The 62,122-nt window shown below is 51.3% G+C and overlaps 5 protein-coding genes across 12 annotated transcripts; 2 read left to right on the top strand and 3 right to left on the bottom strand.

The window, feature by feature from the left end:
- Positions 1-3,597: 3,597 nt before the first annotated feature.
- TAF9B (TATA-box binding protein associated factor 9b) lies at positions 3,598-6,777 on the top strand. 2 transcript variants are annotated; one of them, XM_086619605.1, is made up of 7 exons: positions 3,598-3,660; positions 3,756-3,837; positions 4,143-4,279; positions 4,363-4,497; positions 5,264-5,345; positions 5,927-6,040; positions 6,521-6,777. In XM_086619605.1, the coding sequence occupies exons 1-7, from the start codon at positions 3,610-3,612 to the stop codon at positions 6,685-6,687; spliced, it is 768 nt and encodes a 255-aa protein (XP_086475731.1). In that variant the 5' UTR covers positions 3,598-3,609; the 3' UTR covers positions 6,688-6,777. The 2 variants fall into 2 exon arrangements, with proteins under 2 accessions (XP_086475731.1, XP_086475730.1); XM_086619604.1 differs by having other exon boundaries at positions 5,261-5,345.
- Positions 6,778-11,238: 4,461 nt separating this feature from the next.
- Positions 11,239-31,169, bottom strand: KIF4A (kinesin family member 4A). The gene is made up of 30 exons (XM_086619586.1): positions 31,047-31,169; positions 30,814-30,928; positions 29,966-30,156; positions 29,582-29,674; positions 28,279-28,448; positions 27,935-28,029; positions 27,611-27,730; positions 26,244-26,419; positions 25,211-25,272; positions 24,389-24,524; positions 23,880-23,938; positions 23,569-23,674; positions 22,814-22,879; positions 22,335-22,520; positions 21,563-21,666; positions 21,140-21,284; positions 20,617-20,727; positions 19,781-19,864; positions 19,059-19,172; positions 18,643-18,798; positions 18,135-18,229; positions 17,586-17,715; positions 16,540-16,710; positions 16,027-16,134; positions 15,208-15,285; positions 15,017-15,118; positions 14,211-14,369; positions 12,747-12,866; positions 11,968-12,090; positions 11,239-11,424 (listed from the first exon to the last, which is right to left on the bottom strand). The coding sequence occupies exons 1-30, from the start codon at positions 31,167-31,169 to the stop codon at positions 11,239-11,241; spliced, it is 3,684 nt and encodes a 1,227-aa protein (XP_086475712.1).
- Positions 31,170-31,808: 639 nt separating this feature from the next.
- Positions 31,809-35,093, top strand: PDZD11 (PDZ domain containing 11). Of its 2 annotated transcripts, XM_086619632.1 has the most exons (6): positions 31,809-31,895; positions 32,016-32,099; positions 32,603-32,659; positions 32,975-33,073; positions 33,219-33,279; positions 34,093-35,093. In XM_086619632.1, the coding sequence occupies exons 1-6, from the start codon at positions 31,809-31,811 to the stop codon at positions 34,125-34,127; spliced, it is 423 nt and encodes a 140-aa protein (XP_086475758.1). In that variant the 3' UTR covers positions 34,128-35,093. The 2 variants fall into 2 exon arrangements, with proteins under 2 accessions (XP_086475758.1, XP_086475759.1); XM_086619633.1 differs by lacking the exon at positions 32,603-32,659.
- Positions 35,094-37,601: 2,508 nt separating this feature from the next.
- Positions 37,602-51,298, bottom strand: RAB41 (RAB41, member RAS oncogene family). Of its 6 annotated transcripts, XM_086619379.1 has the most exons (9): positions 51,205-51,298; positions 49,603-49,661; positions 48,499-48,552; positions 41,899-42,004; positions 41,517-41,629; positions 40,470-40,554; positions 40,238-40,311; positions 38,940-39,006; positions 37,602-38,389 (listed from the first exon to the last, which is right to left on the bottom strand). In XM_086619379.1, exons 1-9 carry the CDS (start codon positions 51,281-51,283, stop codon positions 38,325-38,327), a joined length of 702 nt encoding a protein of 233 aa, XP_086475505.1. In that variant the 5' UTR covers positions 51,284-51,298; the 3' UTR covers positions 37,602-38,324. The 6 variants fall into 6 exon arrangements, with proteins under 6 accessions (XP_086475505.1, XP_086475506.1, XP_086475508.1 ...); XM_086619380.1 differs by lacking the exons at positions 40,470-40,554; positions 41,899-42,004 and adding an exon at positions 46,286-46,391 and having other exon boundaries at positions 40,238-40,331; positions 41,518-41,629; XM_086619382.1 differs by lacking the exon at positions 40,470-40,554 and having other exon boundaries at positions 40,238-40,331; positions 41,518-41,629; positions 41,899-42,007.
- A 555-nt stretch (positions 51,299-51,853) lies between these two features.
- On the bottom strand, positions 51,854-58,899 carry ARR3 (arrestin 3). The gene is made up of 17 exons (XM_086619451.1): positions 58,883-58,899; positions 58,335-58,365; positions 57,908-57,968; positions 57,514-57,558; positions 56,905-57,104; positions 56,735-56,794; positions 56,411-56,478; positions 55,961-56,096; positions 55,776-55,860; positions 55,578-55,650; positions 54,920-55,057; positions 54,336-54,419; positions 54,014-54,037; positions 53,882-53,934; positions 53,501-53,510; positions 52,286-52,288; positions 51,854-51,953 (listed from the first exon to the last, which is right to left on the bottom strand). Exons 1-17 carry the CDS (start codon positions 58,897-58,899, stop codon positions 51,854-51,856), a joined length of 1,188 nt encoding a protein of 395 aa, XP_086475577.1.
- Positions 58,900-62,122: the final 3,223 nt, after the last annotated feature.

Genomic DNA, 62,122 nt, shown 5'->3' with positions numbered 1-62,122 from the left:
GAGGCACCTCCAGACCCTCTGCCCACTGCACCCCTGGGGACTGTGGCTGTTGTTTTTCAGGCTGTTTATGTTTCTGTTCTGCATTGGGAGAGGAAAAGACCTTTCTGGATCCGTCCAGCGAAGCGTCTCCAAGCAGAGCTGGAACACGCAGGTTGGTTTCTTCCTTCCAGTTATTTTTGTCCTGATTGCAGTAGATCTACCACTGCTCGGGTTTCATTTTGAAGTTTACCCCAGCAAAGACAAGGCCTCCTGCCTTCCCCAGCTGCTTTTGTGCTGGTAACTGGTCACCTCAACCAGCAAGGGCTCCAGGCTGCACACAAAATTAACTGTTTGCCATTAAAACAGAGCTCTCTACACCCATGTTGTCCAGTGGAGATAAAGGAATTAATTGAATCAGGCTGCAGCAAAGTACCCTGTACTTAAATTAAGGGCTACTGCCCGCTCCTGGCCAGAAGATCCGAGTGGCCACTGGCATCCTGCGATGGGTATCAGAGAAGAAAGGTCACGTTCAAGCAAGCCCAGACAGTTGGGTCATTGCCATCCTGGGAAAAGCCATAGTCACTAAACTTGAGAAATTTTCCAGGGGAAACAGCTTTAAAACCTTCCTGCCACAGCAGTGGAAGTGCCTGGTCTGGTTCTAAGTCACAGAATTTTCCCATTCCTTTAATTTAATCCCTCAGGGCCAGAGATGGAGGAGGGACACACGGAATGTGATCTCAAACCAACCAAAGCCACGCCGATCTGCTTCCCTGCTGTGCAGTAAATCCCCAGCCCCAACACCCTGAGTCGGGGACTCCCCGGCTTAGCGGAAAGCGCCAGGAGCACGAATTCAGGGTGAATCCATGGATCTGGAATCTGTGTGGCCCTGTGTGGCTTGTATCTCATCTCCACCCCGCATTTGAACATCAGGCTTTATTTGACCATTGGTCTTTGAAAGGAGACAGCCTGACACTCGGCCCTGATTTACTTCCCGCTCCAGAAAAGAACGGAGATGACGAGCTGGAAAGCACCAGGGAGGGGGGCAAGGGGACAAGGGGCCAGCGTGGGGGAAGAGGCACTGGAAGGCTCCGGGAAGCTGGAGGTTAGCTGCACGCCGCTGGAGCGAGAGGGATGCTCCGCACCGGAGAGGCTCCATACACCGCTCGGCTCAGCAGCGGGATGAGTCCAGCCACAGTCCTCGGAAATTCCTCCATAACCCAGGAGCTGCGGTGCAGCTCTCCTCCCAGAACGCCTTCATCCTCCTCAGAGCTCTGCTCTTTCCCGTTCGAAGGACTAGTGAAATGCCAGGATTTGTGGAGCCAGACAGTGTGGGATCTGGGCTCGGAGGGTCAGTGCTGAACGCAGACACCGCATCGTGTTGGCAGAGCCTTGGTGCCAACGCTAGGGAGATTTCTGCTGCCATTTCCAAGAGGTGCAAGCACTGACTGGGGGGATTTTCCAAGAGATTTAGGTGCCGGAACACCTCAAAAAAAGAAAAGCAGTCTGTAAACGCCTGGAACACCTCTGCAAAATCCGCCTAAGAAGGAATCCCTGTTACTTAACCCCGCGTTGGCGACTTAACCGACGCGCCCTGCGCGGAGCCAAGCCCGGCCAGCGCGTGCCCACGGCTGTCAGCCCCGTTTCTTCCAACAGATCACTCCCAGCTGGGAGCCAGCTGCCTTTGACGGACATCTCCAGTTTGGCAGTGGCAGACTGAGGAGTTGGCAGCCATGCCGCGACCCAGTTTCCTGTTTCCCAACGCCAACAGAAATCCCAGTGTCTGAGCAAAGGCGAAGGGCGACTGCTCTTTCCTCCGGGTGCCCGCTGAATGCGGGCGCTCACAGCATGGCCGTGCCCCTGGGCACTGCAGGTGGTGAGGAGGATTTCACAGCCACGAAGGCTCCCTCCAGCTCAGCCACTGGAAGGCAAGTGTGGCCTCGGGGACAAATATCTCCCCCGTGGAAAGTGGCTCTGTGCCTCTTCTCCTCGCTGCTGGTTTCCAGGCTCTTGGTCGTGCTGCTCCAGCTGGAAAAGCCCCCACTGCACCACAGGGGGGGTGGGGAAGGTGGCCACAGGGCGCACGGGAGAGCTGGGGGGCAGGAGGGTCTTTGCGTGCTTTTGGGAGCAAACCCAGAGCCCTGGGCGGGACAAAGTGTCCTTCTTTTTCACGGCATCGGGACTAAACGGCAGGAGGATGCCAGGTCTCAGCCCAATCCACGGCCTGCATCCAGCCCACAGGGGAAGAGCTCCCCTCCTGCTCTTCCTCAAACGCGGGGGAAAAAAGTGCTTAAGGTCAGCGTCTGGAATTCATCCTCGTTCCCGCCTCGCAGGATGTTTTTGTGTAACACACTGACTCATGAAAGTCAAATGCCTCGGACTGGAACGCCGCAGTGCTTCCAGCCAAAGAGCCTCAGCAGAGGCATGGTGGCACGGGTTTTCCAGCTCCTCCAGCCTGTAAGGCCACCGCTGCTGCCCGCCAGCCCCAGCCTGGCACCCCCTGTCTCCAGCAAACCCGCGGGGCCGCCACCGCCTGCCAGCTCAGTACGTGCACCCCCAGGGGAAGGCAGGTTTGGGAGCTGCAGTTACATCCCGGTGGGCTGCGGTGGCTTCCAGGGGTTGGACATCATCCGTGGGACGGATGAGATGCAGTCTCCCTGCTGCTGGAATGTTTCACAACGTTAGGGGCATGAATCAGCGGGATCACAAGTTAGCAGCTGTTTGTTTCTTCTTCCTCTCAGAGGAGTTGGCTTCTCTTCCCCGTTACATCAGAGGGTCCCGTGCGGACAGCGCGGCTTCCTCCGGGCTTGCTCCATTTGGACCGTCGCAGCCAATGACAACACTATTGCAGCTCCTTCTGGGACGCTGCTAATCCCCCTGCTTTGACCAAATCACAAGAAAACAATTTTTTGGTTGTTGTTCTGTTTTGCCTCAGAAAGGAAGGGAGAAACTTTTGAGGGGGTTTGCATGGAATGGACGTGGAGATCCTCTGGCTGCTGGGAAAACAAGTCCTGCTTTGCCAATGCTTTCATTTTCCTGCAATCCAGGGAATGCTGAAAGTTTACAAAGCGGCCATGAAAGTCGTTAACGAAGTAAGGCGCCCTCCTGTTTCACCGCTGGGCAAAGGGGCGGCGCTGGGCTGTTCTGCAGGAGGGGGGACGGGGACAATTCCTTGAACCCTCACACTCGGGCTGTGCCTCGTGATACCGCTTTGTCCCCGCAGATATTTTTATTAAAAAAGAATCTCCGCGTCACAGAAATGCAGTTTTTAAAACTAAAAAGCAGGATGAAAGCCCCGTCTAACCCGACACTGGTGTGGCCCGGGGAGGAGCTCAGCGGCCTGTGCCCCCCCCCCCCCCCCCCCAGCTCTCCGCCCCGGCCCCCGTTCGCGCCGGGGCTGGAACGGCCTCGGGGCTCGTTTGCTCCGGCCCAGGACGGCGGCATCTGCGCGGTGCGAGCTGCTGCCGGGACGCGGCTTCTCCCGCTCCGCGCTGCGGAGGCCCCGGCCCCGGGCCAGGCCAGGCCGCGTCTCCATGGCAACCCCCGCCCCGCCCGCCCTCCCGGCCCCCGTAGCCGCGGTCGCGTCTCCCCGGTCACGCGACCGGAAGCGGCCGCCCGAGGCGAGCGGAAGCGATGGAGCCGGCGAAGATGGCGTCTCCCAAGAGCGCGCCTAAAGACGCGCAGGTAGGGCGGGCGCGGCGGGGCCCGGGGGGGCCGGGCCGGCGCGGCGGAGCTGAGCTGAGCAGAGCAGAGCTGAGCGGTGCCTCTCGGCCCTGCAGGTGATGGCGCAGATCCTGAAGGACATGGGCGTCACGGAGTACGAGCCGCGCGTCATCAACCAGATGCTGGAGTTCGCCTACCGTGAGCGGCGGGGCCGGGGCCGCGAGGGGCCGGGCCGGGTCTGTGCGGGGCTCTGAGGGGCCGTGAGGGGCCGTGCGGGGCCGGGCCGGGCCGGGGCTGGGCACGGGCGGTGGCACTGCCCTCGGCGAGGGCACCGCGCGGGAAGGGAAGTTCCGCCGTGTTTCCGTGCGGGGTTGGGGCGCGTCTGCTGCCCGTCCCTAAAAACAAGCGCGGAGCCGACCCCCAAGTGACAGCTGGGCGCGCTCGGGAGGGGGGATAGTCCTTCCTTTGATTCCAGCCTTAACGGGAGGCGCTGCCGTTGACAGGGTACGTGACCACCATACTGGAAGATGCCAAGATTTACTCCAGCCACGCCAAGAAGTCCAGCGTGGACGCGGACGACGTGAGGTTGGCCATCCAGTGCCGCACAGATCAGTCCTTCACCTCCCCACCCCCCAGAGATGTGAGTAGAACCGTGCTGGTCACAGCAGAGCGTGACCAAAGGCCTCAGTTGGGGACGTGACCGTGTCCCTCCCATCTCTCCAGTTCCTGTTGGACATTGCACGGCAGAAGAACCAGACGCCGTTGCCGCTGATCAAGCCGTATTCCGGCCCCCGGCTCCCACCCGACAGGTACTGCCTGACAGCTCCCAACTACAGGCTCAAGTCCCTGCAGAAGAAGGTAAGGGCTTTGGGCAGGGAAGGATTCTCCTAACGCCCGCGTTGTTTGTCAGGAATGTTCTTGGAATTCCAGCTTTCCATGCCTCTGAAGGATACGAGTGGGCAGGTGCTGACCTGTGCACGTCAGAGTGGTGTTTGGAGCTGGGCCGGTGGTCTTGAGGGGTTTGCAGGTGGCCTTACTGCTGGTGTCAAATGCACAGTCTGTTAAAAAACACGTCTGCGAGTCTTTTTAGCGTTAAAATTGCCAAAGATTGGGTTGTAAGAGGCAAAAGTGAGGCTTTAGCACGGATGTCAAAGGGTGTTTTGTGTTTACACCTCAGTCGTTTCTGCCTCGGAGGGAAAATTCTTCCTTTGCTCACTGGAAAACGCTGAATGTCTCCATGTGTAGGATTCCATGGCTGCTTCCCCCATTTTAAAGAATTTCAAATGTTGAGCTAAAGGTTCGATCCCAGCTACTGACAGGGGACGTGCCAGCGTCTGGCTGTCGGGTGGAAGAGTTGCTGATTGAAGTGCTCTGGTTGTTTTTTCCAGTAGAAACTGGCCCGGCTGACCCGGGTGCTGCTGGTCACATCAATCCTTGCCGATCTCCGGCACTGTGTCGCTCCCGGCGTTCCCACCACGCAGGGTTTGGGACCTTCTGCGCTGGAGCACAAACCATGTGTTACTGCTGGGAGACTGGCTCTTGTTGCGGGAAGAACTGCCTCTCTTTCCATCCGAAGGGCTGCAATTCCTCACGGGATACTAAGCCAGATGTCCTCTCTCAGCAGGTCTCCTCCTCTGCAGGAAGAATCACTGTCCCTCGCCTGAGCGTGGGTGCTGTGAGCAGCAGGCCCAGTACTCCCACTTTAGGTAGGAAACAGCCCAGATTGGCTTTCCCAGGTTGATTCTGTGAAGGAAAAAAATAATGAGGAGTAATTCCCAAAATGGTTCAACCACTGAGGACACGTTGGGTGCTGCCTGAGCTTGGTGTCATTTGACACCTTGACTAACAGCATCAGAAAGATTAATTTCAAAAAAGTTATTGTGGTCTTTGACCTTCTGTATTTTTATTCTTGTATTTGTGATAAATTTTGTGTGTGAAGAGACTGTTCCAGGAGTTTGCATGAGTTTGAGGGTTTTTCCCTCAGTGTAGGCACTACCCTGGACTAAACCAGCACCAAATCAAATCCCTTCCTCGGAGGTTGGCCAGCTGTGTGACCGAGCACGTGCGCTGACGTGTTAGTGGTGTGTTTGTAGCCTAAAATTTGGTGGTTCTTGGGTAAATGCACAGTTCTGCCTGAAAATCCGACTCCTCTATACCCAGCGTGAGCGTGTTCCTGTGTGTTCCCACTGCTTTGGAAAGAACAGGTTCTACTTTGAGAGCAAACTCACCAGGGCAAGTATTTTTTTATTTTAAATTGGTGTTTTGACCGAGTTGTTTTGGATTTCAGGGACACCTTCAGCACAAACAGTGTCTGTCTCAGCGAAGGTCGGCACGCCGGTGTCGCTGACGGGCCAGAGGTTCACCGTGCAGATCCCTTCTTCCCAGGCAGCCGTCAAGTCAGGTGGGACACAGGCCGTGGGGGCCAGCAGCACCGCTGGCGCTCAGAGCCTTCAGGGAATTAACTTGGAGTGATCACGTGGGGAATTAATTTGGAGTGATCATGTGGGGAATTACTTCACCCCTTCTGGTTTTTATCGTCGCTGATGGTTTGTGTTTCCTTATGTGAGGCAGGCAGTCCTCTTTCTGGTCATACCAGTAAGTTCCAGTTTCAATTGGTGTTCCGAGCACAGTGGTGTCAGGCAGAACATCCAGTGTTCCGGGCAGATTTCCCTTACACCTTTGCTGCCAGCTCCGTGCCCGCCCTGGTAGCGTTCTCCTCTTCTCCACATTGCTCTCGGGATCATCCCGGGGTTTTCAGCAGAACGTTCTAGTGTCACGCTGCTTCATTTGGTTGAAAGTTCTGTTTCAGTGTGGGAAAATCAACTTTTTTTTTTTTTTTTCAGGCTTTTCATTCAATGACATCTTTTTTTTTTTTTCACAGCCACACCAACTACTCCAACAGTTCAGAATGTTCTGATTAATCCTTCGTTAATTGGCCCAAAGAACATCCTTATCACTACAAATATGGTGTCGTCGCAGAACACATCCAGTGAGTCAAACCCCCTGAAGAGGAAGCACGAGGATGACGACGACTACGATAATTTGTGAAGAGCCTTGTCCGATCCCCTTCCATTCCTCAGAGATTCCTTGAGTCTGCCAGGGGCTTTGCCCGGAGTACTGTGTGAATGGTGTGAGAGCGTGGAACTGGCGTGAGAGCGTGGAAATACTCTGCTGGGCGTGGGGTGAGGGAGAGAGCGTTGCCTGTGGAAGGGTGAAAAAGCAGCTGATGTTCTCCTGTGGCCCAGCATGTCTTGGACCCTCAGTGGCAGCGGCGAGCGCCGGTCACCGCCGCGCGGAGAGCAGCGTCCGTGTCCTTCCTGTCGCTTTTCCCTGGCAGACGTGTCCGTGTCTCTGCTGAGCCGGTGCTGGTAGTGCTGTCCTGTGCCAAGTAAAAATAATTTTCAGAAAACACTTGAGTGGTGTAACGTGGATCTTCATTTCAAATAACGTCGAAAACAGCGTCCTGGGTGAGGTGGGATGTAGCTGGGTGAGGAACATGGGCCTTTTTTTTTCCCCTCCAGATACGTTTGCTGCTTCAAGGCTGTAGTTGCACACACTGCTCTCTGCGTGCAGCTCCAGCGGGCGTGAGGATCATCTCTTAGCAGGAGGAATGCAGATAAAAGGTGGAGGAGGGCTTTTCTGGAGAAGACACACTTCGGCTGAGCCCCAGTATCCCTTAATCTGTGGTTTCTGTTGTCCTTAACACCTGCACCAGTTAGAGAGGAGGGGAAATCCCAGCCAAGGTTTTTTCTTCATACGTTTCCAAGTTGCTGCACCTCTGTCAGTCGTGGTTAAATGCCCGTTGAATTGCGTGTCCCTGGCATCCTGGCACGCAGCGGGACGGGGCGAAGGGCCACCCGGGTGCTGCAGGAGCTCCTGGCGTGGAGCAGGAGCCTGAGTGTGCTCTGCTGGAGGGCTGAACACGTTTTTTTTTGGGGGGGTGGCAGGTATTTTACATATGTGTATGTATTTATACACATGCACATATATAATTGCGTTACACACTATTGAACTCTCCCAGACAGCTGTTCTTTACATATATAAACAGGGTGCATATCGACTACTTGGGAGTTAACTGTGTGCACACAAACACACTCAGCCACCCTTATATAGAAAATAAAAATATATACACATACATGTTTGTATAGGCACTTGTTCTTTTATATAGATACACAGATGTATTTACAGTCTCAGATGCATACAACATTTGACACTGAGTGTAACATCTTTTTTTTTTTGTATTATTACACACATCTACATGCTCACAGACACTATTCTTACATATATACTATTCAAATATATAAGTAGAAATAAAACTGTGTGATATCCTCACACATACACCCACTGAAAGTCTAAAAATAGTTACTATGTATTGAGCCATACATAAGCCTTTTCTTTCCATATAGCCATACATAACCCTATTTATCACACGTGCTAGATGAAGTGTCAGATAGGAAATGTTACATATTCTATCGTAATGCTGTGCGTTTTATATCTAAAAAGATGCTCTGAGATGTGTGGAGAGGGTGCAAATAGGGATGTATATAAAGCATAGATGGCTGAGAGAGCAAGAGTGAGCATGCATGGTGGTTCATAAATATTTAAATAGAAATTAATATAATGGTATTTATACATGTATAGCACAGTATTACTGTGTATACACACAAGAACAGGTGTTTGTGAGACACACACACACACACACACACACAGGTGTCTCTGACACACACAGAGGTGTCTGTGACACACACACACACACACATATTATGTTGCCAAGATGGAAAAAGGGTTATCTGAGACTGCCCCCAGTACAGATGTACATTTATACTCTGTAAATGCACACTCAGGCACTCTCTCATAAATACAAAAGTATAAACTAACACTGCATAATACATGGCATAGGTTCTATGTACCATGTATTGTGTGGGCTAGGAGTCATCTTTATATGCAATCTTATATACTGCATCATTACATATAAGAACATTATCTATAGGTGTATATTACATATGGGGGAGATATATATTTTTATATATATAAAAAGCCAACACATCCTTGCACAGTCATCCTTTATGTATATCTGTACTTGGTACAGTCTCAGATACCCTTTTTCCATCTTGGGGGGAGGGGGTGGAGGAGGGAGCCAGCGGGGGGGGGGGGGGAGAGAGGGGCGGGGGGGGGGGGAGAGAGGGGGAGAGAGAGAGAGAGTGTGTGTGTCTCACAGACGTGTGTTTGTGTGTCTCTCACAGGCACCTGTTCTTGTGTATACACAGTAATACTGTGCTATACATGTACAAATACCATTATATTAATCTCTATTTAAATATTTATGAACCACCATGCACGCTCACTCTTGCTCTCTCAGCCATCTATGCTTTATATACATCCCTATTTGCACCCTCTCCACACATCTCAGAGCATCTTTTTAGATATGAAACGCACAGCATTACGACAGAATATGTGACATATCCTATTTGATACTTTATCTAGCACGTGTGATTAAATAGGGTATCTAAAATACACAGAAAGCTGTGCTTTTATCTGTGTAGCTCTATTTTATTCTCTATGCAGAGCTTTGGATACCCTTTCATGTGGGGTGTTACACACAAATGTATAAAAAAATACATTCAATATGCGATATATACTATACCATAGAACATATAATGTTATCTTAGATGATATTCATACATCATATAGCTTTTATATAAACCATTTTTATATGTATGCATGAATAAATCTGTATTTTCACACACAAACATTCCTTTGTTCACACAGTGACACATGTTCTTACATACATACTATCTACAAATCCCCACCACACACTGACACCCCCCCCATCCCACATCATATATCACATACATACATGGTATTTAACCTGTAAAATGGACAGATGTTGGCCATGCCACCCGGGCTGCCCCCGGGCTGGCTCCTCAGCAGCTGTTGGGCTCCTGGCACCACACCGACACAAAATGAAGATGCTCGTCTTGGTTTGAGCCCCCAGCCCCCCTCTTCCAGCAGCAGGGGGTGAACTGCCCCTCCTGGGGCCAAGCAGCCCCCAGTCCCAGGCAGCCACCCTTCTCCACCGCCTTCCCACGAGGCAGCAGCACGGAGAGACCCGCTGCCTCGGCTGCTCCCCAGCACCCAGGGGAACCATTTCATGATCCTGGCACCGAGCAGGACAAGTTTGCTGAAGCCACCAGTGTTTGTCACCTTGTGTTTCACCACGCAAAGATTTGTTGCCTTTGTGCTGTCTTTGTTCTTCAAACATGGAATGATCCTGACTCAGCTCCTAAGGCCGTAAAGGATGGGAAGGGTTGTGGGATGAGGTGGACACCCCTTTTGCTGTGTAAAGTCCTCATAACTTATAAACTTGTTTAAATTGCTTTGAACCAAACGTCTTGCAACTCTCAGGCAGTTTACACACTTCAAAAGATGACAATTACAGAGCCCAGCTCCCACCAGGCATCCTGAGGAACAAGCTTATGACAGAGTAAAAGGAAAGTTGTATTGCTCATTCCTGCTGATACTCATTTTCTTTAGGAGAAACCACCTAATGATGCTTTGATGTTTATTAAAGGCCTGTCTGAACAGCTCCTGGGCAGAAGAGGCTGCTCAGCTGGCACTTGGTCATTAATATTGCACCAAGCCCCCTGCAGACATAGAGGGCTCTCAAAGCTCAGGGAAGGCTCCACTGCAAGTCAAAGTGTACCACTGGGGAAAAAAAAAAAAAAAAACCACAAACAAATTCCATTGGGAGAAGCAAGGCTCACTTTTTCCTTCATACTGTAGTTTAAAAATTAGGAGATGTTGGCAAGGAGGAAAGCAGCAGTAGCTGTTTGGGCTGCCTGTTTTTTGACTGAGATGACAGAAAAAAAAAATCCTGCTGGCAGCCAGGGCAGCAACTGCTGGAAGAGTTGTGAGACCAGTTTTAATTGCCTGTGTCATTGCACGCATCACTGTAAAATTAAAAGTCAGGGTTTTTTTTCATAGTTACTTTATTAAAGCTACAAAACAAGTTAAAATTACTATCATATTCACATATGGCTAGCAAGTTCCTAACTTCATTGAACAAGGATGGCCCAGTGCCCCAAAGGGTACAGGAACACCCACCATTTCATCACTGCTAGCTAGTTTAAGACCACAGAGAGTGTCTCCTTGGGATCAGGAAGCAGTGGATCTCCCACAGGAGCTTGGAACAGACCCTCCTCCTGTACTGGAAGAGACAGCACCCAGATTTCCAGTGCAAATGCCAAGTTCTTTCAAGATTATGGATTAAACTGTACCCAACATGTTCACAGCTCAGGATGAGGAAGGCAGCTGGAATGAGCAACCTGGATAAATCATCTCCAAGCGCTACAGAACTTTCAGAGGAGTTTCTTACCATCAGCTCCAGTCTCAGACACATAAATATTTACAAAGAATTGGACACAATCTAGCAAGAACTAGTGTTCGACTCCCTTGCTGATGGCAGCAGCTGCCAGGCATGACAGTCATCATCAGGCTTTTGCTGCAGCAAGACATCCCAACGCTTTTTTTGAAAGGTCATCAGCAACACAGCCTAAAGAAACACAGGACAACCCAGTCATGGGGTATCTTCCAGGTTTGTCAGTGGAGCTCCTCTTTAATGGGAGTGCAACCCGAGAAGAAGCTGGTGCTGCTGCTCAGGATTCGCTTCTTCCTCTTGACAAATGGTATCTGGTTCTCTTGGGACTCCTCATCTCTCACGAGCAGGGAAGCAGCACTGCTGGGCTTCTTCATGAACACATCTTGGTCTGTGATGTCTTTCAGGACCTATCAGAAAAGCAAGGAAGACAAGTTGGAGTTGGTCACTGCCCTGAAGAAGCCAGCACATACAGAAGTTGCCAGGCCAGCATCAAAAATTGCTTAATTTCTTTACTCAAGTCAAAATTCTAAGGACAAATTTGTGGTCTAAGCAGGAAGAGACAGCATTTGGAACAGTCTACAGAGGGTACACATGGGACAAGTGACTTTCTTTAGCTGAGGCAAAACTACAGCTGCCACGTCAAAGTACTGGCTTAAGAACAGTAAGTTCAGATGTTGAAAGATAGGATTTTCTCCTAGAAGCTCCTCAATTACCAATTTCTCTTTTATTGCTGGTACAGCAGGAAAGCATGACAAGCCTGCATGGCAAAGTTTTAATACGAAAACCGAAAAATTCATCAGACTAAAACTGAAATGCAAGCTGGCTTGACAGTTGTAGACTGTTCAGAGTTTTCAGGGTGTTTTTTCCCCTCTTTAACCCCCATCCCTAGCCATGAACAAGGTGTGCACACACTCAGAACCACTGCTCTGCCTCACAGCTTTGAGCAGTACCTTTGTAGTTGGTGTGACACACACGGGCTGGAAGAAGGTCTCTCCTGCAATCACTTCGGTGGGGTCTTCGAGTTTGAAGGAACCTTCAGAGTCCTTTGTTCGGTCCTCACACAGCGTGGCATCCTGAAGGGCAGTACTATTTAGAAGCACTTCTACAATATCCATCCCTTCCTTCCCCACCAACAGCTGAAGAAATACAAGGAGTCCCTAAGCCACCTTTCTCTCTGGCTGCGAAATAGTTCATAGTACAGGATGCCAGTTGCCTCTGTCAGGCAACTGGTTTCATAAAATAGTCAATAACTAAGGAATTGCTATGGGAGGTCTCTGCTTCAAATCTCTGAGATCCAAGAGTGAGGCAGACATTTCTAGCAAGAGTTCTAATGAACATCAGTGGCTTCATGATGCTACAACCCCCTCCCCAAATTATCCCTTCCATTCTTAAAAAAGTAAAAATAAAAATAAATCTGAAAATGAGTTAAGCTTTTGTGCCATCTGAGGCCAAAGATACAACTTTTATTTGCTAAGCACAAAAGACTTAAAACGTTTGCCTGGCAGTAGGTAAATCTGTGTGACATCTCCCAGATTTCCATGTTTCGTGCAAGTACCTGATACTGCAGTGAAAAACTTTGTACTCAGCTACCACAGATAAACACTGAATTACTGTGACCTTTACAAACGTTTCAGAAAGGTGCACATGAGCACACCAACAGCACAACCCCTTCCTCGTTCACCCAGCTCTGCTCAAACACACAGCAGAGCCTGGACATGGCACTACTCACGGGAACGCCGGCGTCTCTGTTTCTGCATCTCGCAGAGTCACAGCTGCAGCCTTCGGTGCAGCCCACCTTCTGCTTCCTGCAGCCACACTGCCTGTTCCCGCAGCGGCCCTTGCAGGAGCACTGAGGAAGAGAAGAGTTCTGTGCAGCAAGAGCTTCTGTGTTTCTTAGACTGCATCTAGATTGACACAGCTGCCAACACTTGGCACAATCTAAAGGACAGTACCACCCCCAAGCTGCCACAAGCCTTTTATTGTTTCACTGTCAGTCCTGCATCCCAGGAAAAGAAACAAGGTCTTTCTGCCTACAGAGCCATCTCTTGCTTCAGCACCCCCAGATAAGCATCTTCAGTCCCTCAAGTTACTCAAGAGGCTGCTCGTTTCCGTGTCACACAAGCTAACATTTATGCACCAAGAGGCAAAGCTGAGTGACTGTACCCAGGGTCCCAGATGGAAGCGACCCAGTTTAGCTACTTCATGGCATATTAGAGCCATGGATCTCTCTGCTAGTCTGGGTACGTGAAGCAGAGTGCACAGACCAGCTGCTCCAACTACAGTTCTGGGCCAGTAACTCAAGTAACTGGAGTTCCACTGAGCTAAGTGAACTCAGAAGAGCCGTGTGTCAAGCACAAACCCTCCTTCCTGCAGTATGGCCCAAAAGAGCTCCCCAAAAACCAGACCACTGGTAGTGCTGTAGTTCCGAACTTAACCAGGTTGGCAAGCTCCAGTGAAAGGAGCTAAAGCCAGACCTTCTAATTCATGAGCTTGTCGGTGGTAACTGCTGACATTCTCACAGTCACTCTACAGTGACACATGCAATAATTTACCCCTTTGTGACAGGGGAAGAAGAACATGTCTCTCCAAGGTCTAGCTTCACAGCAACTCGAGTCTGAAGAGGCTCTTTGGTTCACAGTGACTCATGCTCCACACACTCCAATCATCTCCTCCATCCCATCAACAATTAACTGAGCAGCAGGCTGAAGCTTCCAGCCCAGCAGACTGATACAACCAGAAGATGGAAGCTGAGGCTTCTGTCAGGACTAAGAGCTGCAGCACACCACAGTGGGAACAGTACACAGGGATACTTGCCAGGTCATCTCTTTTTTTCCCTCCCCTAAAATAGGCTCTGTGAAGGAATAAAGGAGCTCTTAAGGGCTCGTTATTTTATTGCTGTTCGAAACATACAGGCCAGCTGAGCCACAGGTAGCAGGACAGAGCATGTGTCTCACAGCAGAAGATGACCTGTCTGGTGAAAAGCTCTTTAGGAAGGTGCTGCTGACTACAGGCAACTTCTGCTCCTTCTGTCAGAATATGATAAATAACCAGTACCAACAGCACTGTCATAATAAGGCTGCTCAGAACAACAGTGGAGACACTACAATTTGTTTCTCTGTACACATACTATCCTGTAGAGATACAGGCAAGTGATTCCCTTACAGGCAATAAGTCAAAGGTAACTGGATCTTACCCCTGTCATGCTTTTCTTTGCTCCTTTGACAGCTTTTACTGGAACCCAGTCTGCATCCGTCTCCGCTCCAGACTCCCCCGAGTCAGAGAACAGCTCTTCCACATCCATTTCTGGGGTTGCTGCACGGGGTTTTGCTGTTGTTTGCCGGCGAGTCTTTGGCTACACACAGAAATCACAAAGGTTGAGGCCCCAGAAGTAGTAACAACAGGTTTGCATTTTATTAAGGCATTTCAGAGTCAGGCCACCATAACCCCATTCCTCTCAGACAGCCAAGAACAATGTCAGGTTAGGGAGGAGACAAGATCAAGTTGTCTGGTATTAAAAATTCAATCAGTCAATTTAAACCGCTAGAGCTTATAAAAATATGCAGTTGATAAATCCTTGGAAAATCAACAGATTCGTGTCACAGTCTTGGCAAAGCAGTTTTAGATCATTTATCCCTCCCAGCACTAAGATTTGGCTCAAGGCAATGACTGAGTTTTCTACAACAGGTGCCTTGCTCCACAATTCAGAGACTGGAAGTACTAGAGAAAACAACTGGATTACTACAGAGGATACAGAGTCAGACTGAGGAAACAGGTTTGGTGGTTAATTTTTTTTTTTTTGGAGACCTAAACACTAGTGCAAGCTAGTTTCAGAAGTATTCTGAAAACACGAACCTTAAGGACTGTCTCCTTTAACAAGCAGAAAAAGATGCCATGTAAAAGCAAGTTGGGAGAGAAAGCAAGATTATAAACAGCTAATAGTAACATTTAAAAAGAATCCAGGTACAATACAAGCATGAAAGTGGTATGCAGAACACTTACTTTGGGTGGAATATAATCAAAAGAAGAATCTGGGGACTCGGATGACGTTTGCTGAATGTGCCGGATCTTCTGCCCACTGGCAACTTGAAGGAGCAGCAGTTTCTGTTAGGAGGGACAAAAGGCAGTTGGGTTAATGTGTTTTGCAAAGCTGACAAGAAGCTCTTGTGGTTTATGTCTGTACAGATCTCTACCTGTTTAAGAGTGTCATTTTCCTGGAGAAGTTCCTGGTTCTTCTCACAGATCTCCCTCATTTTCTCCAGCTCTTCTTCCTGTTTGCAAGACAAGATGAAATCTGCAGGCTTATGTGGAGGTAGCACAAGCAGTTGCTCAGGACAGATTATTTTATTTGGATCTTTCTTGCAATACCAGAGCGTTTGTATTCTCCAAGAGGAGATCAGCTCTGGCTTCTAGATCAGGAAAACCATGGGTGCTACTACCTTGGTTTAGGCATAACTGTCAATAAGACAGAATGTGACCCTGTCAGAGTGACCATAGAACTAAACCTCTCTCCATTTCTAAGGCTTATCTCCCAATTAGGTGCACCTAGGGCTGATTTTGGTTTAATGCATCACAAAACATGTCCTTCCACAGGAGTTTGCAACACCATTTAATTCTCTCAGCAAGACAAGGTGCAGCTTTTTTATATGATGGAGGTAAAATTCCTCTGCTGCTGACAGCATAGTGGAGCTGTGCTCAGCAAAGGATTAGCAATGGCTGTTGAGGATCCTAAAGGTGTTCTAAGCATGGAAGTTCACATGAGCTGGTCAGATTGCAGTAGGTCTCATTGCTGCATTTACATTTATTTAATAGAAGACGACAAATAAAAGAAAAAACCCAGGGTAATTCAAACCTGCATAACGACTATTCCCTGCGGCCAACCGAGTGGAGCAACCTCAGCTACAAACAGAAACGTTCTCAATCCTTCTGTGTCTTCCTCACTCCAAAGCCACTGTTCCAAGTAATGGGTAGCCCTAATGAGCACACCCCACCACAAGCCACAGACACTCTACCTGGAACTTGAGTCGCTCTTGTAGCTGTTTCTCCTGCTCGCTTACGGAATCTTCCAGTTTCTTCTCTGCTGCTTCTTTTTGCTGAAACTGGCTGAGCAGGTACAGAACCTAAAACCAAGTTAATATAGCAGAGGCAAATAGGCATCAGTTCCTAAAGAGATGTCTGGCAGCTCAGGCAAAGGCTGTGACAATTTCAGAAAGATTCTTTCTGCCACTTCCAGCATGATTCTGCTTTTATCTACTTCAAAAGTTATCTTGTGCTCAGGTGTAACCTTCTCACTTAAAGCATTGTGAAAAGCTACTGAATAAAACAACTTGCATAGGACAGAAGATGAACAGGGAGATTTCTCAGGTGTTTGCTAGCTATCCTGGAAGAGCCTAACAAATCTTGACCAGATAATACAGCAACAGACTAGTTTCAGCACATCCCCTTTGCCTTTGATTTCCAGATCTGCTCAGGGATAGAGTCCCAAGACACAGAAGCTCTCAAGATTTTCATCGCTTATGTTTTACCTTCTCCTGGTGGTGTTGTTCCTGCACCAAAAGCTGATTTTGGAACTCAGCCTCCATCTCTGTTAAGTGGTTTCGCTCTTCAGTCAGCATCTTCTGTATGTCTGAACAGTTGGCTTTACTCTGCTGAAGGCTGCTCTCCAACTTGCTTTCCTGCACTTTTGAGGAGACCAGCTGAAAGAGAAAAGCAAGATGATTGCTTGGGTCAATGACTTCCATGTTTCCTAATGTCTGTTGGGGCAGACATGCTTCAGGCTGAAGGTAACGCATTTCTGCCCAACTTCCAACCATCCTAAAACTGGACTGGCCATCAGCAACAAGGAGGCAGGACAAGACATTCAGTTGGACATCTGACAGCCTGTATGGAAGTGCAAAACAGATATCAGGAAGTTTTGTTAACAGTTCTAGATTAATCTCCTTTCCTGCAGCACTATAAATCTGAGTATCGGGGGACCCCAAAAATGAGTGATCTCATATTAGCTCCTTCACTCTTTGCTTTTAATTACCAGGCACCAGGGACCGATACACGATTCTGCCATTCAGTTGCTCATTCCTTGATTCCACATTAACCCAATTCCTACTCTCTCCTACCCCTAGTCTTGTTCAAGCTTCTCCCATCACAAGATCCATTCCACTGCTTCTACTCTGGCCTCCGAGAGCAGTCCCCTTGTTTGTTTGCAGATCACCTACTTGTTCAGCAAGTAGTTTTAGATACTTTCTCATCTCTTCCACTTCTGAAATTTGTCTCTTCCCTTTTACTTTTCCCATGCAAGCCTTCCATAAGCACAATTATAGCTGATATCTCCGGACCTGTGTCTATACTTTTTTCCCCTCTTCCCTGTTCTTTTTGGATTTCACTCCCCAAAGTTATCTATAGTACAGGAGAATATTTTAATCAGAAGTTGTGAGGGAAATAAGCCTCATCCAGTACAACAGTGCTTCACTTCAATTCATCTCTGCTATCAGCCTGTTTGCCACTCCCTTTCATTCCTGGCTAAGCACTTAGAGCCTTTGTTTTTAGTGATAAAACAGGAAAATTCAGAAATTACCTCTCCAAGGAGATATTTCAAACCACATTTAGCCTCTAGAATTGTTGCAATACTGTCCCAACGCTGTTTCACACGGTCTCCGTTGTCTGCGTCTAAGAGTTTCTGCTGTAGATCTGCTATCTGGGCACTCCTGGGGAAGAATGCATGTGTTTGAGGGCACAACACAGGAGAAAGTCTGGGCTAGAATTACTGTTACCAGGATATTAGATAAAACAGTGGCAGCTGGAGCCTGCAATGCTATACTCAGGGAGTTTCTCATCCCCTCCACACTTCCAATTAAAAGTGCAGCGTTTCCCTCATACAGAGACGCTCACAAACAGCTAAGAAAAGGCAATCTTAGCAACTGAATAGTGTCTTCATGTCCCCACATGCCAGAAAAGTTAAAGGAAAACTACATGGCCTAATTTCAGAAGTTTTAGTGTCAGTGTGTAAGTTATTCTACTTTCTCTTCTGCTTCACAGAAGAGTTGTAGATAGAGATGAGGAAAAAAAGCACCAAAAAAAAAAAGGAGGCAAGGCTGTGCAAGTCAGCTTTGTTGTACTGCCTTACCTGAGCTCCATCTCAGTTTCCAGGCTTTCTATCTGCTTTGATATGGAAAGGTCCATCTCTGATGCCTGCAGATCTGTGAGGCAGTAGGTGCGTCTCTAAACAATCACAGCAATGAACAGAAGTGAGCAATAGGTGAAGAAATGCATGCAAGACTGGGCTTTCAATTCCAGACTTTTCAGCAAAGAGAAGCCATATTATTATAAAAGCCTCCAAGGACCTCTCCATAGCTTAAATTCCATTGCTCCTCCCCGAAAAGCATAAAGTCTTTGATAAGGGGTGTGATCCTCTCACATCCATCAGGTGCATTGCATTAAGTCACAAGTTCCTTCAGCAACTCTGTTCCCTGACATGCCAGAGGACAGTAGCAACATTAACCCTTTCTTCCAGAAAGGGAACCATCTCCATCCCTATCTTCTGAGGGAAAAGATCAGATAGGAGTGACTAAATGACAGTACTTGCTGAACAGCCAGAGATGTGGGAAGGGAAAGTGGCATTTTCCCTCTCTTACCCGGAGCTTGAGAGGTGGGTTTTCCCCAGCCTCTTTCTTCTCTTTAAGCTGAAGGAGTTCTTGTGCCAAGATCTTTCTGTCCTCCAGAAGGTCTGCGAGGTGCCGTCGAGCCTCTTCAGTGCTAACGAGAACCTCTACTTCGTTTGCAAGCCAGCTCTGGAGGGAAAAAAAAAAGACATCAAAAACCAAAAACCAGTATAGTGGTTCAGTGTAGTCTCAAGTTCAGGTCAATCCTTCGCTGAAACGCCTTCACAGATAAATTGAATAATCACATTGCCTCCCTCAACATGTAACTGTGTTCCTTGTCCACGACATTCCTCCTCTCTGCTCTCCAGCCATCAACCCCAGCAGCACCTGAGTTAACAAAGCCAAGTTTGCCCATTGTTTGCTGGAATGCACAACGTGTTGTCACTCACTTTCACTCGTGCAGCAACTCCTTCCATTCCTCGATTCTGACTTTCCTTCCGTTTATCCGCAGCCTCTCGCTGTTTCTGCAGAGCATCCTTTAGGCGCTTGTTGGCAGCTGCTGCCTGTAAGACATTTCACACAGAAGGTGAACAGTAGCTCCTTCACCCAATCTGCAACAGTTGAAGACATGGGGCATTCACAATGAAAGCCAGACATTGAGGCAACGAGAAGAGGGTGTAAGGTTGATAAAACCAGAACGACTTTAGAATTAACTGAAGACTGGAGTCCTTGACTTTATTTCCTTTGCTAAGATTCCCAGCTTAAAGAGAACCTGCTTCTAGGCTAAAAGGTAGAAGCAAGCATCCAAAATGATGGTTTCAAGATGCATTTCTTCTATACAGACATCCTGAAAGAATTTTGAACTGCAATCTAGCACATCCACCACTCCAGCTCATTTTATACTCTCTAGCTTGGGTATCTGTAACAGATTTGCTAAAGCAGCCTGATGATGCTCAAAGGGTAATTCAGCCTTTAAGGAGCAGATTTAGCTAGAATCCCTCAAAGGCCACAAGACAGAAGCATGGTATTTCTCCACAGAGAGAAAAACACCTATTTCCAGACCTTCAAATTACTTTACAGACGTTTCCACGTATCCTATTACAGCCTCCAACTGCACTTTGCAGACCTTTGGGAATTGGTCAGGAGTTTCTAGCAGCCATTGGCTCCTTACCTCTTCTGTTTTGCGCCGAAGTACGTTGGCCTGCTTCTGGAAATCTCGTTCTAGCTTAAGCAGCTCATATTGTCTCTTGCGATCCTGCAGAGAAATAATGTTAAGACAGATGGGGGAAAAAAAAAAAATCACATCACATTAATATCTATGGCCAGTTTCATGCTTCTTGGAAGAGAATAATTAAGTTTGCTGTTCTGTGATGCAAGTGCTTCATGATAATGATTTCACTGATCATTACAAGTTTAAGCCATGCAGTGACTCCGAGAACATATGGCTGTTAGGCTTGAAGTGGCTCCACACTTTGCATCAAAAAGATTTAAGAGCTTGAAGGTTGTAGGAGACTGCAAACCAGAGGTTTAAGGCTTAGTGTCCCAAAGCATTGAGGAGTAAACTGGTTACAGTAAGAATTCCTGTTAGATCAGAACTCAAGAGGTACAGATGTTTGCTCTCCATTACACTTGAGTCCTACAAACAGCTGGATTTCATTAACAAGTCTGTTTACCTGCAGGTTCAATATTCTTTTGAAAGTTTAAATATCTCCCATTCTGTGGCCAAACCCTACAACTTTAAATACTTTAAAATAATAAATATTTTTGCCTTCTGCTTTAGAGCTGAATCACTTGTTGATAGCTTTAAGATCTCCAGACACAAGCAAGCGAGTCCGTTTACGACAACTGGTGAAAGGTGGCAACCATATGAACTCATGTTATCTTCCAAGCGTTCCCCAGGTGTTTTTCAGATGCTTGCTGGTTAAACAAAGCCTTGCAGCAAACACTTTAATGATCTGCTTCACTCTTTGGAGGGAGGTACAGTTTGGGGGCTCAGTGTTGGCTCACCCGTTCTTTCAGCTGGATCACTTCCTTGTCTTTCTGTTGTTTCCATTGCCTGAATTTCTCAGCGTCGTCTTTCATTCGGCGCATCAGCTGTACCCTTTGGTTTTTCATTTCCTGAAAAATAAGAGATGGCTGGAAGAACTGTCCAGTGCTTGCATTCTGGGTAGTTTCAACCTGCATTCCCCTAGTGTGCCTGTCAGGTGCCTAAGGACACGCTCAAAGTGCTAAAACCAGGAGTTCGGTTTTTAAGGCATAAAGGGAAGACAAGCACCTGCACGGTACACACATGGAAATCAAAGAGAAGTCAAGTGAACTGACTGAGGCAATAAATTATCAGAATAACCAGAAGACATTCTGGACTTTTTATTCCTCCAAGTTTCAAGAGCCACCTGCCTATTGTATTACACCAGCAACGGTGGTCACGTAGCCAGAAGAGTCTTGCCAAAACCTGGTGTCCCAGTCTAACAAAACAGAAAGTGCCTTCTGCCTGGCAGCTGCTTGAGAACTGCATGTTAGGGTTAGTTACCCTGATCTCCTGGTGGAGTTTGGTGACAGTGCGTTCCGTGGATTCCTTCAGCTTTAAGAGCTTTGACTGCTCATTCAGCTTTTTCTTCAGCTCATTAATTTGCCCTTCCAACTCCTGAAGTCTTTTCCGACGCCGTTCACTCAGTCTGTAAAGAAATCACACTTTAAAAACAGCCCCTAATTACTGTTACTCTCAAACCAGTGTTCTCTGACTTCAGAGACACCTTAAGAAAAACAAAGCAATTGTGTATCATCATCTTTCCCATTGATCCTATCAGACTTCTCTGCAATTCACATGGCATGTAAAGGGATACTTCAGCTATTTGTAAAAGCTCTTATCTTCATGCAAGATGATGAATTTTTACAGGTGCATTAACACAATTTTCAGTGCTATAAACCTCACTGCTTGCGCAGTCGCTCTTACTTGGCTTGGTTGACATCCTTCTTAGCCATGTGCAGAGCAAGGATCAGCTCCTCCTTTTCTTTTTGCAAACTGCTGACCTCCAATTCCAGATCCTTGATATTAGTCTAGAAAGTACAAGAGTAGTAAGCTTCCAAATAAAAAACCCTTGAAACTCCACTTAGAGACAAAGCTTTAAGACAGGAGGTCTTGAGAAACCATGTTCCTCTCCAATTAGCCATAGACCACCTTGTCTAAAAGCAGCACGAGTGCCAGAAGGGCTCGTCCTCCATACACCGAAAACTTGGTCAGTCCACAGAACCATTGTGACGAGCTAAAAGTTACATCTGAACAATGTGAGAGATGGGAGACCCCAGCACAGCTAGAGAGCAGGGGAAGCCAGATCAGCTGGCTGTACTATCAGAGTTAACAATGAAGTACTTGCATTTTGGGTTGGTGCAGCCAAGCAAATCTCTGAGTAAAAAGCAGAGAAGCCCATTCCACATAGAACACCTAGTGGCTGATAGCTCATTTCAGGGAAAAGGCTGTCTTCTGGTAGCACAGTTATTTGTAGACAGCTGGGCATGGTCATCCCCCCACCTTCTCCACTGGCACCTGTAGTTAACTCCCCCCATGCCCGAGGGGGCAGTGACTCAGCTTAAGGAAACAGATAGACCCAATTAAGAACATGAGGACAGATTTTCTCCTCCCTTCTCTCCTCAGCACAGAGGGACTGCACTAATTGGGAAAAGTAAACTGAACGTATCCTTACAAGAACTATTTTGGAAGAGTTTACCTGGTATTGGGACTGAATGGGCTCCAGCTGACTATCATTCTGTGTCATCTTTTTGGCAAGTGCCTCTTTCAGAGTCAGGGCTTTATTCAATTCAAGCAGCTCTTTGGACATCTGTGCTTGACGGAGGGCATGTTGAGTGGTGAAGTCATCCGAGGATCTCTTGGTATCCTGACCCATTTCTGCTTCCTGGAGAAGACACAGCAATGAGCTGGAGAGGCCAGTTGAAAGCTCTTTAACTATGTGATCACAGTTCTCACAGAACACTTCAAATTCATTTTTTACGTAAAAAAAGTAGATACTCAAAAATGAGAACGGGTTACTGAGCAAATAAGGTCATGGAAAGGCAACACATACAGAAGCGACACATTATTTACCAAACATCTGGATTAGAAAAGTAGCCTAAGAACACAGCTAAGAGCTATGAGAGGATGAAAACATGCCCCTGTTAGGGTCTGCACTGCTGGGCAACTCTCACTTACAGCTGCAGCATCCTGTTCAGAGTTTGCCATCTCTGCAGTAGCTTCTGTTGGAGCAGCATTTTCACTCTATATAGGACAAAGAAGAAAATTTTGGTAAAAAGTGAAAGATGAAGTAAAATGAAGCTAATAACAGTCTGTTGGCCTATAAATGACAAAGCATCATGTTATTCTCCTCCAGCCAGAAAGCTGTCTCTGGAAAGAGGATGCCATTGTCTTCCTCCCTTCGTAAAGTGAGGATACTCCTCCCAGACGAGCTGGACAAGGCATTCTTTCTAGTCTTCCCTGAACGCCAGCACTGTCAGCCAGCTCCTCGCAAGAATAAGGAGTCTGAGAACAGGGGGCACGTTTAGTGAGGGAGAACAGAAAAGTTCCTTAATTAGACAAAGATTTGGCAGCTTCTATTGAACAGTTTCAGGTCTCTGCAGTTTGGGTTGCTTGTTAAAACTACCAAATTTACAACTCTCCTTCCAACTTTCGGATTGTAAATCCACGCTAATCTCCTGCTATCAGATTCTTTTATGGACACTTTCCCCCACCACGTGCAACCACTCAAGCATAAGTGGCCTTTCTGCAGCATTAACAGCACAGCAGGACAGCTTGTTTTGAAGTGGATACCAAGAGCCATTTAGTACTTGTAACTTCTGGTCTCCTTAAGCAAAGCTTCTACAGAGTGGAACCTGCTGCTCAGCAGCACCCTAAATTCCATTAGTGAACTCACTTGGCACATCCTCTTCTCTCCCTGGATTCAGTCTTACCTGCAACTGAGCCAACACTTGCTGCAGATTGCGTATCACCTCCACATTCTCTTTTAGTTCTTCATCTTCTACAGTCTCTACCAGCTTCTGCAGATCAAGTTTGCATCTGCAATGCAGACATGGGAATAAGTCCATGAGTATTAAATGGCACGTTTGTGTCACAGGTCAGTAAGGAACAACTTTCCCCACTCAACATGCAAATGAGTTCTGGATGAGCAAACACTAATTGACTCTATCCAGTTTATCCCAGCAAAAACACTTAATACTGAAAGACATTTCCTCAGCACGATAGAGTGTGGAAACAGACTTACACAGCATGTTGCTGAAGTTGTTCTAGTTTGGCGTTCATCTTCTCATTTTCCTGTTCTGTCTAAGAGAAGTCAGAATTATACTGAATTGTAGGAAGAGCAAGATAAATTAGCTGAAAGATAACAAAGATCTTGCATGATCATCGCCACTAGTTTAGACTTAACATCCTTTTTCACAGGAAAATACAGTGCAGTGAATCAAAACAAAGCAGAGTGGGGTGGGGAAGAGGGAGCACATGTGCAAACGCTGGTATTTAATATATTAAAGGAACAGAAAAGCTGAAAGATTCGGGTCTACTTTTCCCCACTGAAGCCATCAGATCTACAGGCTCTGACAAGCTCTGAAAGACTTTTGGTTCTGACTGATGGCTAGAGGTTTGAAATAAATGTGAAACAAGCACTGAAGAGAGATTCCTACCCTGCCATTAGTACAGGAGCTACTATTGATTACTGTTCAGCTAAAAGGGGGAAATCATGCAACTTAAAGCTCTTCCTGGGTAACTGAACCTTACCAGAATGATCCTCTCCAGCATCTGTGCTGTCTGACCAGCAGCCTCACTCAGCCCTCGGCTCAGCTTTTGGTTCTCCTCCATCAGCGACTGGTTCTTCTCCATCAGGGACTGAAGATTCTCTGAAGGTGCCATACTACTGAAACATTAAGGACCAGTTTGCTTGTGAACATGACTTTGCCAGAGGTTGGTAACAGCACTGGAATTACCTCCAAGTTTCCTAAATAACTTACAATAAATATAGGTTGTAGCCAATGAACAGAAATAACTGGAAGTCTCATCTGAATTATAAAACTTAAGCAATACAGTACACCAAAAGCAGACAATTGCAAGAGAAAACACCCTTTTGAAACAGTAATGCTGTTTAACCAACGGCAAGTCTGGGAACTGCACCTACTTGGGTTTGAAACATCCTCAGAAGATAACACCTACACATTCCAACTCCTCCCTGCATTTGTGCCTTTAAGAACAATGGAGATGGAGGTGCCCTACATTTAAAGGTAGAGGTGTGAGGATGAAAAGAGGGATGGATGGGTTTGAGAAACAGATACTTAGGAGACATTGCCTAGCTTCTCTCATATCCTACAACTGATTTTTGCAGTCTGAAGGGGTTTGCTACAAAACTAAATGACCCATACATGCATGGAACTTCAGTAGGCATGACGAAAAGAGCAAAAGGAGAAAAAGGTTCTCCAGATCCTATTAGAAAGCAACCAGTTTGCTCTGCCCTCACTCCGCAGCACTGTCTGGAGCAAAGGAAATCTAGAGTCTTTGCTGGTGTGTGATGGCCATCAGTTAAATCAAGCATTAATCTACAAATCTTACTTGAGAGACACTGGGAGGGTCCCTCCATGGGCCTGCAGCAGTAGCACCTGTAGCTGTTGAACCTAGAAAGACAAACAATTACTACTTGTAAATCTCTCCCAAATAGTAACTAGATGGTTGAAGGAACACTATTAAGATCCTTAGTCTTATGAAGTTACCCACTCCACAATTGCCTTTTTACCACCGCCTGTGGAAAGGAACCATGTTGCTACAGAATTTCAAGTCATTTACTCCTAAAAAAAAGCTACCTTATCTTCATCAGGAATGCTCAGATCAGAGCATGTTAAGTCACCCCCAGCTGACATACTGTTCTGTGCAGGGTGCCAGAGACCTCGCTGATCCAAAGGGCAGGTCTCCCACGCTGCTGAACCAACGGTCTGTTGGTGCCTTTCCCAGGAGATGGGTCAGATCACTTGCCTTCCTAAGCTACTTGAATTTACAGTATGTTAATAAACATTCACTAGGGTCTTGTGAACACTCCCATGCAGTAAACAAAACCACTTGCTTCACTGTGGAACAAGATTACTGAGTTTTTCTTTGGAGATGTGGCAGGAAAGACTCTCACACCCAGTGTCAAGCAAGCCCAGCAAGCCTGGTTAACTCTCATCAGTAGACAAGCCCTTGGGCTCTTCTAGCTTTGGGTTTAACCCATTCTAGTTTATGCAACTTATTTCCCTCTGCAGATGACCACACAGGAACATTCGTCACTTCCCACTCTGTGCAGGTGATGTCAGCAATGATGTCATCACCGTGTTTCTATTTTTGCCTGTAGCTTAATGTGCATGTGATGATTCGTTCAGTGGAAGAGAAACGTAAATCACACTAATGGTACCATTTTTCTGTGGCATTGAACAGTTGCTGTACAATTACAATAAATATTGATGCATTCTCTTTACAGCACTTACACAGGCATCTCATGAAATCTTTTGTGTGTTTTGTGTAGGTAAGCATCCTATGCCTTTGCTCACTGCTTACTGATCTTAGTACCAAAAGGACAGATCTACTTCTCTCACAAGAAGAAAGCACTCAGTACCTGCTGCTTCAGATTATGCAACTCAGCCGCCTGAGGATCAAGGTTGACAATTGGTTTATTTTTTATTTTTCTTGCTCTGTCAGCATAACGCAAAGTATTCAGAGTTTCTTCCAGATTGGAATCCGCTGGGCTTACACAGGCAATCATGAGAGTGTGGCTGTTACCACCCAGAGAATCTAAGAGGGAAAAGAAGGCATAATCAATGCTTTGAGAGAGAGCAGGGATGACAAGTAAGATATCATCACTAAGATATGAGACCCCACGAGTGCAGCTCCATACTAGAAAACATCTAGCTGTAATACAGACAGTAGAAAGTCGTAGCTGTAGTTGTGTGCCACTGGCATCTATCTACTTTGTCCTCTGCCCCAGTCAGTACTACACTATCCCAAGGAGCTTTTTTTGAAAGCCAGAGTCCCAAAATTATGTCTCAGCTCTAAGCACTGATGATTTCACATCAGAACCCCAGTAATCTGGTTGTCCTGTTGAGCAGTGGCTGTAATTACCATAATTTCCGTATGCAATTTCCAGCATAGTTCTTTCAGGTCTTCCCCTCCCTTCTCCCACACAGTAATTCTCAATACCTCCATGGATATCCAGACCCCAGAATTCACACTGTCTTCCACTTTAAAGAATTATTGGCTAAGAACACATTTTGTTCAGATCCTCAAGCTGCGTGGCATTTTATCCTTTAGCTTTACACCAATATTGGCTACAGAAAACTTTTGATCAGAAAAAAAAAGGCTCCCACATCCAGCTCTACATAATCCAGTTTCCTTTTATTAGATATTTTCAGATATGGAAAATTCTGAAGAGCCTAACTTTTTGTACCAAATTATTTAACTACCAAAAAAAAAATCCCAGGAAATTGCATTACTACAGCTATGTCTACACTAAAGTCTAATTTAGATGAAATGTATTAAAAAGGTGTCACAACTGTTGGAAAACAGGCACCACAAAGACCAGATGTTCAGGCTGAGAAAACAAAACAAACGTGATGCACACAGTGAAGGCACAGACAGCCTGAGCTTCATCCTGGTTGTGACATCCTGCAGTAAGCAGCTGTAATCAGGGTATAATAACAGATCTCTGCTTCCAGCCTTAACTTCTCATCTTCCTTCTCCCTCCCCCAGCAATGCACTGGATTTGTCTAGTTTCCTCCCATCACATAGGAACTCACAAGTGAGTCCCAGTGCATTTGTAACCTAAAAATGAAGAGTACAGAAAAGGTCTAGCTTCAGTGAGAAGAGGAACTAAATCAGTAAAACCAATCCCTTTGGCAGCAGCAGCTACCACCTTGAGCTGGAGTTGTATGGCTGTTATTTAAGGTGCATCTGCAGATTTAGGCTTTATCATCTCTTGCCTCTTACCTTGCAGCAGTCTCGTTAGCTTTGAGTCTCTGTAGGGGACAAAACCACCCTTCTTATTTTCGTCACCAAGAGCACTGATTACATTCCCCAGGCAGAGGAGACCCCTGTTTATGTTGATGCCTGCACACAAAGAGAAGACAGTGAGTAGAGCTTTCTCAACAGCTAGCAATTGGTCATTTCCCATCCTTTTAAGAAAATTTAAGGTTAAAAAGGCACATTACAAAGGTTAATTAAAGAACTGCTTTGCTTCTCCTGACAAGGACTCAATTTATTAACTCAACAGCAAGAAGAGACCCAAGCTATACCAGTCTTTCTCCTACAGACCTTCTTTTAGTCTGTCTCCCTCAGCCTTGGTCTTCTTTTGTCTCTCAGAGCCAGCCAGATCAACCAGGTGTAGCTTGGAGTGAAAACTGCTGTTCCTGTGGCAGAAACAGACTATTTTACTCTCACAAGTAAACATGCAGGTAGGAAAGGAGCAGCCTAGTGGTTACTACAGTTCAGCTACTAGACTGAAAAAATACACTTCGTATCAGAGACAGACAAATGAAGGAACTGCCTCAAGAGCAACTCAGCTGAGCTCATCCAAGACTAAGGGAGAACGACAGGACTATGAGATTTTGAGTAAGTCTGACTCCTAACAGCTGCTAGGAGTGGCTGTGCGATCACACTTACTTGTCGTTTTCTTCTTCTGGTCAATGCAAATGGTGAAGATGGCATGGGACCGGGAGGACTGGGAATTCATTGCCGTGGAGGCCACCGTTCTGGAATTGTTCCCTTGCTCTAGGCAGGATACAGTATCTTGGGCACAAGTGACGTCTCTTTCTGTTAACCCTACAATCTGTATCCAGGAAGAAAGCATTATCTATTCTCTCCATTCTCTTCACCCCAACTTACATGAGCAAAATTATCCCGTCTTAGACTCTAACGGATGAAGTGAAGTCCCTATGTAAACACACATTCACCAGGATCGGTCTCCCTTCAAGCCAGAGGTTTGTATGGATTCCCCCAGCAAAAATTTTTTATGAACTTGCCATCAGTAACATCAACTTATATCACCTCTCCATCCTACTCCTGCCTACACACACAAAGCTCCTCTGTGCCTGCTTGAGAGCCAGCTAGGCTATGGGATGGAGGCAGGGCTCCTCAGTACTCCGCGGAGAAATCCATAGCTGCCCTCAGACATCCCTGGTCAAGCTGGGAACTGAAAGCTGTGCCAGTCACAGGCAGAAGGAGAAAATGGCTCAAGCGGGGAGGGATACCTGTGTGAAGAGAGCGGAGGGCAGGCAGGTGTTAGGGACACAAAGGACAGAGGGGACTGAGTAGTAGGGACTGGTCGTGCTCCTTCCCCAAAGGATCTGTCTCCCCAGTGCCACTACTAACACACGGATGAGTCGCACCTCAGTACTTCAGAGATGACAGTGAGCAGCACAAGACTACACAACATTTAATGGATCAAAGCTACAGGTGTCACACACGACAACTGACAACCCTCCCTCCACTGCAAACACACCGTGTGAATGGAGTATAACTGACGGACAGGAGTTTCACTGCCAAACAAGCACACAAAGCAAGCAGCAGCACAAAGTTTTTCTTTTATGGTGCACACCTGTGTGAAACTGCTACCAAAATGACTTCAGCATTTGAATAGTTTCCCTTCAGGATTCCTTTGCTGCACGCTACGCCTACCAAACTGAAGAGTACAATTGCAAGAGAGTTGGAAGTTCGGTGAAGTGACCTGAAGTATTCTCAGATATTCACCTAAATCAGCCTTCAAAAAGTCAGAATAGGACTTTGAGAGCTTTGTCATGAATGTCTAATCCTGTTGGTGTCACCCTTTGGGCAAATTTGAGGATCATTAATATCTCGATCGATATAAAGCAGCGCTCAAGGAGTCAGACAGTTGTTTCAGTAAAACATTTGTCCCTAGCCATGCCACCCTCTTATGTACCTACACCTAACAGGACAACAGACCTTTATGCCTTCTTTAGGATCTTCCCGGATGCTGATTTGAGCAGACCGTTCTCGAGATGGGCACAGCAGGTCTAGAATATCCTCGTTGTAGATCTGAAAGCATCAGAACAGCCGTTCAGAACTAGCAGCCTCACAGGAGAACAATTCACACAAAAAACGATGCACAGTTATGCTGAAATCAGGGCAAATTTGCATGGCACTCTCTCCATGACACCTTTAGAGAAACACACCTAGGACTCGGAATCCAATTCCTGACAAGACCTTAGGTAGTCTTAGGTTTTGATTTAATAACTACCTGTTACGTGAAGGAGGCAGCCTCACTGAAGCCCATTTTATCTGCAACTCATAACTTCATAACAGTTTGAAAATCAAAACAACTCTCACCTCTAGATAAGAAACTTTGAGGACGAATTCCCAATCCTGCCTCTGCTCCTTCTCCTTAAACAGCAGTTTGATTACCCGAGGGATGACCCCCACGCTGGGTTCATGCTCTTGATTGGCAGTGTAGGCACCTCCCATAGAGTACGTTTTCCCAGATCCCGTCTGTCCGTAGGCTAAGACGGTGGCATTGTACCCTGGGGAACAAAGGGCACCCGGATCAGACGGTCTTGCGGGAACCAGAAGAAACTTTGCAGAACAAAGATGCATTCTGGGAACAGCATCCTGACAAAAAAAGCCCTGTCCTTCACTGTCAGTGTGTGCTATCTTTATGCACAGGTCACACTTAGCAACATCAAGGGAAAAGAGTCAATGAAAAGCTCCCCAAACCAGATAAAATTAATATTCCACTTCTTTTTTAAGCCTGCTCTGTTGCTTTACTACAGCGAGTTCTCTGTCATCCCAGCTCCATGGTAGCACCCATGACAGCTTCTAGTACAGGATGCTGATCATTCTCTGTGAGAGTGGTATTCATCGTGTTATTCTTGACAAAATTATTTTGCCTTATATAAATAGTGTCAGGAATCAAAACGACCCAGTGAACACACACAAGTCATTTCGATAGCCCCATGGAGCACAACAGGTTGTAAACTGGTAAGATCTGGCACTCCTTGCTAGAGGCTGGAGTCAGTGCCTAGAGAGCACGGGATTTTATTTCCAGGGAAGATAAAAGAAGTGAGTCAGAACAGAGAATTAAAGAGCGCGGAGTGTTTTTCCACACCACCAACCCCCCAGAACTGAATTCCCAGTTGCTTGGGAATTGAAACCAGAGCTTGGAGCCCATCATCGCAGACCTTTGAAGATGCCCCGTATGAGAGGGGCCACGGCGGTGTTGAAGACTTCCTCTTGCTCCACGGAGGGGTCGAACACGTAGTCGTACGTGAAGGACTTGTCGGTACCCACGACCACCTGCGGACGAGAGGAGCACGGACAGCGCTGCCCGCCACCCCCGGGCCCTGCCTACCACCCCCGGGCCGCAGCGGCGGGCCGAGCCCGGCCCCCAGGGACGCAGGGCGGCCTCCCTCACCTGCGGCTCCCCCGGCACGAAGGACAGGCACATCTGGCACCCCTCGCCGGTCTCCTTCGGCACCAGCGGCCGGCAGCGCAGCGCCACGCGCACCGGGATGCCCTTGGCATCTTCCCTCGCCATCTCCAGCCGCCGCGGCCGCCCTGCGGGGGAGCGGAGCCAGGTGAGGCCCCGCGGGAGCAGCCCCTGGGCCCGGCCCGGAGAGCCGCGCGGCCCCCGCCTTGCCGCACACCGGGCCCCACCGGCCGAAGCGGGGTAGCGGCAGCCGCCGGCCGCGCTACCAGAGGGGAAGGGAGCGGAGCGGCGACGCAGTGCTGCCCCGACCCGGCAGCGGCGGGACCCACCTGCAAGCCCCGCCGCCCGTTGGCAATGGCGGCGCCGCAACCGCCAACATTCAAACCGGGGCCGCGCGCCGCAACCGCCAATGGCGGGGCTGTGCGTCAGCGCGCGCCGCGGGGCGGGGCTGCGCGTCAGGGCGAGGGGCGGGGCGCGAGGGGCGGGGCGCGAGGGGCGGGGCGCGAGGGGCGGGGCGCGAGGGGCGGGGCGCGAGGGGCGGGGCGCGAGGGGCGGGGCGCGAGGGGCGGGGCGCGAGGGGCGGGGCGCGAGGGGCGGGGCGCGAGGGGCGGGGCGCGAGGGGCGGGGCGCGAGGGGCGGGGCGCGAGGGGCGGGGCGCGAGGGGCGGGGCGCGAGGGGCGGGGCGCGAGGGGCGGGGCGCGAGGGGCGGGGCGCGAGGCGAGGCGTCCCGTCGGGCGGCGCGGCAGCATGGAGGCCCGGCTGCCCTACGACGACTTCCCGGTGGTTTTCCTGCCGCCCTACGAGAGTCCCCCCGCCTGGGTGCCGCCGCATGAGGTGAGGGGACGGGGGCGGCGGCGGCGGCGGCAGCCTGGGCTGGGGGCGGGCGGGCGAGCGGCGGGGCCGCGGCCCGGCCCGGCGGGTCCCGCCGCCTGACGGCGCCGCGCTGCCTTGCAGAGGCTGTACCACCCCGACTACAACAACGAGCTCACCCAGTTCCTGCCCCGCACCATCGTCCTGAAGAAGCCGCCCGGGGCGCAGGTGAGACCCCGCTTAACGGCACACCCCCCCCCCCCCCCCGGCGCTGGTGGCGGCGTCCCGGGGCCGTGCGGAGGCCCCGCGGGCTCGGCGGGGAGGTGCGGGCCCTGCCCAGGCGTTATCCCGGCGCGGTGTTATAGTAATTCCCGGTTGACAGCATCCTCGTGGGAAGATGGGGTGTCGAGGGGAGCCGGGGAAGGGCGGGCAGGTTCCTGGCGCTTCCCTCAGCCAGGGATGCGGTGGGGGCATGGCTCCTGGGAAGGGCCGTGCCACCGAGGGGGAAGGCGGAGAAGTACGATATCTCGTGATGATGATGAAGGACAGGGAGCCCTCAGGAGGTCGAGGTGAGGCCGCCGCAGAAGTGAGCGGAGAGGGACTGGTGGGGACTGGTGCCCGCTGAGCGCTGCAGCACCGGCACCCGTGCTCTGCCTGGAAGAGGCGCGTTGGCAGCGGGAATGTCCCAGGCCCAAGGGGTGATGGCGGTTCACTGCTGGTTTCTCCCACAGCTGGGCTTCAACATCCGGGGAGGAAAAGCCTCGCAGCTGGGGATCTTCATCTCTAAGGTGTGTCTGTCCTTCTGCCGTCCCGTCCCTGCGTTCTCGCCGTTCCCTCGGGTGTTGCTGAGCCAGCTGGGGGTGCAGGGAGGCTGCCACATGCCCCATGTGCATCTCTGAACCCAAAGCTGTAATTTGCCACGCACCAAGCAGCAATCAGACAGTCCTGCGCCATTTCCCCGTCTCTCCCCAGCCCACAGAGTGCTGCTGGTGCACTGCAGTCCCCGCTGCGAGGGCACTGGCTGGGGAGGCTGTGTGGCAGGGGAGCTGCGGCACCGGCCGTGCCGCGTGTCACTGCCGCTGTCTCTGCTCTTCCCTTCGCAGGTGATCCCTGACTCGGACGCGCACAGAGCTGGGCTGCAGGAAGGAGACCAGGTGCTCTCAGTGAACGATGTGGATTTCCAGGACATTGAGCACAGCAAGGTGAGCGCTCCCACAGCCCTGCTGCCAGAGCAGGGACAGCACCATCTCCTCCTGGCCTCTCAGCCTGCGCCAGCTCAGCTGGTGGCACCGTATAACTGATAACGTTCCTCCTTCCTGGTCACTGAGCAACTCTTTCTGCTTTCAGGCTGTGGAGATCCTGAAGACAGCCCGTGAAATCACCATGCGCGTGCGTTACTTCCCCTACAGTAAGTGCCCGCTAGCTCCGAGTTGTCACCTAGCAGCACTTCTCCTCGGGAAGCAGGCTGCCACGCGTCCCTGTGCTCCCACCTGAGCTTAGTGGTGATGAATCTAAGGTCACGGATGGTGTTCAGTTAGCAGCCTGCAGATCAGAAAGAACGTGAGGCTTTGACCTGGGGACCCGGACAGCTACCAAGCCAGAGCAGTAAGGACTGGCTTCAGCTGCCCACACAGAAGAATTCGTAGAGCAGGGCTTAGCAGCACAGTGCTGAAAGCTGGGATGGTTCTTGGATGGAAGTGTTCCCTTTAGAGCTGTAGAAGATACTACTTATCTTTGAATAACATGGGAATTAGTTCTGTCGCTGGTGGACCTGTGCCGATGGCGGACACTGCTTGTGGCTTTTATCCCTCCCTGAGAACGTTTAAATTCTGAGTGAGGGGCAAGATTGTGTTAACTCTCGGTTTCTGCACCCATAAAGTTCATAGGTATAAGGGGGAATAAGTAGAGGTCAAGACAAGCTAAACAAAGATTCCTCATAAAATGGAAACTGACCCTAAAGTGAAGAAAGAAGAAAAATATGGAGCAGGGGAAGAGAGGACTTGAAACGTTTTGTTCTAAATGCCCTGAAATAACTTGAAGTGACTGGCTGGGGTGTGAAGGTGCTATTTTAAAGCCAGCTGCTACCCAAGAGGGCGGCAAACTGCCTCTTCTTAGGTGGAAACAGAATGTGCGTTCTCCTTTAGCATCCTGGCTAATTCCTCCTTGTCACCCGTGACCACCGCTCCTGCCCTTTCAGCCGTGCTTTCTCTTTCCCTTCCAGATTACCAGAGGCAGAAGGAAAGAACTGTTCACTAGGAGGCAGCTGTCTGCTGGGTCTCCAGAGTGGCCATCCTGCAAAAAAACCTCTCCACTACTTTTCCTCAACATGTGAGATGACACATCAAGTTTCAACGGTCACCAGAGGTACAAGTGTCTTGTTGGCTGCACAGGCACCAGCTCTGCCTCCTGCCTGGAGGGATGCCAACAGGGTCTGGTTTAGCCGGAAGATGGATGGGGCTTTAGTCTGTACTCCTTGAACTGGGTGTTGAAACAAGCCGACGGTGCCAGTGTGGAAGTGGGTACCGGAGGGCAGCTTCTCCGGCAAGATCTGTGCCTCTCTTCTAGTAGGACTTGATTTAAAGGAGTGCTCTGCTGGTGGCTGTTGGGATGTAAGGCTGAGGAGGTCTGAGCATGCTTGAGCAGAGCATGGCCTTTGTCCTCTGAGAGATCAGCCCGTTCACTTCTCTGGGGACATGAAATTCTTTCCTTCTCCGCTGTCCTACCTCTGCTCTACACTACGGGGTTTGCCTGGGAATGAAGGAAAACCCACTGGGACTCAGTGCAGGTCTCTGGCTGCACTGCTCTGCCGAGGCACGCTTGTTCCTCTGCTGCTTAACAACCCCACGACACGGGCCCGGATGCTGGGAGCGTGTTTGTGAACTGCTGCGGGTGCTTGGCCAGGCTCCCTCTGGCGTGGCGCGCGCACGGTCGAGGGTGTCACTCACTGAGCCAGCTTCCTTCACTTGGCACAGCCCTGTCCCTGTCCCGTGCTCCCATCAGAACTGCCCCCGCTTGGAGGTAACCTTCTCCCCCCTTCTCTGAGAAGGGAGGAAGCCTGCAGTGCCCTGCACTGGGAGCACAGCTGGAAACTTAGTAGTTAGCAGCAAATCTGGGTGCAAACATGTGGTCGTCTCACGTTGTAAATGACACCAGGGCAGCCCTTGCTCTGGCTTCTGTGCCGTGTTTTCCACTTACCTGTAATAACTGGGATAATAAAACGAGTCTAGCAACCAGAATTCATCTCGTTCCCACTCAGGAAGTCTCTATGGAGGGTTGTTACCACCCCCAGCACAACCCTGAGGAAATGCTGGATGAACAGCTGGGACAAGGCTCAGCTCCAGCTGCCCTCGCAGCCCATGGGAGGAATGCCAGTCCCTGGCCTCAGTGCCAGGCCAGTGCTCTGCTGGGTGGAAAACACAGCGACGGAGCGCACACGTTGGGCTCTTGGTACACGACCCAACTGCAGAGGGGCCAAGAGGCACCCTGAACCCTCCCCAGGGGACTGCAAACACAACCTCCTGCTTCGGAGCAGTCCCTGGCAGGAGCTCCAGGAAGATCTGTCCTGCCCGGGGCAGCGCCCTCCCTGCCCTTACTCCCAGGTAACCACTTGGTGGTTTCGCAGCCATCGCGCTGACCCCGTGGCTGGCTGTGGGCTAACAGGAAAGGGGAGATTCTTTCCCAAGACACATTCATGTCTCGGGTGCCTTAACTGACAAAGCAGTAATGGGGTTTGTACTGGCCACCACAGTCCATTTCATCCTCTGGAGTGGGAGGGATGAGCAGGGGTAGTCACTGATTCCTGCTGGGAAAACAACAGGTCCAGCAACATCCCATTTTTGGGCAACTCGCAGGAGAGAGGCCAAGAGTCACGAGTGTCGAAGCGACTTTAGTTTGTCAGTGGGTAACTCCCTGGCCAGGGACGCAGGCTGGCAGAGGTATCGCGGGTAACCTGCCCTTCTGGGGGAACAGCAAGTCTCCAAACGAGCTGTTTGGAGCAGGCACAGCAGGTTACACCCGAGAAACACCGTACAGCTCCTCTCCTGGAGCACAGCTCAGCCCGTGTGCTCCTGGCCTCATTCCATCTCGGCGCGGAGCGGGGCTGGAGTGCCTGGGTCCACCCAGTCCCGTCCCGAGAGAAAAGGCTCCGAGCCCTCCAGCAGCAGGACAGCGCAGGCGTCGGTGAAATAACTTTATTTAGTGATACACGGCTGTGGTCAGACAGTCCATACCCAGAGTAATAGTCACACGTACTCGGCTAACAGCTACGAGACAGCAGGGCCAGACACACACTCCATATTATACACATCCATAGAGAAGACAGTGGGAAGTGAACTACTTTATTTCACTAGTTACCCGCCCCCCCTCCCCGTTACTCCCTCCCTCCCCCCGGTCCGTGACTCGGAACACCACGACAGCCTGTGAGAAGGGGACAGCAAAACCTGTTCTACGGCAGACACGGACACACCGACAAACATCAGCAATTCCCACACAACAGGGCTATGTACAGAGGGAAGGGGCTGAGCTGCCCGCCGGCGCTGGCACCCGGCTCTGCCAGCTGGGACTGGGGGGGAAGGGGTGGGGGGACACACTCCAGAGGGAAATGGGAAGCCACATCCCAGCTTCCTCCTGCAGGCCAGCTCACCCGGAGAGGAAGGGACAGGGCTCTGGGGAACACAAGGTCAGTCACTGGCAGCGAGGCCCCTTGCCACCAGTAGCCAACGCGGCTGGAGAGCAGCCCCAGTGCTAGGAGAGCCGGGTGCTCCCCCCCCTGCCGGGCACTGCCAGCTCCCGCTCCAAGGCTGCCCCTTCTCCTCCCTTGCCGGCCCACAGGCCCCGAAGCACACACGCTGTGTCAGTGACCGACAGGCATCCTGCTAGGGCAGGGTCACAACCACCAAACGCTGCTGTCCCCACCTGCCACACTGCCTGTCGCCCTGCTGCCCACGAGCATCGCCCTGTCAGCACGGCATAGGCCGGGTGATGAAAAGAACAGGGAATGGCTTCCCACCATCCAACTGGTTTAGTCTCCTCTCTGTCAACAGACAAATCTACCGACTCCTGGTTGAGATAGATGGATGAAAACCCCCTAGTAAAAGTCTCTGAAAAGCTCTACCAATGTAATTAGAAACCAGGGGCAGGGGAAGAGGATGCATTTCTTGACCTCCAGGGTCAAGAAGTGAGACCAAAATTCACTTCAGCAGCATACATCCCTCCGTTCCTCCATCCAGGTCTGACAATAAATCCCTGCCGCTGCTCATCTCAGCTGTGGCAATGCTGCGGATTGACACTACTCCAGAAGTGAAAGGGCTGCTAGCCCCATCGCCCAGAAACCCACCACAAAGGCAGAAGCAGCTGTGTATGACTCCATTAAGCAGTAATCTAGGAATGAGGGTAGAAGAGCTATCACTGCCCTTCCATCTGCTGCAGCCCTCCTGCTCCGCATGAAGCAGCTCCCAGTCTGTGTGACGAGGAACAAGAGAGGAGAGACCAGGAAAGGAGCCTGAGGAGCATCCATGACTCCCAGGGCAGGTATTGCTCCTGTAGTGATGGATTTCGGATAACTGTTGGCTTTCACTGTTGACAGACAGGACCCAGACAAACCATCCCAAGGATCTCTCCCCACCCAGCCCCACGCTGCAAAGCCTCTGTCCCCTCTGCCTTCCCCACACCTGACAGCCAGCACTCACCGAGCACCAACACTCTCTGGGTGGGAAGATACTCCAGCTGTGGGATGTCTCTGCTGCGCAAACGGGTGCAACAACGCCAAAGCTATGGCAGTTTGGGGGTTTTCAGTGCTGCGTGTAACACGAGGGGCAAAACTCAGAAGTCGTGAGCAAGAGTTCGCCAAGATCATCCACAGAAAGGAGAAACTGAGGAGCTAGTATTGTGTCTGCCCTGCAGGAAGCAAAAGCCTAGAAACAGAGAACCTGTATTATCCAAAAAGGCAAGGCCAAGTCAAACTGACTGGTTTAAAAGGAGCAGCCTTTCAACAGAGGAAGTGGGGATGCAGGACAAAGACAGGGCTGGAGTGGGCAGGGAACTGGTTAAGATGCAAGGCAGTGTGGAAGGTGGACAGCCCACCCCCAAGCTTTATTTTTGTCTTCCCTAACTTGGTGACTTTCCCATTGCATTCCCAAGATACGTCTGAGCAGACAGGCTCAAGGTGGGGAAGAGGAGGAGGAGAGGAAGAGAGAGAGTGTAAAGGGCACTACAGTGCCAAAGTGCAACAACATAAAAAAATAAAGTAAAAAGACAGGACACTCATTCTGCACTCAGGGCTCATACCATGCAGTAAGAGGGGCGGCCGGGGCTGCTCCCCACCAGTAAACAGGGAGTTCGCTCGCTGAGTAACTGGTTTTTCAGCCCACAAAGTAGGGTTGCCTAGCCAATGAGCGGTGATGTTCTTCAGGGAGACTGGCCGGTCCGGGAACGTGCTGCTGCAGAACGGGCCTGTTAGCAGGAGCACCCGCTCTCCGTTACTGGCTGCTCAGGAGGTTTCTCTAGTTTGATGTCAATCACTGCACGAGGCGAGTTAAGGAGATCACCCAGCTCAAGGGAAAACAAGGAGGAAAGAACAGAGGAAGGGATCAGTAACTGAAAGGGTTGCCAGCTGCCCCTTCTTGGTGAGGGCAGTGTTCCAGCAGGGCACAACACAGCCTGCCTGAACAGCATAAACTGTGAAACCAGTGGACTCGGCATGCCAACACAGTCTCGACGACAGAGCCCAGTCAGACTGGTCTGTGCACCAGACAGCCCTCTGCAAAAAGAGGAGAGTATCACGGTGTTTTAAAACTAGGCAAATCTTACCCCAGGCTGAAGTGGAGAAAGCCAAACTTGTGCTTGCCATTAGAAGTGGTGTGTACATTTACACACAGACCACAAGCACAGTCCTCCATTTACACCCACAGAGAAGCAGCACACGAGTGGCTGTTTCAGCCATCTCTCTGCACAACCCCAGTAAAGCCCGTCCCCACAGCGTGCCAAAGAGCCAGTAAGGCCAACCTGACAAAAGAGAATTGCAAAACTCTGTGAGAACAGGAAAGTTACTGACGAGAAAAGCAAGGATACTGTCTTCTTTGCTCTTCTCTGGTGTGCTGTCCATCCCAGGTAAGGCAGCAGCCACGCGACGGAAAAGCTGAAAAGTAGCAGGAGTTGAGCTGAAGGCTTGCCAGAAAAATGGCATGTTGGCAAACATTGCTTTGCAGCAGATTTAGGAGTCCGAATTGTGAAAACTTGTTATGTGGGCACTTTTGCAAGCAAATCAACGACCAAGAAATGCCCTAAGAATTTGACCTAAGAAATTTATCAGGTTTTATTAAAGAAGTTATTCAATGCCTACCGATCAGTTTCATTTTTCACCTGTTTCTACTTGAATGGAACATGGAATTAATTAGTAACTGTTCTTCCAGGGACACCTGCCCTCAGCAATCGTGTCATCTACCACTTCCAGCCTCGACCGCTCTTGCACGCAGCAGTGTTACAGCGCACAACTCCAGACTCCTGACGAGCAGCCTCACAAGAGGCCGAAGGTTTAAGGAGTCTATGGAATAACTCAGGTTTTACAGCCCATCCTTTCAGTTAAGTCCTGCTGCAAAACAGCCATTTCTAAGCAGAACAGCTGGCTCTGCTGAGCTGCACCTAAGCTATTAAGGATGTGCTAGAGCTGGAAGGACTATCGTATTCCTATTAAAAAAAAAAACCAAAAACTGGTTTTGCACAATTTTCCCAGTCAATGCTTAGAGCTCCTCCTGCTGACATCAACGCAGCAGCTGACACAATACAGACATTGCTGGGCAGTCTGATGAAAAGTGCTGCAAAACAAACTAGAGGAATCATCAGCTAACGATGATTGCAGTCACTTCTGGGTAGCCTGCTCTGAGCACAAGGGTTGGACTAGACGATCTCCAGAGATCCCTTCCAACCTCAACAATTCTAAGATCTTCCTCTGCAGCTTGCAAACAGGAGCAGGACTTTCTACTCTAGTGCATCAGCACATGCAATTATCCCAACTGATATCAACACTGATTTGAGAAAACAATGCATTAACAGTTAATAAAACCAAAGGGAACGTACAAAATTATGTTTGACTGGGCTGCACAAAATACTGGCACTCCTATCCCTCAGCACATTCCCGTTTCAGACTATCCTGTCCCTCAAGGTAAGTTTGCTCAGCTTTAACAGGTAATCACTGACTTGACAGGAGAGGAGCTTCTGCTAGATAAAGCAGCAGTGATCACTGGGCAAGGAGCGTTTCAGGGCTTGATGATAAAAAATGAGTAAGTGTCTGACAGAATACGAAGCCCAAGCAGAAGCACACACACAGAGCAGGGCAGATTTCCCGTCTTTAGGACAGAACATTGATTTACCTGTTTCACATTGTATCCAGTCTTTGCACTGGTCTCAATGAACATCACGTTCAGCTCTTTGGCTCTCTGTTCACCTTCTTCTGTAGTGATTTGCCTGGACAGAGACGCAAACAGAAGCAGAAAGAAAGAACAGACAGGAAGAGTTAGAGATGTCTGTGACTGCACCTTACACCCTGCTTTAGCACTGCTTTCAACACACACACCATAGCCAGTTCTTGGGCTTTCCTCTCACCCTCCTCTACAGAAACCTGTCTACAGCAACAAGAACAAATCACAGAAACGAAAAACCAAAACAAAGAAAAATAGTCCAAAAATGAGACAAAGAAAGCTGCAGGAAAAAACCCAGCCACCAACTGAAGCGACGTTAACAGGAAAGAAAAATATAGTGCGCGGCACTGAATAAGAACAGTGCTATTTTTAGCTCAGCCTTTTGGCCTCAGTCCTTACCTTCCATCATCCCTGGGTTTGCACCGTAGGATGAACGGCTCCCAACGCACTGTATTCCATTTCGGATAACGCGAGCGAGCTCAGCCCGAGGCTGTGGCTTTGCCCAGCCCTAAGAGGCTCCGTGTTTCAGCCTAACCCAAACCTAACCGCCTTTCAGCAGAGAGGCACAGCAGCTTCTCCTGCATATCTCCTGGATATACAGCAGAATTCCAGATTCGAGCCTAGAAGAGGACTGCAGCCACTTACAATGAACTTCTGAAACAAGAATTTCTAGTGCTACATCAACTTCAGCCGTAGCTACGTTTCAAACCATTTTCTGGTAGTTTTAATCCTTACGGCAGTGCCGGGCCAGCTGTCCTGCACCATGCTCCACTTACGTACTATCAGGAAATATTCCAAGGCAGAAATGATCCCACTGGGTTTTCCAGTTCCACACAGAACTGGATTTTGATAGAAATCAGAAAGCCTCAAATCTAAATGCCAGATTATTGAGCTAGGGAGCTGCAGCTAGTTTTAGCTCCCAGGGGGGCACAAGAGACCCTAAGTGGTCAACACGCAGAGCTGGCTCAGGTGGAACATCTCGGATTTTGCTCAGTTGCTTTTGTAAGCTCGTGCTCTTGTAACAAGAAACTTTACTATGAACTTACAGTTGCACACAAAGAGTCACGTAAATAAAATTATTGGAGAAAAAAAAAAGACAGATTTCCTTGCTTTTGCAGGACAAGCTATTTATGCTTCATTTAAAATCAACAATGGTTTTGAAGATAGAGTGGTCGGCCAGTCCCTTGCTTTTACTGGTCAGGGCAGCAAGGCTGCCAGCTCCCCTCCATTACCTCTTGTCTGCCAGGTCGGTTTTGTTCCCCACCAACATGATGATGACATCGCTTCCCCTCTCTGTCCGAACGTCATCAATCCACTTGGAGGTTTGCTGGAAAGAATTCAAGTCTGTAGGGAAGAAGCAAACGGGAGTGCTGAGGCTAGAACTTCTTTTCAGAGAGGAGGAATGCTATGCCTGTACTGAGGGGCTTCTCCAAATCTCCCCACACCACACACATATACATGGCCCACAAACTGTTTTCCACTCAGACAGAAAAACAGGGCAGGGAAAACCCATTTCTAAGGTTAATCATCTTTTTGCAGAACTTGTGGTTGTAACACACTAGTTCTGCTTACAGGTAGCATTCCAAATAACGAGACACCAAAGCATCACTCACTTGTAATGTCATAGACTACCACAGCAATAGTGGAGTCGCGGATGTAGCTGGGAATGAGACTGCGGAACCGCTCCTGGCCTGCTGTGTCCCAGAGCTGCAGCCGAACCTGCTGGTACCAGGCCAGGGAGAGCAGAGAAAGAGACAGCGAGAGAGAAAAGAAAGGAGGAAACTGTCCTTTAGAGAAAAGGCCATTTCTGGAATTCACTGTATGCAGCTCAATCTGAGAAGCTTAGGCTGACCTTGAAATCTTGCCCCAAATATTCCAACACCACAGAAGATGCTTTTCTGGTTCTGTTTGTCCATGAAGTGCTTTAATCACCTCCTTTGCTTGCCTAGAGATTCTGCTATTCCAGAGAATTCTAGGTTATGGCTACTGCCTCATTGCCAACAGTGGCAGCTAACAAGGAATAGAGCTGGTCTTCCTTGTCCAGCCAGGATTTCACACGGAGCCTGCACAGGGCTCCTGGCCTACAGCATCTCAGATCAAAGCCTTTTGGGCAATTCTCCCATGACAGACATGCCACTGCCTCAGCCCAGACATCACACAGTAAAACAGCATCCATCCTCCCGCACCAAGCACCCAGAAGATGGCAATGGGAATTTTCATGGAAGATTAAGACCATCAGTAACTTAAGTTCCAGCAGAAACAAAAGCAAAGGTTGCACACTGTAGGCTTCACGTGACACACAGGGCATCGGGCTCTCCCTTTCAGACAAGCACAGGAGTCACAAACAAGCACAAATGCCACGAGAGGTACAGTTTGATCCCCAGAACTACACCCAAACACAAACTGATCTTCTATACGTGACAGCTATGAGGTCTGGGACCCGCCTATTTGGAACAGCAATGGTCAAACCATGCCCAGCTCCCCCAGTTTATGCTAACCGACAGCTTTTCACAACGAGGAGCGATACCATGTCCCTCCAAGCCATCACCCCACGTGGTGAGCTGTACAAGCAGCAACACACTGCCAGAAAACAGGATTGCTGCCAGCATTCTCAGCAGGCAGGAGTTTCGAGGGAGGGCAGATACTGATTCCCAGCTTAATTACATGAACTGGTTAGATGTGCTCCCAAAGTCACCTGCTCAGCAACGGGGAGAGCACAGGACAGCGGTTAACACGGCAGCTGGCAGGAGCCTGGCTAAACGGGAGAAAGCAGCTTCCGGACCAGTAATCGGCTCGTTAGAAGAGACACAGAAGCTGGACAGAGCACGTGTCTGCAAAGTGTCTTGCGACAAGTGACTCACGACAACACCCTATCTACATGGGGGTATGCAGATCTGATGCCCCAGGGCTTAAGGAAGATCCAGGTTTGTTAAAGCAATTAGCTCATGCTTGTTTTTAAAGGGAGCAGCAGAAGTCAGGGCTCTTCACTACCCCAGGAAACTCAGGGTGACAAGCTCCAAGCACCTGGACAACATTACTCCTGTGCTGGCAGATCAGATTGGTAATGACAGCTTCTGGCTCTTGCTTCTGGACTTCCCAACAAGCTTCCACACAGCCCAAGGCATTGCTGCCACATCAGACTGTACCCAGGAAGGTCACCAAGGTGGTGATGTAAACACCCCGACCTTCAGCCTCACAGGCAAAACAGCAGTTAGGGGAAGCACCACAGAACTGGGGAAGAACTGGCCTTGGTAGTCTTGTAGTGGAGTACTTGAGGGAAGGCCTTCAGCTTGTATGCAGGTACCACGCGGGCACCCCTGAAGTGACCCGAGAACGCTGGCAGCAATATCCCTGTGGCTTTGTGTTTCCAGGAGTCAAAGTTTGTGTGCACTCATATCGGAGGAGGAGAGAAAATACAAACAGTGCACTCCAACACGACAGCGTGCGAGTGACCCTACCAGCAGGGAAGGATGAAAGATCCTCCACCAAGAATCAACCCAGCTTCTCTTAGAAACAAGGTCTTGTTCAGACAGGGGGGCCTGAGCTGCAGGATGGACTTTCTCCATGGGTGTCTTCACAGGCACTTGTATTTCAGGATGCCCAGCAGATTAACAATAACTTCAGCAATTTCTCTTCTCAGCTCCCTACACGCTAGCAAACGGTTCTTCTCTACTAATTAAGAGCATCTTGGCTGGTACTTAGGTATGACCTATGGGACTGTCCCTGTTTTACACTCCCATGACCAGCATTAACGTACAGGAGGTTAGCTGAGGTTCCCAAATAGTTACCACTAAAGACAATGCAAATAAGTAGCTCTTCAGAGTGGTGAAGGAAACGTGTTTTCCTAATTGCACTAGTGCTCACCATCATCCCGCCGTCAGAAGGACATGAGGAGGCTGCTTCGATAACACAAGAAAACTAAAAGCCTCACAGCCACTAAGAACAGAACAAAGAGCAGTAACAAGAAAAAACGAAATTATCTGAAAAGATCAGACCATTACCAAAGTATGATGAGATCAGCTATCACTTAATTATTTCTGACGTGTCTGGAAGCTGTTAAGAACAGCCTAGACTGGCACAATTTTTCCACCTGCCTGGATAAACAGCATCCTATACTTGTTGCAGCAGTGGGGAGAAAAGGTGCCAACCTGTGCCGCCTGCCACACTGCCTCACCTGGATGAGTCCAGATGAGTTCCCAGTGTAAGTCGTCACGTGCACATCTGTCCTGGTTTTAGCTGGGACAGAGTTAGTTTTTCCTTTTAGGAGCTAGAAGAGCTCTGTGTTTTGGATTCAGTCTGGGATTCCTTGTGAGAAGAAAGCTGACAGTGCACTGATGTTCATAGTTGGTGCTGAGACATCAAGGACCTTTCGGCTCGCCGTGTTTTGCCAGTGTGCAGGAGCACAACGGGCTGGGGGGAGCATGGTGGGACAGAGGGGCCACAACTCCCCTTAGGATTTGAACTCAGACCTAGGATCGAGGGCCAAGTTGGCCAACAGAGTATTCCATAGCATGCAATGTCATTCCCAGTATGGAGATGAGGGCTGACCGGGAAGAAGGGCTTTCACTCTTCTGGGGGCTCTCTCTCTCTTGTTCTCCTCTGGGAACTTGGTGTTAGGACTTATCTGGTTTAGAATCCATTGCTGGGATGAAACAGGTGTTAGTCATCGGATGGTGAGCAATTACACTGTGCATCACTTGTCTGTATACATGATCATCATTCTACATCTATATATTATTATAAATATTACTTTTAATTTTATAATATCATTATTAAACTGTACTGATCTCAACCCAGGAATCTCCTTCCCTTTTCCCCTTTAATTCTCTTCCCCATTCCACGGGGTGAGGGAGGGTGAGCGAGCGACCGTGTGGAATTTAGATGCCAGCTGGGCAAATCACAACATCTCAGCACTCCTCAGACCCCAAACAGATCACTTCAGTTTTACATTAGTTTTCACCAAAGCAGAAATCCTCCCAGAGCCAACTACTCAAGCTACAGGACTGGGAGAAAGACCATCTGCCCTCCACATGCAAGACAAACCATACCACAAGTCTCCTGTTTGTTAAGCACTTCAGTGAACCAAGGTGAAACAAACTCCTGGTCCATAAAGCCTCCCTAAAATGCAGAGTTTGTGACAGAATAAAGGTGGGCCAGAGGTTTTTCATCTGCTACAATCTTTTCCTAGACTTTGTCCACATGGTGTTGGCTCATTGGTATAAATCCTGTCTAGATATTTATGCTGATAACATAGCTTAACCAAAAAAGCCAGATCAAGTGGGATCAATAACAAGGAGTTATAAGGAAATAATTGTATTAATATCTTATATTGAAACATTTATGCCAAAAGTTATGGAGGATTTCCCTCTACCCTTGTTTATTCTTTAGAAATTACAGCAGCTGCATCTCTTCTCTTTGGAAAGTTCTTGTTAGTCATACGAATCCACAGCTCTTCTCCAAAGAAATGAGAGTCTTGAATCCTTGTAAGTCGCTGCACAGCTTTTATTTAAATAGGTGTTGCACTGCTTTGCCTACTCTGACAGTGTTCCTTTGCTTCAGCACCTGAAGCTGTTACTTGTATTACCTCTCCAGTTATCCAGAAAGGAAAAGAAATTCATTCTGAGGTTTAAAAAAATAATAAAAAAAAGAAAGTAAAAAGCTTTCCAAAGGCTTCCAATCATCTTTCACTCCAATCAACACAGACACACGGGAAGTCACAACCCCTGTTCACCTACCTGCTAATCCTCTGTGTATCACTTCCACTGTCTGAGCTTTGAGCAGCGCAAGGTTAAACAACTCCCCAGTTTCTGAATTATGGGATGGAGTTACCATTGGTTGTAGGGGAAGATGCTCAGCTATTTCCCCTCAGCCCAGGAAACACCTGCAGTCCTGGGGTTGCTGGCCTGCTTTAGCCCCTTTCAGACACCACCACCACGTCCAGTGCACAGAAGGCACACGTTAAAAGCAAGGTCCCTGCAGCCCCTCTGGCTCAATACCTACTTGTGATGTCAAAGACAATGACAGCCACAGCAGAGTCTCGGATGTAGCTGGGAATGAGGCTGCGGAACCGCTCCTGGCCGGCTGTGTCCCACAGCTGCAGCCTGATCTGGGAAATGGAAAAGCGTAGGGGAAGAGGGAAAGGGAAGAGCAGGGAAATGGAAAACAAAACCAAAACTCAAGTGAAATAAAAATAAAAAAAAAAAAAATTGCAAGGCAAAAACAATGCAGCAAAAGGAAAGGTAAAACGGAACAGAAATGTGAAAAGAGCCATTCTAGCAGTGACCTCAGTGCAGCACAGCTGGGAAAGCTCCCTCCCTCCCTCCACAGCCCCACTGGTGACCCACACACAAACACCTTCTCCCAGTTAATCACAAACCCAGGATACCCCTAAACAGTACTCAGAGCACCTGCTAGCGATGGAAATGGGCACACATACCTCTCAGTGCACCCTGCCATGCCAGGGCTCTGGCTGCAACGGCCACGCGACCCGGCTGCAGCCCACGGCAGCTGGATGTGGTCACTCCAGTAAGGACCACCCCACCCAGCTACCAACCCACCGGGAAAACAGGTGTGGTGCCACAGAGCAGCAGGGTGCGAGCCACAACAGCGAACACCCTCTAGACTGGCTTATCCTGCGCTCAGATCCCACAAGTCTGAGAAGATATCACGACACAGGAAAGGAAATCCCACTCAGTGTTTCCCAAATGAGGTTGCAGCTGGAACACAGAGCTGTCAGCCTGACTGTCAGGATTGACCATGGGGCTTCCTGTGGTCCCAGTTCGCTCAGTGCCACAGCTCCCAGTGCAATCCCACGTGCTGGAAATGGCACACTCAGCTGCTCTCTGTGGCAGGCTAAAGGAGATGATGGTTTTGAGGAACTCAACTCCACATACATTTGTTCCTTCTGCTGGCCAGTACATACTACCCAGGCCGTTTTTAGAGCCGAGGGATTTGGCACAGGCACCATTTCGGGATATGTTCTTTGGTGCAAGGACATATCGAACACACCAAAGCACACATGACAGCCAGAGGCTCAGCACTCCTCATGCCAAGCGCAGCCAAAGCCTCTTGCAAGATACGGCATCAGCCAGACCAGAGAAATTATTTCAACGCCTGAATCCTCCTACCATGTGTGCTTGTATTTCTCCCTCCTCTTATCCACACTCAACACCTCTTTATTATTTAAACAGGCTTTAGGGGCTCTGTGGACCACTTACATAACCAGGAAAGCTAACAGTATATCCAGCGTTGGAAAGAAAATGGTATTTTCTGGATAGCAGGCCAGAGGGTGGATGACATCCTGACCTACACAGCTACAAGAAACCAAGACTACGCTGCTGAAAACAGCACACAGGCATTCCAACTTGCCTTCCCAAGTGTCAAGGAGAAATCCCAACATCTTTTTCTTCTTCTGCTACTGCCAGTACTGTTGAAGAATGTTATCCAAATAGTTTCTCCCAAACAAACACAAAGTAAGGTCTTTTCTAATAGTGACTCACTGGCGAGATGGCAGAGAAGCACTTGGGAAGCTCACCACACACGCTGGGTAAGACTTCTTCAGAAGCAAAAGACCCAAAGCAACACACAGGACTCCCATTGCACCACCAGCCCCTCCTCCCCACCACGGTTCCATACTTCTCAGCCAGCAGCAAAACCAGCAGAAAGGCAAGTGCCAGCACAGCATGAACTAGTGAAGAGGCAAATACTGAAAGACAGGAGAGGGATGTGAGGGATTTCTTTCTGCAAAAAGGAATCTCATGCAAGCTAAACCCAAGATTGCTTTAGTAACAGTATGTCAGAACCATGTTACAAAAGGAGCCTTGCTACGGTGAGAAGCCATGCCACCACTGGTAATCGTGGATGGCTTCAGGACTGGGAACTACCTGAGGTCTGCTCAGACCCATCTACAATGCCAAGCCCAGGGCCAGAGCTGCAAATTCCGGGAGGAAATGACACCTAAGGTACACGCAGCAGACAGCCCATTCCCTGGGACACGGACATTAGCTTGCCCCAGTTTTGCATGAAAGATTCCAACTTCACTCGGGAGGTATCAGGTGTCAGCAAGCACCAGAAACAGAAGAGCGGGTCAGTGACTTGGTTCACCAAGGCTGTCCCTCCGGAGGCTGCTGGGGGACTCCAGCAGCCTCCAGAGGCGCAGCGGCCGCGGCTCCCCGGCTGCGGTTGCCATGCTGTGGCACAGACGCCTCACTCACCGTGCGGTCTTCAAGATACATGGTTTTTGACAGGAAATCAATTCCAATGGTCGCCTGGAAAGAAGAAAAGCATCAGTAACTGCAACATGCCTTCCAGCATCCGCGCATCAGATCTTTCCGTGCAAACTCTCAGCAACGTTCACAAACTTATCACGAAGCTGTGGAAGCCATTTGCCTTCGATACAGTGGATACAAACAAAGCAGTCTGTGTATCTGCACCATCATCATTTCACATCGTTCTTCCAACACCTCCCAACTGCAGAGAACCTCCAAGACTCGATTTTGGCCTCAGACATTCACACATCTTACCACAGACCACATCTGAACCGGCATCTCCTTCTGGTCTACGCAACTCAGCCTGGCAAGAATTATCGTGTCAGAAATAATGAAAAGGAATAGCAAATCACTGATAGAAATGGCGTGCTGAAGGCTAAAAAGCAATGTTTATTCAGGACTTTACAATTAAGAACATGCTTCCTTTGCAGTGACATCCAGGAGCTTCGTTTCCCAGGCAGTTCTTTCTGCAAGTCTCCTTTCTGCAGCCTCCTCAGCCCTGCACTACTCTGCCCTTGCCGAGATTTCCCTGGCTTTTTCTATCTATGGTCTTTTAGTAAAAAAAATAGTAATAATGAAAACAGAGAGACACAGAGAGAGAACATACCACGCTGACTTCCTGCAGATCTATCTACACTTTGTACTTGCATGCTAGAGACCAAGAACTCTGATAAGCATCTTCATTTCTTATTCCTTCTGTTTTCTGGGACTTCCATATCCATCGCCAGTCCCCCCGACCATCGCCTTCTCTGTGAGCCAACCCCATAAACTAACATTTCTCCCCGTTTTCCTCAAGGCTTCTCACATATCCAGACAGGATTTAAACCTTGATGCTTTTTTGCACACTGCAATTCCTGACATCATATTAGATGCTTGGGCTTAATTACGAAGTCTCATCTCCCTTTCAGGGCACGTTACAACCTTATGTGTGATGCTGAACCGACATCTCACAGGGAAACGTGCCTGCCCCTAACAGTTCTCCCAGGCACACACTTTAATAGCAGGGAACAGATTTACCCATATATATAAAAAAAACAGGCTACCACATACCTGGTAAGTGTTGTCAAAACTGTCATACATGAACCTGGTGATCAGAGAGGTCTTCCCAACTACAAAAGAAGAAAAAAATTACTTTCAAGCAGCAGTGGAAAAAAAAATAAGCACTGCTTTGGGAGCAACAAGTTGGTAGATCATCAGAACAAAGTTGCCAATCTGAGGGTACCTCCCAGCTACACCCTCTTGCGAAAAAGCCAGCTGAGAAACTCATTCACAACACGACAGAAGGATGAAAAGCCAAATCCACCTCAGCAGGTCAGAAATAATCCTGAGGAATACCTGATGAGGAATTGACCAGGAATACCTGGTCTCAAATTAGGCACGTCGTGATGCTACAACAAAGAATTGTTTGTTTGCTTTAAGCAAGCAGTGAATCTGCTTTGTTACTCATATTTTGCTCCTTATGTAATCCCCCAGTCCTGGGCTTGCAAACACAAGAACAAGACACTATTTAGCTGCTTCTTGATGGACAGAAAAGCAACGTGCAAATCTCACAGCCTTTCTTCACAGCAAGGTTTTACATACACAGTAAACGTTGGCGGCTTGTTTAAAAACTTTGTGTCTCCAAATATTGTCCAGGAACGAAACACAGACCTGACAACAAACAGGAATCAAAGACAAGATCTCTGCCTCCCAGTCGGGAAGCTGGAGGTGGCCTAGAAAAATTCAAAGGATGTGGATTGAAGAGGGAAAAGGAATAAACTGCCTGGAAAGGTCGTGAAATTGTGAACATCGGAGAGGGCTAAAAATCAGCAGAGATGTCGATCCCACCTCGGCAAGGCAGGGGAATTGGACAGCTTCTGGAAATTCCTCCAAGACCTACAGTTCTGGGACCGAGAAGGAGGCAGGATCTAAAGAGATCAATACAGCACAGAACACCCCAATTTCAAGAAAGACACACTTCATCCATCTATCAAGAGGAAAGGGGTGCAAAAGGGAGGCAACTCCAGGTAAAACAAAAAAAAACGAAGCCATGAGAGGCACCAGCCATGCTACACAAACAGCTCCGCTCTGCCACGTACCTCCTCTCTCCAGCACGGCCGCACGCCCGCTGTGGGCACGGCCAGGGACATGGCACCGGGGCGGAGCGGCCGCCGCGTTTCTGCGGGCCGCCAGCAAGGCCCGCCCGGCCCCGCGCCTCCTCCCGGCGCGGCCGCACTGCGGGCCGGCCCCGGGGAGAAGGCCCGGCGGTGCATACGGGGAGCCGGGCGCTCGCCAGGCCCCCGCCTCCCGCCGGCGGAGGCCTGAGGCCGGATCGCGGCGGGGCCGCCCCTCCCTCGGGCCGCCGCCCCCCGCGGACGGCTCGCCGCCGCCTCCCCCTCCCGCGAAGAGAAAGGCCCCGAACGGCTCCGCCGCCGCTGCGAGGCCCTCGCGGGCCCCCAACCCCCGGCCCTTACCGGGTCATCGCCCCCCCAGCCTCCCCGGGAGCCCGCGGCGCTTCCTCCCGCAACCCGACACACGCTCCGGCCCCTCAACGGTGCCGCCTCCGCCCCCCGCCCCTCACGGCTCCGCACCGCCCGCCGCGGCGGGAGGCCCACGGCGGCCCCTCAGCCCCCCCACGCCGAGCCCCACCGGCGCCGCCCCCCGCCCGCTCACCGCTCTGCTCGCCCAGGAAGACGAGCTTGAACTTCCGCAGCGGGTTCCCGAACTCGCCGCCGCTGCCGGGGGCGGACATGGCGGCGCGGGGAGGCCGAGCCGGAGCCGTGACTGAGGAGAAGGAGACACCGCCGCGCGCGCACACCGGCCCCGCCGCCGCCCCGCCCAGCCGCTCCCGCTCGTCACTTCCGCCGGCGTCACCGCCGCGCGTCACCCCCGCCCCGCCCCCCGGGGCGGGCGGTTGCCATGGCGGCGGGGCGGGAGGGGCCTGTGGGCGGGGCCCGGCCGCCCGCCCGCTTCGGGACCCACCGCGGCACCACGAGACGGAGCCTGCACCGGGCCGCCGGGGCGGGTTTATTTGTAACGGTGTCACAGAGCATGGCGGAACGCGGGCGGACGACGAACACGCTGGCGACGGCGCTCGGCCGGGCTCCGGTGCACCGTCCTGCGTGCGGGGGGGGCTTTGCAGCCGGACGGTGCCGGGAGGAGACGCCGCAGCTCCTGCCGCTGCAACCGGGGCTGGGAGTCGGTGCAAGGAGCCCGGGGGAGGAGGGGGGACCTAAGGGGGTACGGTGCACCGCGGGGAACGGGCTACGGGCGGCTGCGTGCCGCACCGGGGCGTGCGGGGCCGGTGCGAGCAGGCGGCAGGTTAGCTTTCCTCTTTGTCGGCCTCCTCCTTCTCGTCTTCGTCGTCCTTCTCCCCCTTGAGCTTCTGGCGAGCAAATTCCTCGATGACGATGTCCTCCTCACTGGGAAAGAGAGCAGAGCGCGGTGAGCCCGCGGTCCGGCTGCCTGGGATGCACCGGAGCGAAGGGGGTGAAATCCCTGCTGACACCCGGACCCTGCTCCTACGAGGGGACAGTGCCCAAATCCCGCTCGCCCCATCCCCGTCACCCCACGGGGAGCGGTCAGCCATGGCCTGATCCCAGCACACAAATGGAGGACGGATTGCTGGCTCGGCTGCGAGAGCGCGTGACCTGGGCTCTCGCCTGCAACTTTTGGGGTTAAGGCAGTGGTTTGCATCGTCAAGGGGAAAAAGGGAAGGAAAAGAAATTAAAGTGGAGACAAAGAGATTAGTTACCTCCTTGCGCAAGGCGGGCGGCGGATGACATCGAGGGAGGGCCACAAAATGAAAAGCGGGGGAAGCAAGCGGAAAAAAAGAGTCAGCAAAACCGATTCCAAAAGCTCGCGAATGTGAAACGACTTGGCAGAACCCACAGGGAGTGATGGAGGGGACACGCCAAGAGGTTTCCTCCTCTGGAAGTTCAAATAGCCTCGCTGAGCCGGGAAACGGATAGGCTTTGGGGTGGAAGCCCTGCAGTCGCAGACCGAGTTTCCAGGCTCCAAATCCCAGCGCTCAGGTCCAGTTGCAGGGTGTAACCAGGCACAAAACCAGCCTTTTGGCCCTGCGCAAGCAGGGGCCGGCTGCGGGCCGGTTGTGGCTGCCAGGAATGGGTTTGGCACTCTGTGGCTTCCCAGAGGGAAGCAACCCCAGATGTGGCTTCAGCTGGAACAAGCTCATGTGGTGGAAGGAGAAGAGAGCTCTGGCAGTGGGGAGCATGCGGGGGCACGGCGCTGTGACCGGCGGCAGACCGTGTGGCCATCGCGCGGGAAGCGGCGTTGCCTTGGCCGTGCCGTAGCCACCAGCTACAGCAGGCCGGCCGTGCACCCTTGGGTGCCAAAGCCCTGCTTCCAGCAGCTGCAGGAGCACGGCGCGGGGCAGGTGGGGACCAAAGCCATGGGGGATGTTCTGTCCGGTGGTGGCACTTGTGACTGGGGGCGCAGCGCTGCCGGCTGCTTCCAAGGGGCAAGGCGAGGTCTGGGCTTGCAGCAGGAGAGGCTGCTGTGTTTGCAGCAAGGGGAGTTGTAAAACAAGCCCTGGAAATTTGCAGGACACGTGTCGAGCCCAGCACTGGAATCCTCCCAGCGAGCGACAACGCTCTGGCTGCTTGTGCCACTATGGAGGGTGGCATGCTGTCTCCTGTGACACTGGGCTCAGGACTTTGAGGCCTGGAGGATTTAATCCCAGGATGTAATCTCAGACTGGAAAGGGGCATCACATCTGGCTGCCCAGAGAGGTTGTGGAGTCTCCTTCTCTGGAGATGTTCCAAACCCGCCTGGATGAGTTCTTGTGTGATCTGATCTAGGTGGTCCTGCTCCGGCAGGGGGATTGGACTAGGTGATCCTTTGAGGTCCCTTCCAATCCCTGACATTCTGTGATCCATCTGCGATGGATCTGTGTGGTTTACGTGTTAGAGGAAACACTGGCCTGAGGTATACGGGAAGGTCTCTTTACCTTGGCTTATCTGCAGTCCATTGAAAAGCAAAGCGCAGGGAGGCAAGGATTGGGAGAGACACAGATGCAGGTTAGTAGAGAAAGGACATTTCAACTGACATCTCTTCTTAATGCTCGCGTGTTTTTCTGGAGAGACTTTGAGGCGGGTGGCAGCCAGGGTGCCACGGGGAGGAGAGCTGCTCCCACAGCTGGTCCCAGATAGAGGGTGGCTGCTGTGTGGCCGGAGCAGCTCTACCCATCCCACAGCCGGAATGCCGGGGCAGAGCAGAGCCCTTGGCATGGAGATGGCTGCATTAGCGTTGCTTTTACCACCAGTTCCCCTCTGAACGGGAACTGCCTCTTCCTCCCCCATGGTTTGGCAGCATCCCAAGCACTACTTACCGTCCGCAGGCTTCGGGTGCATCAGGATGACAGGCAGCTCGACTCCAACATCACTGGAAGGAAAAGCACTTCTTCCAATAAACCCGCCCACTGCCGCACCATGCTCAACCCTGCAGGCAGCTCCCCCCTTACCTGGAAGTGAGATCCCCCAGGATGCTGCGGCAGCGGGAGAGAAGGGACAGAAATCAGCCGAGGCAGAGGAGTGGAGGTGTTAGTCTTTGCTTTATAGTAAGGTAGAAGATGATTTATAGTAGGGGTGACGGGCAGTGGTGATGGGGCTGGAGGGGTGGGAGTCAGAGAGCAGCCCAGCACCCGGCTGTCCCACAGTGCAGGGGAGAAAGGCAGGGACAAGGGGACCCATGGTGTGAGTCCCATCATCATCTGCCTGGTGGTACAGGATCCCACAGCACGGCCCAAGGGGATGGTCCCTACCCCCGTGCCCACAGAGCCTCACCCTCCTCGGGACACCACCAGGTTGACCTTCACTTTGTAGGACACCAGGATGCCCAGCACCTCCTTGTCCATGCCGGGTCTCAGGCTAGGAGAAAGGCAGAGCGGAGCAGTGAGGTGGGCAGTGCTGCTCATAGACCCCGTCCACTCCCCCCACGGCAGCTCCCAGGGCTCTCTCCATGCCCAATTTCCTGTGGGGTGCACTGGGATTTAGCAGGAGAGGACAACACGACGTGTCAGTAAGAGAGAGGGGAGGGCAGGTCGCTTGGCTGAAGCCACAGAGCAGCTTCCAGAGGCCACTTGAGCTGCCTGAGCTGGGATTTAGTCCCGGGACAAGGCTCGGTGCAGCTCTGCAGAGGGATACAGGGGCTTTGGACGATGGTTGGCACTGGAAGGCTACGTGTCTCCTACAAGATGGAGAGGTGGCTCTGTAGCCATGTCACAAAATCCCTACATGTTCCAGCACAGGAGGTCTGGGAGACCCTTGGCAGGAGCCCAGAGCATCCAGAGCAGCAGGAAGCTGTCGGAGTCAGAGGAAGGCGTGGGTCCGGCCGTGGCGGGCAGCGCGGGAGCCCCGCCAGCTCTTACATGGTGGTGGAGGCCAGGTTGGTGTCCTCGTGCTTGAGCTTGCCATCGAGAGCGAGGCCTCGCTTCTCACGGTTGGCTGAGAGCAGCGGGGTGACGGAGTACGTTTTGGAGAAGGTGGAGTTGGCTGCCACGTTCTCGCTGGAAGGGGTGGGAGAGGAGAGCTCAGAGCCAGCGCCAGCCTAGTGGGCACCCGCCAGGGATGCTCAGCAGCGCACCAGACACCCAAGCAGAGCCAGACCCCCCCAGCCCGCCCTCCCCATGCAGCTGCCTGGGCCAGTTTCACCCTTTCGTTCCCTTGTACAACCACTTCTTTTTTCTATCCCCCGCCTTCGCTGCAGCCCGGCTGGTTCTCAGGGGCGCAGAGCCTGCGGCCGCCCTCCGACATGCAAAGCGAGGAGAGGAAGCGGCCGGGAGCAGCTGTGCACCTTCCCCCAGGGACCTCCCAGCCCACACCAGCTTGTGCTGGGGGCCACGATGTCCACAGCCTTCCCTCTCCTCTGCTTCCTCTGCATTTGCCCTTCTAACCCTGATATTTTTGCCACCTGGTGTGAAACTGGCTTCCCCACCCCCTCTCCCCATCGTTCTCCCCTCCTCCTCCTCCTTTCTCTTCCTCCCTCTGGCCGTGATGCCGCGCCACCCCCAGCCCCTTTTTACTTACTTTATCTCCTCGGTGCACACAGTCTTCGTGTATTTATCCAGCGAGTAGAGGACCACGTCTGTGATCTGCTCAACTGCGGAGAGACAAGAGGGAGCAGCGTTGGTGTCGTGGCAGGGGCACAGGCACGCGGTCCCCGTCTCCGACAGGGAGGCCGGGAGGTGGTGGGCACTGGAACGTGCCCCTCCTGCCCCCTCTCACCCGTGATCTTAATTTTTTTCACAATCTTATTGGTGGTGTTGTTGATGTTGACGTTCACATTGATGGGGTCTCCGTGGTAGTAGATCTGCAGTGGGAAGAGGCTCGGTTACGTGACCGGGCATCCCAGTCCCCATCGCTGGGGATGCACGTGGGGGCACGAGCCAGGGGACAGCCTCAGTACTGACCTCCTTGTCCAGGGAGGCTTCGAGGTGCAGCGGCTTGTCGGACATCATGAACTGCCGGGTGGTCTCCGTCTTCGGGGGCGGCCCCATCTGCAGGGGTGCAAACTGGATCTTGCGGATGATGAGGCGCACCGAGTTCCTGTGGGGCGAGAAGCAGTGACCCCCAGTCCCCCCGTCAGGGACATGTCGACGTGGCCCTCAAGGGGGACGTGTCAGCTGTCTTTGGGGACATCACAGCATCTCTAGCCAAAGGGTGCAAGCTGCAGCCTGCTCTTAGGACGTGGTGGGCGCCAACATGGGGACCACTGCCCCTCCTTGGGGCAGAGCACCCCATCCAAGCGTGGTGCAGGCTGACAGCAGGTCCTCGGCCCAACCCCTCAGCTGGCCACCCCAAAACAATCTGGTGGTTTGGTTTTAGGGCCATGGGGCAGGAAAGAGATCCCCTGCAAATACCTCTTGTGAATTTTCTCCTCCAGGTTTTCAGCACAAAATCCTTTGACTTCAAAGTCCACACCGCAGGCCTGGGGGGAACACATACAGCCACTAAGCAGGAGGGGCTCAGAGCTGCCTGAGGTTTAGGTTCATTCCCCTCCTTCCTTCCTCCACTGCATCCCTGGAGATCCTGGTCCCAGCTCCAGCCATCCTTCCTCCTCAACCCTCACCCTATGGGCCATGTCCCCATGAAAGAGAAGCTGCTTTCGTTTTTGGCACCCCACAGCTTAACCCCCTGCCACGGGGAATGGGTCCAGGGGACACGGGTCAGGGACAGCAGCTCACCTTTCCCACATCGTCTGGTCCCGGCTGGAGGGTGACCGAGCAGGGCAGGTTGGTGGCAATCTGGGCAGAACAAGGAAAGAGAGAAAAAAGTAAATAGAGAGCGTGCCTAGAGATGAGCCCTGATGCACACTGTGGGGGTGTGTGGTCAGGAAGGGCTGAGCAGCCCCTACCTCGAAGGTGAAGGGATAGGCGTTCTCCCCAAGCTTCTTCATCAGCTTGTCCTGCAAAGGAGTGAGGGTTTTGGGTGTCTGGTCTGGCACTGGCGGGAAGATCTGGGTGGTCAGGACGTAGAGGTCCTTCCTGAAGGTCAACCCAATCACGTCGAGGTCATCTCGGCCGTAGCGAAACGCGCAAGTCAGCGTCACGTACACTGACCGGATGGAAATGGAGAGGAGAGGGGTGAGGGGTGGGATAAAGGGAAGGCACGGGGGGAAAGGGGGTGAACAAAGAGGGAAGAAAGAAAAACTACTTTAATAACTCTTCAGGAGAAATATGACTCTGTTATCAGGACCTGGACCTCAAACACTAACTATAAAGTTAACGAGATTCATCACAACTTTCTGCAAGGCATGGGTAGCTTCAGAGCCGGTGCCCTGGGCAGAAGAGATGGGAAGAAGGAGGCAGCCATCCCCTGCCCGTGAGCTGCCGTGGCCCCGGCGTCTGGCGAGCTGCAGCCGGCCCGTCGTGGCTTTAACCCGACCACAGTCCCCGGTTGCTGGTGAGCTTTGCACCAGTTTCCATCCCTCCCCTTTGTAACGTGGGGTTTTCTGTGTTAATACCTTTTCTGTCCTTTAGGTACTCCGGGTCGATCAGGCAGACGCCATCTGCAAGCAAACAGGGAAGAAGGGCTGGTGAGCTCAGCGCCCAGGAAGGTCCTTGCAAAAACACAGAACTTTTGAAATTCAAATCATCTGCTCGTCAGCTGGGAAGGTGACCGAGGGGAGCTGCCATCAAGGGGATGGCGATGCCTCCGCCAGCATCTCCGCCAGCAGCGTGGCCGGGTCGTTTTGCAGTGTGACCAGGTTGTTTTGTCCCTTTCCCCACCATTTTTCCCTAAGGGTATTTGCAGGAAAATGGGATCTTTGCTCCTCCGGAGCTGCCCTTGCTCCTCCAGTCTCCCTGGCCACTCGCTGCCCGTACTTCCCCCTCTGCAGTGGGCACAGCCCGACTCACCTACAGAGTCCACCGACTCCACATGATCCACAAAGTCTCTCTTCCCCAGGTAGATGGATAGCTGGAGGCAGCACATGGCAAAAGGAAAGAAGGGAACGGGTTAGTGTTTGCCAGTGAATTAGCCAAAAATTTCAAGCCCTGATTTGCATGGTGGGGCTCGTTAACTCTGCCATTAGCACGTCGGACCAGACTTCGCATTCAAGGGTTCGTATAGGTGGGGTTTTTTTTTTAATTCCCATTTTTAAAAGCGAGCCCTGTGGTGGCATCATGGCAGGTATAGCAGGAATCAATCCAATTTCAAAGGGAAGGGAAACCCAGCCCGCGTCCCATCTGTGGGCACAGCCACCCCGGAGGAGCCCTGGCACAGCCAGCACCTTGGGCTGCCCCATGCCCAGTGTCGGGGCACACGCTGCGTGCGTGGGCTCACCTTGCTGTTGGGGCTGGTCTTCTTGAACACCCTGCGGAAGAAACACAGACAGACGGGTTGGGAATGCCCTGGATGAGGCTGGATGTGGCCCAGCCTGCTCCCAGGGCAGGGAGGGAGGGGGCAGCCAGTCGTCTCCCTGGGGCGAGGAGGTGGGGGCTTCCCTGTGTCGTGGTGCATCTCCAGGAGCTACACCAGAGCATGCACGGGATGTCCTGGCCTGGAGGAATTTAGTGTCCTGCAAATTCGGAGCCAAACCCACCCCATCTGGCTGCCCTGGGGGATGCCATGCTCCTGAGCTCAGCGTGCGTTAGCTGGCTGTGTGTTAAGGGCAAGTGAAAAAGCACGGACATGCAGAAGAAGAAAAGAGAAGGTGTTTTGGTGGCTCTGTGATGGCTCACTCCATCTGTGGTGAGCTCGTGTACCAGCCCGTGGAGGCAGCGGGTCAGGGTCTTGCTTTCTCCCTCTGCTCCTGCCCTGCAGTGCTCCAGTCCATCCCAATTTAAAAAAAAAAAAAAAACAAACCACAACAAAGGAAAAAAGACACTTACTTTGCTCCGTCTGCCATTTTAAGTCAGCGGCTGCGCGGGCGAGGATCTGCGGGGAGAGATGGAGGGGAAGTGCCAGGTGAGGCAGTGGGGAAGGGGCAGCTGTTGGCCATCTCCAGCCACATCCCAGCCAAGGGCAGAGCCCCGGGCTACGGCGCTGCTGGGCCTTTCGCCGAGCTGGGATGCTCTGGGCTCAGCTGGCACAGGGGGCACACAGCAGTGGCTGGAGACCTGGTGGGGTACCGAGCCTGGCAAGCCCCTCGCCCCGGCCAAAACGGCAGTGAGAGGAGGGGAAAGAGAAAAAGGGAGAGCAATGCCCGAGCTCAAGGCTGGGAAAGGCAAGAAAATGAACAGAAGGGCTTACGGACTTTCAGTTTGATATATTTTTTTTGTCTACAGGAAATTGTCCGTCATGGCTTAATGGCAGGAACGGGCTGGTTTTGACCCGTCACTCATGGGAGAGTGAGGAAACCACAGGCAGAAAGGTCGAGGGCAGCTTAACCACCCCGCAGGCAGGGGGCTCTCGGGGCACATGGCCCGGACCCACGGCTCCTCCGTCCCCATCCCTGGCCGGCAGCCCCAGGGCCGGCTCCGGGAGGGCAGCGCTGGCAGCCCTGCCTTCGTGCCCGCAGCCCTGCCCGGCCGCGCTGCCCACGTGCTGCTTGCTCCAGCCCGGCGTCCAGAATTAAACCATAACATCACGCTGATCACCAGCGGATTCGCCGGGAGATTAGATGGGATGAGCTCGGCTTTTTAAGGTTGGGCAGCTCTGACATTAGCAGAGCTTAAGCCCAGGCAGGTTTTTAAGCCCCAGGGGTGCGTGGGCAGAGTTGCCTCTTTATGCAACTGCAGGGATGCTGGGGAGAAAGAAGAAATTGATATGGGAGGGAGGAGATGATCCTCTTCCCCACAGGAAAACAAGGGATTAGTCCCAAATGCAGGATCTTTGATGCCCTCGGGCACTGCGGGATGTGAAGCTTGGGCATCCACACCCGCAGGGTTTCTTGGGCAGCAGCAGGAGAAGATGTGAAGGGAGCGGGAGCAGAGCTCGGTCCTCTCCAGAGCCCGGGAATTGGGGATAAGGAGATGAAAGGTGGAGGAGAGAAGAGCTGAACTCCTCCTCTGCATCTCCCAAGGCCCAGAGAGGGGGGACTGGGATCCCTCCTGGCTTGGCTCAGCTCTGCTACGCTGCTACCCGGCCCCTCCACCTGCGCCCTGCAGCTTGGCCACGCTGAAATCCTTTTGGCCACGTTTTTCCCCTTTCAGCCCCAAAGCAGCCACAGTCCGGCACCAACATCCCTGCCCCAGAGTGTTTTACAAAAACCAGCAGAGTCCATGTCCCAGAGCACTGGCAGGGCCCAGGCAGCACTCACCTGGTGGATGGATGGATGGATGGATGGATGGACAGACACTCTCCTCTTCCTCTCCCAGCACGTCCCACTGCCACCCAGTCACTATGGTCTGCTCCCAGTCCTGCTGCTTCTTATACCCTCCCAGCAGTCCCTCCCCTGGCATCTGATCTCACCCACCTCCCTTTGGCTGGAGATGCGGGGGGAGAGGTGCTTTCAGGAAGAATCCTATTAGTTTATTAATTGGGGAGACGCTTCGTGAGTAAGAGTGGGCTATAAATAGGGCTGCTGCCAGAGCCCTGAGAAAGCAGCTTAGGGAGATGGGCAAAGCGGGCTTAGGAGCAAGGTGATGGTAATTGAGGTGGAAGCCCTGCTCCCGGCGGGCAGGGGCACGGATTCCTACAACTCTCTACAACTGCTCCCATGGCAGGTGGAGCTGGGCCAGCCCTGAGCACGAGGGTGGATGAAGATGGCAGATGGGCAGGAGGGACCTGCCCGGTTTCACCCCTCCCTTACGCACCTTGCCGGATGGCCAACAGATGGACGGGAGGCTCAGGCAGCTTCTTGCGTGGCCAACGTGCCCATGTGGCCAGTCACCCAGAGGTGACCTGCTGTGGCCCAGGGCACACGGGACACCCTCACCACAGGGTCGCTGATGTACAAGATGATGGGCGAAGGCACATGCAAGGCTCGGGGCTGCAGCAGCAGCTCCCATGCCAGGCATCGCTCCCCCTGAAGCGGCAGGGAAGGGCCAACCATCCCTTAGTGCCAGGACATGGACCTGCCGCCGTGCCCCAGCGCTGCTGGGCAGCCCGCTCAGCCCCACGCCATTTCGTAATGGTGCAGGCTGGCCTCGCCTGACCCGATTAGCACATCGGGAATCCAAGGTTTGCTGCTGCGAGTGGAAAACTGTTGAAAGCACCGAGTGGATTTGCCTTGCGGCCGGCCGGGAGAGAAGAGCTCCTTCCTCGGCCGCTACCGGCGTGCGGGACCCTCCCCACCGGGGTGGCTGCGGGATGCTCGTGTGGATGCTGCCCCCGGCTTGGCCAGGGCACAGACCCCAAGGACAGCTCCAGCAAGGCCCCACTCATCTTCCTCACCTCCAGCACCCCTCCAGCCCTTGCTTACTCAGCCAGAGCCTTTGCTCCGAGCACGCGTTTCGTTCTGGCTCAGCCCCCAGAGCTGCGCACCAAGGTCAGGATATCCCTGCCCACCACTCTGCCTCTATCCCAGAGCTGCCAGCAGCTTCCTCCCAGCACCCTACATCAACTCAACGACCTTCATCACCTGGCTAACGACCCCTCCCAAACGCAGCCCACCTGTGCCCCCAACCTCGTGGGCCACCAGAAGCCACTGGGAGCCACCACAAGCCACCAGGGCACACCAGTCCCACCAGCCTGCTGCCCAGGGCTTTAGCTGTCGGCACGCGTCGCCCGGGGCTGGGACTTGTGATCTCTTTAATTGCACACAGGAGAGCTGCTTAATTTGCAGATTAGTGGGGGCTATTTCTGCCAAGGTCAGGGGGACACGTGAACTGTGACCTTCCCGCTGGCGGGAGGAGGAGGAGGAGGAGGAGGCAGCCGCACTGGATGCCTGCTGCCTGGTTGGGGGGGGCAGCGGAGCAGCCACCCCCAGTGCCATGCCCGGGGCACCTAATCTGTTTGTGGCTCTTCGTTAGGCTCTTAATAAGGCTGCTGAGCCCGGTGCTGTCCACGAGGGCTGCAGCCGTAGGGTCTGCGGCGCACGGCGAGGATGGAGAGCAGACTTCATCATTGGCAGCTCCAGCCCAGTTCCCAACTGGGTGGGTTCAGCCAGGGAGACCTTGCCCAGCTGGGGGGCAGCTATTTCACTCCCCAAAAACGGTGGTGAGACAGACAGACCACATCCCTTCCCG

The sequence above is a fragment of the Tauraco erythrolophus genome, chromosome 13 (assembly GCF_009769465.1).
Source record: "Tauraco erythrolophus isolate bTauEry1 chromosome 13, bTauEry1.pri, whole genome shotgun sequence".
Classification (NCBI taxonomy): domain Eukaryota; kingdom Metazoa; phylum Chordata; class Aves; order Musophagiformes; family Musophagidae; genus Tauraco; species Tauraco erythrolophus.
This window is presented reverse-complemented; position numbering and strand designations above follow the sequence as displayed.

Excerpts from the sequence above, each read along its gene's own strand:
- ARR3 (XM_086619451.1), bottom strand. Across the intron at positions 56,479-56,734 it reads GACCAGACGATGTGGGAAAG|GCCTGCGGTGTGGACTTTGA; the intron begins GTGAGCTGCTGT and ends TGTTCCCCCCAG. Across the intron at positions 55,058-55,577 it reads GTGTGCACCGAGGAGATAAA|CGAGAACGTGGCAGCCAACT; the intron begins GTAAGTAAAAAG and ends CACCCCTTCCAG.
- KIF4A (XM_086619586.1), bottom strand. The coding sequence starts at position 31,169 with ATGGCGAGGGAAGATGCCAAGGGCATCCCGGTGCGCGTGGCGCTGCGC. Across the intron at positions 28,030-28,278 it reads AAGAAGAAAACGACAAGTAA|GAACAGCAGTTTTCACTCCA; the intron begins GTGTGATCGCAC and ends TTTCTGCCACAG. Across the intron at positions 11,425-11,967 it reads GTGTCACACCAACTACAAAG|GTCCTGAAAGACATCACAGA; the intron begins GTACTGCTCAAA and ends CTTTTCTGATAG.
- RAB41 (XM_086619379.1), bottom strand. The coding sequence starts at position 51,283 with ATGTCCGCCCCCGGCAGCGGCGGCGAGTTCGGGAACCCGCTGCGGAAG. Across the intron at positions 42,005-48,498 it reads TGTATCTTGAAGACCGCACG|GTTCGGCTGCAGCTCTGGGA; the intron begins GTGAGTGAGGCG and ends TGGTACCAGCAG. Across the intron at positions 41,630-41,898 it reads GGTAGTCTATGACATTACAA|ACTTGAATTCTTTCCAGCAA; the intron begins GTGAGTGATGCT and ends TCTTCCCTACAG.
- TAF9B (XM_086619604.1), top strand. The coding sequence starts at position 3,610 with ATGGAGCCGGCGAAGATGGCGTCTCCCAAGAGCGCGCCTAAAGACGCG. Across the intron at positions 3,838-4,142 it reads GATGCTGGAGTTCGCCTACC|GGTACGTGACCACCATACTG; the intron begins GTGAGCGGCGGG and ends TGCCGTTGACAG. Across the intron at positions 5,346-5,926 it reads GCCCAGTACTCCCACTTTAG|GGACACCTTCAGCACAAACA; the intron begins GTAGGAAACAGC and ends TTTGGATTTCAG.
- PDZD11 (XM_086619632.1), top strand. The coding sequence starts at position 31,809 with ATGGAGGCCCGGCTGCCCTACGACGACTTCCCGGTGGTTTTCCTGCCG. Across the intron at positions 31,896-32,015 it reads CCTGGGTGCCGCCGCATGAG|AGGCTGTACCACCCCGACTA; the intron begins GTGAGGGGACGG and ends GCTGCCTTGCAG. Across the intron at positions 33,280-34,092 it reads CGTGCGTTACTTCCCCTACA|ATTACCAGAGGCAGAAGGAA; the intron begins GTAAGTGCCCGC and ends TTTCCCTTCCAG.